Source organism: Onychomys torridus, chromosome 4 (assembly GCF_903995425.1).
Source record: "Onychomys torridus chromosome 4, mOncTor1.1, whole genome shotgun sequence".
Lineage (NCBI taxonomy): Eukaryota > Metazoa > Chordata > Mammalia > Rodentia > Cricetidae > Onychomys > Onychomys torridus.
The window spans coordinates 125,502,928-125,571,972 of NC_050446.1; the positions used below are offsets into that span (position 1 = coordinate 125,502,928).

Here is a 69,045-nt window from a genome sequence, read left to right on the forward strand (position 1 = left end):
CCTGATGGCGATTACTGAGTATGACTGTCTACTTTTAGAAGCTTTGTGATTCACTCACACCTCACAGGTGTAAGTGATAGCATGGAGCTGGCAACCAACTCTGTCCTCGCAAAGGCTGCTCCTGCCTGCAGGCCGAAGTGGAGGCCAATCCTATTGCCAAGTGAAAGTGAGCAGTGGGGATGTAGGACACCTCAAGTGTCCAAAGATGGCTCGTCTGTAAATGAAGGCAAATGGCCACTTCCCTCTGTCTACCCCAAAGCCCTCACTCTACAATACTCTAACAATTAAGACTGATGTGAAAGCTAGGCACATTGGAGCATGCCTGTGACCATGCCTTTGATCATGCCTGTGACTAAGCCTGTGACCATGCCTGTGACCATGCCTATGACCATGCCTGTGACCAAGCCTGTGACCAAGCCTGTGACCAAGCCTGTGACCAAGCCTTTGACCATGCCTGTGACCAAGCCTGTGACCATGCCTGTGACTATGCCTGTGACCATGCCTGTGACCAAGCCTGTGACCATGCCTGTGACCAAGCCTGTGATCATGCATGCCTGTGATCATGCCTGTGACCAAGCCTGTGACCATGCCTGTGACCAAGCCTGTGACCATGCCTGTGACCAAGCCTTTGACCATGCCTGTGACCATGCCTGTGACCATGCCTGTGATCATGCCTGTGACCATGCCTGTGATCATGCATGCCTGTGATCATGCCTGTGACTATGCCTGTGACCATGCCTGTGACCATGCCTGTGATCATGCATGCCTGTGATCATGCCTGTGACCATGCCTGTGACCAAGCCTGTGACCATGCCTGTGACCAAGCCTTTGACCATGCCTGTGACCATGCCTGTGACCATGCCTGTGACCAAGCCTGTGACCATGCCTGTGACCATGCCTGTGACCATGCCTGTGACCAAGCCTGTGACCATGCCTGTGATCATGCCTGTGACCAAGCCTTTGACCATGCCTGTGACCATGCCTGTGACCATGCCTGTGACCATGCCTGTGACCAAGCCTTTGACCATGCCTGTGACCATGCCTGTGACCATGCCTGTGACCATGCCTGTGATCATGCCTGTGACCAAGCCTGTGACCAAGCCTTTGACCATGCCTGTGACCATGCCTGTGACCATGCCTGTGATCATGCCTGTGACCATGCCTGTGACCAAGCCTGTGACCATGCCTGTGATCATGCCTGTGACCAAGCCTGGCATGCAGCACTCAGGAGCTGGAGACCAGAAGACCAGGAGTTTAAAGTCATCTTCAGCTATATAGTGAGTTTTAGGCCAGCCTGGGCTACATGAGACTTTGCCTCCAAAAGCCAGAAAGGGGGCATGTATTCCGTCCTGAAGTATTTTTTATGTGTCCTGAACAGACAAGGTTGACAACAGTCACAGTGGCGTTGCTCACTGGAGGTGTGGTCGCTCCCCACTGACATCACCTGTCCAGTGAGCATCCATCTCTTGACTGTCTCCTGACTCCTCTGTGTGCCATGGCCCACAGTGTCTGTATTTGTCTCACCCCCCTCCTTCTAGAAGGCCAGGGCTATGGGGCCAGCCTCTCTGTTCTTCCTTCTGCAGGGCTCGACACCCAGCACAGTGCTAGGCACACAGCAAGAACTCAATAAATCCTGACTGAATGGGCATGACCAGGCCCCATGGCAGCAGCCTGGGGCTGTTCATGGCTTTGGTTCATCACAGTCAGCCTATCACTGCCCTTACAGCTTCCTCACAGGTCAGGGCTGCAGTTGCCTCCATTGTGCAGTGTGGAAAACTGAGGCACTCCACCCCAGGCTAACACTGAGCAGTGCACAAGACTCCCACAGACAGACTGGATATCTGCTCACTAGGCAGTGGCTCCCTGGAGCTGCCTCAGAGTCTCACAGACACTCTGGATCCAGGATCCAGCCACCACTCACTCAGTGTTTGGCCTCCACCCTCTTACAACTCACCATCACTTCCTGTGAGCAGGATTTACCCTTGTCTTGATGATGCCCTCTCTCCACAGGGCACTCAGAACCCTGCGATGCACCCTGGGCACTCAGTCAGCTACACATCTCAAGACCGTTCCCAAACAGAAGCAAGGCTGAGGGAGAGGAGCTGGGGTGTGTGGGTGAGGCTGGGGGCGAGGAGCTGGGGTGTGTGAAGCTCCAGACAGGCTCTTCAGTGAAAGGCAGCAGATGTGGCTGACGGTCACACGTCTAGCCACATGTCAGTAATGACAGTGATGGTCCTCCATACATCAACATTTCCCTTTTTTCCAATTAGTAGGAATTCTCAGCCAGCTCTGTGACAGCCCCTTCCTTCCTTTCTTCCTCCCTCCCTCCTTCCTCCTCCTTCCTTCCTTCCTTCCTCCCCTCCTTTTTCCTCCTTTCTTCCTTCCTCCCTCCCTCCCTCCTTCCTCCCTCCCTTCACTCATTCATCAAACAGGTCTTGATGTTTTATTCTGCTGCAGCCACAGCTTCAAGCATTGAACAGGCAGCCTTAACCCAACCAGACAAAGTTCTGTCCTTTAAAACCACATCCAAGGGGTGGGAAGAGGGAGGGACTCACAGTCAGGGGTAGAGTGTGTGTGTGTGTGTGTGTGTGTGTGTGTGTCTGTGTGTGAATGAAGCCAGCAGGAGAAAGGAACAGACAGAACTGGGGACAGCCTCTAATGCAGAGTGGCCCCAAGCAGACTGCCCGAACCACTGGTATCTGAGCAGACATCCGAACGCAGTGTGTGTGGGGGTGGGGTGGGAGGTGAATCATGTGGCTGTCTCCAGGAGGACTGTCCCCAGCAAAATCAAGAGCTAGTGCAAAGGCCTGGGGTGAGAAAGTGCCTGGTTTGTGTGAAAGAGACTTAGGAGGACTGAGAAGCGGGGGCAGGGCTGGTCGGAAAGCAGGGTGCAGGGCACAGAGAGGGGAGCGGACCCTGTCAGGTTTATTGTTGTTTGAGACAGAGTCTCATGTAGCCCAGGGTGGCCTTGGACTCACTGAGTAGTGGAGGATGGCCTCAAACTTCTGATCCTTCTGCCCCAGCTTCGGGGTGCTGGGTTATCAGTGAGCACCACCAGGCTCAGTCTGCAGCAGGGCTGACAGACCTCAGGGCTTCCTGCGTGCTAGGCCAGCTCTCTCCTGACAGCTACTGCCTCAGTCTGCATGGGGGATTCTGAGTGAGGGAACCAGTTGGTGGGTGTGGAAGGCAAGGTAAGGTGTGGCCTGGCATGGGGGAAGCAGCAGATGGGAGAGGCTCTGGGTAAGAGAGGAGGGGGCAGGACCAGCAGTGGGTGGTGAGCAGTGACCACATTCTGGACAAATGTCCAGAGGCTGCATGTTCCTGTTGCCACGCCTTCTCCATCATCAAGGCCACATCCCTTCAACTGCCACCAAAATAAACCCCTCTTCTGGCAGGCCTCCATAGGTGTAAGAGGGACCTCCTGAGATGTGTCGGAAAATGTCCCTTATCCCACAGCAATGACTGGCTGCCCCGACCCAGATGGCCACTAGTTACTTCTAGAGCTTCTAGAATGTGGGCCCCATGAGCATCCACACTCTCCTCCCAAGCCACCCACTGCACCTGCCTGGCACTTCCTGCCACTCAGAGTCACCCAGGGAAACAGACAGGGTGGGAAACAGCACACCCACAGGAGAGAATGCCACTCACTCCTCCACTTACACCACAGCAAAGGGCCAAATGTGAGACCCGAGCCACAAGGCGAGAAGAGAGCCTGGGGCTGGACCACACCCAAGCACAGGGAACAGAAGTAAATGTAAGGGTGGGCTGAGGAGGTGGCTCAGTCGGCAGAATGCTTGCCTAGCATGCTCTAAGTCCTGGGTTTGGTCCCAAGCACAGTATTTGGAGTTGGAGGCGGAGGATCAGAAGTTCAGGGTCATCCTGAGCTGCATGGAGAGTTCAAGGCCAACCTGGGATACAGAAGACCTTGCCCAAAAAGGAGACAAACTGGACCTCATCAAAGTTAAAAGGAGCTAGGCTGCGAACGTCAGCATCAGCCGAGAGAACACACCCACGGGACGGGGGAGGGAGGTTGCAAATGACACAGCTGATAAAAGATAGATGTCCTGAATATATAAAGGGCTTTAAAGGCTGGGCGATGGCTCGCTCCCTGGGCTCCCTGTGCAAGCGTTAGGACCCGAGTCCAGTCACCAGAACTCACAGAAGAAAGCAGGTGTGGTGGTGCTGGGGTGGTGCTAGGAGTCAGAGACAAGGGGACCCCTTGGGGTGTGGTGATGCTGGGGGTCGGAAGACAGGGGGGGGGGTTCTCCTGGCTCTCTGACTAGCCAGCCTAGCCTAAGCCTAGCAAGGCTCCTAGTGAGAGAACCTGTCTCACAAAACTAGGCAGATGACTCCTGAGGAGCAACACTGAAGGTCGGCCTCTGACCTCCAGACACACAGGAGCACCCCCACCCCCTACACTAAAGGACTTTTACAGTCCAACCGTGAGATCTGAACAAAGGGTGCTGGTGAGCCGGCTCAGAGGGTAAAGGCATTCGCTGCCAAGCCTGACGACCTGAATCAGATCCCTGGGACCTACCTGGAGGAAGAGGAACCCCTACTCAGGAAAGCTGTCCTCTGTCACCACACGAGGGCCATGACACACATACACACCCCACCCCACATACACACATAAATAAAGCTTAGTAGATAAGTAATAAAATAATTTTATCTGAGCAAAGTGTCCACGTGTGTGATACTGAGCCTCCCCAGTGTTAGGGAGGTACAAGGCCACAGTGGGAGGTGGGCTCATCTGGACGGCCACTGCACACAAACAAAGAGAGCTGGTACACAGACGGTGCAGTGGTGCACACCTGGAATCCCAGCACTGGGGGAGGCTGAGGCAGGAGGATGTCTAGTTTGACACTAGTTTTTTTTTTTTTTTTTTTTTTGTTGTTGTTGTTTTAAAGTGGGATCGTCATGGTAGAACATGTCTTTAATCCCAGCACTCAGGAGGCAGGGGCAAGCAGATCTCTGAGTTTGAGACCAGCCTGGGCTACATACAGAATGAGTTCCAGTTCCAGAACAGCCAGGACTACACAGAGATACCCTGTCTCAGAAAAAAAAAACAGGACTCTGGCACGGGTGTAATAAAGTTAGAACCCTTTCGCTTTGATGGTGGGAATGTGGAGTGAATGGTACAGAAACAGCTTCTTAAAAACTTCACCATGAAGCTAGGGAGATGGTGCCATGGAGAAAACACAAGCAATGTCTGGAACCCACGTGCAAACTGGGCATCAGGGCACATCCGTGATCCCAGTGATTGGGAAGCAGAGATGGGAGGCTCCCCGAAGCTCCCAGGCTGGCTAGCCTGGGACAAGGACTAAGAGAGGACCATCACATGTACACACCCAGACTCACATACACAAGTATGTCTGCACACACACACACACACACACACACACACACACACACACACACGAGAAAGGGGGACAGAGATGAACAATAATATGGATTCACTTCTGGGTACAGATTGAAAGAATTGGAAGTCGGATTCACAGCTGTTTGTACCCCACATTCCCAGCAGCCACGGGGTGAGACACCCAAGTGTCCCTCAACAGATGAATCTAGAAATGGAACATAGGATGTCCACATGAAGGGACAGCACTCAGTCTTAAAATGGAAGACATTATGACAGGCCACAGTGCAAACAGACCCTGAGGACATTATGCCACATAAAAGAATCCAGGCACCAGGGACAAGCGATGTGTGATTCCTGTATGGAGCTTCCTGTAAGACTCAAATTCAGAGACAGGAAGTCCAAGTGTTGTTGCCAGGGGTGGGTGTGGGTGTGGGAGCTGTCTAGTGGGGATGGTGCTCGGTTTTGGTGATGGAGAGACCAGGGGTGGGTGTGGGTTTGGGAGCTGTCTAGTGGGGATGGTGGCTTGATGGAATGACCATTCCACTTAAAAATGGAAAAGATGGAAAATCTTACATTATGTGGATTTTACAAAATTATATTTTAAAAATAAAATTTCAGCAAATTTAAAAAATCACCTGGGCATGTTCCCATCAAGGGCCCTGGTCACCAGAGCTCCAGTGACCCTAAGATTCAGTCACTTCCCAATCCCAGTAAGGTGAGGTGCTTCTGGGGTACACAAAACCTGGGAGTCCAGAGGGTGGGACTGAACCCAGGACATACCCTAGACCAGAGGACAGAGCCAGGACCACTCCCAAGTCAGGCAGGAGACACTGGGCATATCTCTTATCTCCTAGCACTTGCCAGTAAGAAAAGTGGCGTCTGGGGGCGGGGCATCCCTGGGACTCATCGGTACTTCTGAAGGTTATTCCCACTGCCCAAGACAGACTCATCAGTCAGAGTGGCCTGCGTGGACTCTGTCCCAGCCTCCCATTCCTGTGTGGCCCTGGGCCAGCCACTCCCACTCCATGGGCCTCAGTCTCCACAACTGTAAAAGGAGAACAGATCAATGTGGCTGTTGGGTCCCCTTTGTGTGTGTTTGTGAGGGGCACATGTGTGCCACAGTGCGTGTGCAGGTTCAGGGTGACCTCGGGTGTCATGCCACCTTGTCTAACATAAGATCTCTTTGTTATTTACCACTACATACGCCAGGCTGGCTGCCCACCAGCCTCCTGTCCCCACTCCCATCTTGTCTTTGAAACAGTGGGGTTACGGTGTGCGGTCTGGGCCTGGCATTCTGTCGGTTCTAGTGATTTGAACTTGGGTCTTTATGCACCTCACCGCCGAGACGTCTTCCCAGCCCCATTTAACGCCCTTTGCACCAGGTCGGCACTGACTGTGACTGTCTTGATCGCTGCTGCTGTTGTTTCTATTTTAATCCAAGAAATGACGGCAAAACTGAGTGGGCGCAGCCAGCCTGGGGTCCGTGCTGTTGAGACCACCCCAGCTAGGCAGTCTGTTGTAAGATGCCCTTCTAGCCCATAGTACAACCCAGGACACCCCAAGTGAGACTCCTATGGACCAATCTTTGGTTAGCTCTTCTAGAATGGAATCTTAAGTACATGTGGTGAGATATGGGAAGTGACCTCCTTCTGAAAAGTGGTTAGCAAGCAAACTCAGGGCCTTGGCTCCATCCTGAAGAGGAGCTGAGAGCCAGCCTGGAACAAGACAGATGCAATGCCCATCATTCTGCTCCTCCAACAGTTAATGGCCAGGGGCAGCCGTTGCTGGGGTGCTGGGTCCCCAACTTTCCTGGGCTCCAGTGGCCAGAGAAAAAGCTTGCATACTTGCAGCAAGCATGTGGTATTTGCTCAGAAATATGTTTTGAAAGGGGTTTATTTACCCCACAGATGGATCAAGAGAGACCATAAGACCCTAAACCCTCCAGTCACTGGGGCTCCCTGTGTGCCCCTTATGTGGGTGACCACTGACTTCTTGGGGCAATTCAATGAGAAAGCCAATGCTGTGACTGTCACCCGAAGGAACCTTGCCCCAAATCACATAGTTAAGAGGGTGAGGAACAAGGCTACCCAGCTCTGCAAAGAGGTTCCCATCCAGGCCACAGTGCTACCGAGTATGGAGGCAGGGTGTCACTGAGCTGGGTTTGGAGTAAGTGCCCAAGCATGGGACTTCTTCCGGACTTCCATGATCCCTTGGACAGCACTCTGCCTTCCTAAGGCCCTTCTGCCAATTTCCAGCTCTGCCACCCCTCCCCTGGGATGGGGACCAGAGATCCTGGATCACAGATGAGGCAGCAAAGATCTGGAAATGGCCCCAATCTTGGTGTAACTAGGTTAGCCAAAGGAACATTCCAGCCCCTGGGTTCCCCTTTCCCCAGCGAGGAGCCTGGATTCATCAAGCATGACTTCAGTGCTTTTCATACATGATCATATTTCACTCTCACATGGCCCCAAGGGCAGGTTTATAGCACTCTCATTTACAGAGTGGAACACAAGGCTAGGAAGGGCCTAAAGGCCACAGCCAGGAGAAGGTAGGAATCACAATCAGTTCTGGAACAGAACCTCTAGCTGGGATTCCGGGTCTTGATGGGCAAGCAATCCCTGTAAGTCAAACAGGCCTCTGAGATGCCTGCCTGGCTCAGCTGGGCAGCACAGAGCACAGGGGGCCCTGAATGCCTAGTGGCTCCTCACACAAATCCCCCTAGCTCAGGTGGGGAAAGCTGTGACCTCATCAAACTACATCCAGCACCACAATAGGACATGTATCTAGAAAGGGGGACTCTGGGGGAACGCCAGTAACTGGTGTGGGCCCCTCACCAAGTGCTGCCTCATGCCAGGAACTGGCTAGATTCTTTACTTGATCATGTCCTGGTCCTGCATGGTGGCCTCCTCCTAATTCCCATTTCCTACACAGGACTTGCAGGAGCAAAGGGATTCACCCACACACTTAGTCCTCAGAAATGATGAGAAAGAAACTCACATGCACTGCACCCCACAGTCAGTGGGGGCAAAATTCTAGCCTCTGTCCCAGCTAATGGCCACTCCCCCTTTTGATATAATATAATAATAAAACTTACCCTTCTTATGTTATGTGTGTATATAAATGTAGGTGAATGTGGGGGGCATCTGGAGGACAGAAGATAGAATGTCATTCCTCAGTCACTCACCACTTTATTTCTCTGTGTAGCCCTGGCCATCCTGCTTCTCGCTTTGTAGACCAGGCTGGCCTCAAACTTACAGAGATCTGCTTGGCTCTGCCTCCCGAGTGCTGGGATGAAGGCATGTGCCATCCATCGCTCCCAGCTTTACCCTTATAATTTCTAGTCTCAAGCTTCATCCTCCCATCTGAAATCCCTTAACTCATTAGAATATCCCCGAGGGTGAATGTGGCCCTTGTCCCCACTGAGAGGACAACCTGACTCAGATGGTGTAACTGGTCCACCCAAGCTTGAGAAGAATTGGGTCTAAACCTTGATGTGGTTTGAATGAGTGTGGTCCTGATAGGCTCAAACGTGGTGCCCGGTTGGAGGAAATGTTTGGGAAGGATTAGGAGGTGTGGCCTTCTTGGAGGAGGTGTGTCATTGGGGGAGGGCTCAGAGGTTTCAAAAGCCCATGCCAAGCCCAGTCTGCCCTGCAGATCTCAGCTATTGCTCCAGGGCCATGTCGGCCTGCTGCCACGTTCCCTGCTCTGATGGTCACGGACTAACCCTCTGAAACTGTAAGTAAGCCCCGAATTAAATACTTTCTTTTAAAATTAGCCTTGGTTGTGGTGTTTTGTCACAGCAATAGATCAGTAATTAAGACACTTGACTCCACCATTCCCTCTTCTTTAACACATGGTCCTTTTAGCCTAGGCTTAGGTGAAGGCATGTCACTCCATGGAGCCTGTTCCCTCTGCTGATAAGGGTCTTGTTTTCACTTACCCTCAACCACCTGAAAAGACCAGCCACTTGCTTTCCCAGATTCCCTCACCAGTGACTGAAGCATGAGTCTGTGATCAGTGGCCAACACCATCAAAAACATCTGCTAGGGTAGTCCTGGAAGAGGTTGTCCTTACAGGAAAACAAAATGGAGCACATTTTGGAGCACAGGAAGAACTACCCCTCTTGGGGGGGGGGGTGTGCTAGACATCATGTCTACATTTGAGGGCTGGAACCCGACAGTCACCTGCTGACATGAGGCGTCAAACTTAAGTACCAAGCCATTTTCAGGGTCTAGAGAAGCAGAGGGAATCTTGGATCCTGGGCTGGCAAGATGGCACAGTGGACGACGGCACTTGTCACCAAGCCTGGTGACCTGAGTTCAATTCCCAGGACCCACATGGCAGGAGGGAACCAACTCTCACAGGTGGTCCTCTGACCTCCACAACAGTGCTACTGCATGCACACACAGACACACATGAAACAAATAAATAATAAATAAATGTAACGAAATACATACAGCTCAGAATACCACCACTTAGGGCCAGCTAGATGGCTCAGCAGGTAAGGACCTTCTCACCAAGCCTAATTCACATGGTGGAAGGGAAGATCTGACTCCTCCAAACTGACCTCCATACAGGCTCTCACACACATACAAATGTAATCACACACACACACACACACACACACACTCTAGAATCCTGGTAGGATCCCTGAACCACCAACCCAACCCAACCTCTGCTGTCCTGGAATGTGAGGAGATGACATGCTGTGACACATCTTCTTCCTCCTTGTTGAAGCAGCTCTGAGTTTCCTGCTTTGTCACTTAACAACCCAAAGAAGCCCAAATGGGCTCCCCACTGCCCAGGAAGGCTGCAGAAGGAATTTCTGGATCACACCAGCTCCAGAGCCCACTGATCTCAGCCCAGCACAATAAACACTGGCAATTTGGAAGCTGTCTTGGAGCTTTAATCTAGCCTCACACATTAGCTCTCCTCTTACCCCACTGAGAGAAGCCTGAAAGTGTTCCCAGAGAGCAGAGCCACAGAGGAGGCCATGCCAGCGCTGCCTGCCTGACAGGGCTGACCCTACCTCCCAAGAGCCTAATGGATTTTGCTCTTCTCTCCCCGATGGAGTATCCAGGGCCCAGGCGCTGGTTTGTCCCTCACGTGGCAGAACCGCTCATCAATTATTCACCACATCAGCTCAAGCTCCCCAGGATGCTATCGGAAGTAAAGCGATTGCTGCCCACCCTGCCCAGAGAAGGGACACAGCAACTCAGTACTGATAAGAGCAGCACCTTCCCACTAGTGATGAGCACTAAGCTAAGCTGCCACAAACACAACGTCCCTGCAAAGGGTCCTTCAATCTTCATTTGACTGATGGGAGTCAGGGAAGAGAGGTGAGAAAAGGCTTCAGGCCAGAGAGTAGAGAGATGTCGGCTAATCCTACAATCCTGGTCAGTCCTTTCTCCAGAATATGTGAGTGGTGGTCATTTCTGTACCTCACAAGCACCTTGAAATGATTCCACATTTGGCCCTCAGCCTGTGTGTTCTCTGAGAACCCTTCCCCCAAGCCTCATCATGCTAACAGGCTTGGCTTTGGAGCTTGTCAGATAGGGTGGGCCAGGTGCAGATGATAGACAGAGCAAAGATCCAGGAAATGGAGCCACAGGAGGGCTGTGAGAAAGGAGTAGCTGACAGGACCCAGGACCCTGAGATAGTCAATGCCTGACTGCTTGATTGATATATCCACCCCATCCATCCACCAATCCATCCACCAACCCATCTACCCACATATCCATTCACCAATCTATTCATCCATCAATCTATAAATCCATCCACTTATCCATCATCTACCCACCCACCCATCCACCAACTACACATCTACCAATCCACCCATCCATCTACCTGTTCATCCATTATCCACTCATCCACCCATCCTTCCGTCCACCAATCTATTTATCCATCTACCCACCAATCTACCAGTCTATCTACCCATCCATCCATCCATCCATCCATCCATCCATCCACCCAAACATCCATCTACACCCCCTCACACCCGTCCATCCTACATATAGTTATTTGGAGCCCTCTAAACCAGGCACCATGATGTATGCTGGGAACACAGCAGTGTGTATGATACATCCTGTGGGTGTAGAACAGAAGAATGTGGACCAAATATGATTTCAAACAGTTTAAAGTTCATGCAGGAGAGATACTACATGAGGTAACAGAGTATGGGGAGGTGACAGGAGTCAAGGAGGTCTCCAGGGGAAAACAGTCGAGCAGAGACCGTATCAAATGGGGACAAAGAGAGAAGGGGCCCATGGAACAATCTGGGGAAGGCAATTGTCAGCAGCCAGAAAAGTAAGTGCAAAGGTTCTGGGGTAGACAGATCACAGTCTGTTTGGGAACAGTAAGGAAGCCAGTGGAACCGGGACGACATGAGGCAGAGAAGAATAGAAGAGATGAGCCCCAAGAGCTCGGAGGCCAGAGTCGAGACCTCAGATGCACGGTGGCATGTGGAGTTCAGGCTGAATGTGATAGAAACCTCCGTGGGTTTCTAACATGAATAATGCAATCTGACTTGCACCTTGGGCTGCTAGGGAAGGGACTGTGGGAAGCAAAGTGAGAGAAGGCACTATGGAGGCATCTGTGGCCCCCAGTTACCACAGAAAGAACAGGGTGTCCCAAACTTCACTGGGGGGTACATTTCTGGCTACTTCTAGATGTGTGCTTTGTGACCTTAGGCAAATTGCTCCACTTCTCTGAGCCTTGCCTTTGTTAGTATTTGCTCAGTGGCGGTCAACATTTCTATACTGACAGCCAGTGAGCCTTCCCATTTCAGCTCTGGCTGCAGAAACTGCCAGAATGTCAGCTGACAGCCCAGCCCAGGATCACAGTGAGGTCAAGATGCTGTCCGGGTGAGCCGATTAAGTGGAGGAAGAGGAGAGACTGTTCATTCCCACACACTACCCCCTGCAAGACGTCCGCCTATGCCCTGCAGCCAGATGCCAACTCAAACATGGTCCTTTGCCTGTTTCTTCTTGGGGAGGGCAAATCCCCACTTCCTGTCCCTGGATCTATCGTCTTAAGGATGGTGCAGGTGAGGAAGGAGGGGCCTGCCTGGGTCTCAATGGGCTCAACAGTGGGGGAACTTGTGTCAGGTCTAGAAATAGCAAAATAAGTCTGTTGATCCTAAGCCGGCTAAGGGTGAGTACCTTCCATCTTAGAGGGAGGCTTTCTGGACACGGAAACTGGGGAAGATTATGGTCAGAGTCTTCCAGGAGGAGGACCAGGCCCAGGGTCCTCTATGTCCTCCAAGCCCAGAGGCGACAGAAAGTGATTATAGGCTCTTCCTATCATCCCACTAGACAACCTTTCCTGTGTGTACTGCAGCCTCTTGAGCAAGTCAGTTCTCTGGAATTAACCCTAGAGTCCCTCCAGAGAAGGGACCAGTGAGGGGCCAGCTAAGCCACCAAGACTCCACACTGAGAGGCCAGGCTGGCCATGAGCCAAGCCTTGCTACTGAACTATGGCTGGCTGAGCAGGCAATCTCAGTGCTTTGCCTCTGCTCCTGCTTCCTAGGCTCTGCTCTTAGAGACATTCTTGTCTCTTTCTGAACTTGATCTCTGGATTCCCACACATCTCTTTTCTGGGCCCCTTCCCAACCTCCCATGCAGCCCTGAACACACTGCACTGTCCGTTACTCCTGGTACCCAACACGCAGGCCATGTGAGACAGCCTTCACCCTCCAGACACTCCCCGGTGCCAGCCTGACTCAGAGAAATTGCACCTGCCCAGGCTCTCACCCCAAGCCCCTCCTGGTCCCCGAGGCTTCCACCTTTGCCCAGCAGCCCACCCTGTGTGGTCTCCAGCAGCCCACCCTGTGTGGTCACATTCACCCCTGCCTCTTTGTCTAGGCTTATCTTCTGCTTTGATTTGGAAATCCACATCCTCCTCCACCAGCCTCCTGAAACTGCACCACACTGCAAGTACATAAACAAGGAGCCAACCAGCCCCTCACCCACAGTCCCCGAGCCTTTGGGCAGGCTGTCCTTGACACTAGACTTTCCTATCTTTTGTTATCTCTCAAAATACCCGTGTGTACCTCAGCCTTCACCAAGCATGCCTTACAGGCTGCGTTAATACCCTTCTTTAGTGGCAGAGTGGGGCTATAACACGGGGGGCTTGATACTACAAATGCAGGGCTAACTACTCCGGCCTGGACTCGGGGCCTGAAGGGCAGGACACTAGACTCTACCCAGCAAAGCGCGCCTCTGCTCTCATGGCGGCTGTAGCATTTTAGAGCCTTATAAACCATTTCCCCCCAACAAAGTGGGGGTACACAGCACTGAATCATTGTGGGGGAGTATCTCGTGACACATGGGAAGGGTACGAGACTGGTGGTCCTTGGAGAACTCGCTCGGAGTCCCTGAATTTCACTAATATTCATCGTGAGGAGTTGGGAGCAGCAGCGTAGGCCTCCATGAGGGGAGCAGACCCCAGACTCACCTTGGCGGCCACCGACGAGTTGGGTTTCTCCAGCAGGTCCCAGAGTTTCTTCCTCTTCTCTGCGCAGCACGTGTTGTCGAACTCCTCGCCCTCCCGCTCCCGCAGAGTCTCGGCCTCGCGCTTCAGCTCTTCGTTCATCTGCTCCTTCTTCTGGTGGTAGCGGGCCTGACAGCAGGACTCCAGGTAGATCTCATCGATGCCCCAGTAGTCCAGCTCCTGGCTGAAGCTCAGCGCGCACATCTCCTCCATCATGTGCAGCCGGCCCGTGCGGTAGAAATTGAGAATGGAGGTAAAGGCGCCCGGGTGGCGGTCGAAGAAGTACTCGTTGTCCTCAAGGCTGTAGTCGTCGCACACCTGGAGCAGAGAGTCGTGCGTGTTGCAGTCCCGGAGCTTGCCCAGCCGCGTGCGGGGCAGGCGGTCCAGAGTGCGCCACAGCACCTCGTGCGCCAGGCCCCCGACGTTGAGGCGCACCCGGCGTGAGCACGCCTTGCTGCGCACGATCTCCATGGGCTCGGGCGGCAGCGAGCTGGTGGAGCGCGAGCCATGCTTCGTCATGCCCGCCGGCATCGCTGGTCCGGCCGCCCCCGCCCCCCCTGCCCCCCCAGGCCGCTGTCACTCGACGGCAAGGCCCGCTGCTGCGGGGGCGGGGGGCGGGGAGCGCTGCGGGCCGCTGCGGTGCAGGGGTGCTCGAGGGCGGGCGTCACGGCTGCCGTCTCACCTCCATCCCGACGGCTGCAAGGCAGAAAGCGAAAGCGGACGCGGGTCAGCGAACCGCGCTGCGAGGTTCCTCCCCCAGGGTCCCCACCGGCCTTGACCTTCCCGAGGCTTAAGCGGCTCAGTCGGGGGGGGGGGGGAGTGGCGGGACGGGGGGGCTGATAGCCGCTGTCCCTCCCGCCGGTGCTGAAGTCAGCCCCACCCCAGGATGGAGGGAGGGGTGGCCCTCCCGGCAGGAGAGGCCCCCAAGAGGCTCCCGGGAAGCCCCACCCCCGCCCCGGCGCAATCCGGCCGCCCGGGGCGCTGTCCGCCCCGTCGAGTGCTGAAACTCCCTGCTCTGCGGGTCTCGGGATGGAATGCCCAGCCTGGCCCCGCAATGGGGAGGCAGGGAGAACTTTCTTTTTTTCTCTTTTTAGTGAGTTCTCATCTCCTCCCACCCCAAGATGCTCAGGATTTGGGGTGAGAGCATAACGATGGCATTGGGCTTGCTTTTTCTAAATCTTAAAAGATTTTGGATCGAGTGGGGATTGTGGAGGCTACCAGATGCCCACCTGTCGGAGGTCACCAGGCAACCCTGTCCTGGGACGACCTCACTCCTCACAACATCAGGACCTGAGGTCGCTCCCGAGACCAGGTGAGGGTCGAAGGAACCAAGCCAGCGGGTTCTGCACCTCCCTGTGCGCCCCCCCACCCTATCGCAGGAGGGGCGCGGAGTCCTCCGGATCCGCCTGCTCGATGCTCCCCTCCCGCCCCCTCCCCCCTCCTTCCTCCTCCTCCCCCTCCTCCCGCTCCTCCTCCTCCTCCTCCTCCTCCTCCTCCTCCTCCTCCTCCTCCTCCTCGCTCCTCCCGGCGATGGCTTTTTATAACTCCGGGTTCTGCGCCTTTGCCCGGGCTCGGGAGGGAAGGGGTGGGGGAGGTGGGAGGCGGGGAAACCAGCGGAATCTTCTGGCCTTTCGGAGCGTGCCCTCCTCCCGCCACGCACCGGTGATTTCGGGGGGTTCCCGGGGCCCACAGCACGCCGGGCGCACGCCCCGCCCCCCCTCCCCGGGGTGGGCCCTCGCCGCCCCCACCACACTCACCCCCAGGGCGGCCGCCTCCCGGGGCCGCGCCGCGCGCATCTCGCCGGCCGCCCGCGCCCCCGCCCGCGGCAGCGGCGGTCCCGGGGCCGGGCTGGGCCTACCCCGGCCGGGCGGGCGGGCGGGCGGGCGGCACCGGGGCTGCGGGGCGCGGGCGGGGCGCTCTGCGGGGCGCGGAGACTGCGCGGCCCTGGCGATCGGCGGCGCCTCCGCCTCCACCTCGGGCTCCGGCTCGGCTCGGCGGCGGCCGCGGCTGCCTGCGCGAGATCAACAAGTCGGGCTGAGCTTCGGCTCCGCGCTCGCTGCGATTCTGTCCCGCACTTCGGAGCGCGGCGAGTGGCACCGAGGCGGGACGGCGCCACCTGCGGGTCGGAAGCGCGCGCGGCTTAACCCCTCCGTGCCCGGCCCGGCCCTGGCCCAGGCCGCGGGGCCCATCCGGGCGGGCTGTCTGCGTCCCGGCTCCCACGAGGCTGAGCGCCTACTGCATGCAGGCTCTGCGCGTAGATACAGCTGCGAGGACAACCAGCCTCCTGGGCGCGGGGCTGCCGGGAGAGCGACTGTAAACACAAGTAGGGACTATGTCAGACAGGCTAGATGCTGGGAGGATGGGAGAGCTGGAGAAGGCAGGTGGGAATTTTAAATGGCCCTTGCTTCGATTCCATTGCAGGTTCTTAAATCGAATTCTAGGTTCTAGAGGAAGGTGGGCAGTTTGTCTATCAACAAACAAGCATGCGGAACGAGTAGGCAGGTGGGTGGTTGGGGCTGAGGAGAAGCATAAGGCCAGGTGAGGGGCCGCGAAGACTCAGAGCTTATACAGCCTGATCACTCACTCACCCATTCATGCCAGCTTGGAGGGCTGCTTCTGTAGAGCTAAGCGTCAGGCTCAACCAAGGGATCCACCGCCCCTGCCTCACTCTGTGTAGTGGGGCGGGCACCCTCTATCAGAGGCCATCTCGGAGTGACTGTAGGGTGGGAAGGTTTGCAAGCAGAAGGGCCCGGCTTCCCTCCAATCGTTCACACTTGGGCCCTGCCTGGTCTTTGCTGGTTTGTTCTCTCACATACATAGCTGTTGTGTGGTATTAAGGTGTCAGAGATGCAGAAGAGAGCCGTGCCCTGGAGAGGGAAAACTTAATGAGACTTAGTGCCCCAAGATACGGCCCTTCTCCTTTCCACTCTTGGCCTCGTTCCCAACTGCATCACACAGAACTGTTGGTAGAAACCTATCCACTCTCCTCAGTTCCATCATCATGACGCAGCCCAAGCTGCCACTGCCTTCTCTCCCTGTGACCTCTGCTCTGAGCTCCCCCATCCCTCTCTGCCTCCCACAGGTCATGATGATAGCCACGGCTGTCAGAATGAATGTTCCCTTTGCTGAACTGAATGTGGTTGTCACTGGAGCCTTCCCAGGGTTTTTCCTTGCTTTGGCCTGATAGATCTGGTTCAGTCCCTCCCTCTTCTTCTCAGCTTGCCCACCATGGAAGCAAGACAAGCAGCTAAACGTATTTTTATTTATTTATTTTTAATGAGAAGGTTTCAGCCAATCATGAGTGCTAACAGGAAATCGCGAGTTCAGTGATGGGGAGGGGCGGGCTATACTGAGAGCTTTACCCGGTGGTCAGGGAGGGCTTCTCAGAGGTGGAAGACAGACTCCACAGGTAAGAAGGGAGTCAGCTATGGGGAGATAAGAGGAGTTCCAGGCAAAGTGTGTCCAGGTTAGAGGTCAAGGGCAAATGAGGAACAGCCACTCCCTGGCCACAACAAAATTAGCACAGAAAATACAAGACTTGCTTTCCTTCCCTATTGTGCTGTGCATGCGTGTGTGCCGTGCGTGTGTGCGTGCATGTGTGTGTGTGTGTGTGTGTGTGTGTGTGTGTGTACTTGCCACAAATTAAAATGCAGGTAGCCTCACTTGAGGAATTGTCTTAATTTTCTTAATTGGTGTGGGAGGACCTACCCAACATCGACTGGTAGGAGACCAGATTAAAGGGTGTGGAGGAAGGAAGATACCAGCCTTTTGTTGGCTTGGCCTTGCCTCTTGCTGTAGAGTTGATTGACGCTGCTGCTGCTGCTGCTCATGATGACGAGGATGATGATTTCTTCACTGGTATCAGAACCAGTGATTTCAGGCGTCCATCATGAACTAAGGACCTTCAAGTCTCCAGGAACCTCCAGATTTTTGGTGCCGGCTTGGGACTGCTGAGACACCTCAAGGACCAAGAAACTACCAGATTCTCAGCCTCATGCTATTGGGGCTATATTCAGAGTAAGCTGGTTAATAGTTATTTATTTATTGGTTTTTGAGACAGGGTTTCTTTGTGTACTTTTGGTGCCTGTCCTGGATCTTGCTCTGTAGACCAGGCTGGCCTGGAACTCACAGAGATCCACCTGGCTCTGCCTCCTGAGTGCTGGGATTAAAGGCGTGCGCCGCCGTCGCTTAAATATGTTTTTAAACATACTTGATATATAAAATGTCTTCTATTTTAATATATAAGATGTATGTCCTTTTGGTTCTGCTTCTCTAGAATAATACAGGATGCATGTGCACATGTGTTTGTGTGTCATATGGAGGCCAGAGGTCAGCCTTGGTACGTCCCTTAGACGGCGTCCACCTTTATTTTGTTTGTTTAGAGATAGCTTCTCTCATTGGCTGGGAACTCACCCAATAGGCTAGGCTGGCTGGCCAGTGAGCCCTGGGGCTCTGCCTGTCTCTGCTGCTTCAGCCTTGGGGTTTTAAACATATACTTCAATGCTGGTTTTTTGTTTTTGTTTGTTTCCATGGGTTCTGGAGATTGGACTCAGGTCCTGTACTTGTGAGGGAAGCACTTTACCGATGACAGCCATTCCCCAGTCCCCTTCATTTCTTCATTCCTTACCCTCCCACTCCCCCGAGACTGCTCCCTACCCCATGGGCAGCACTTGTTTCCTGTTTAGTGGATTTTAGGTTTTGTTTTTTCTGTGTAAGATCTTGAAAAAAAATGGTGTTTTGTCTCTATATCTCAACTCATACTTTTTGTTTGTTTTTTTAATTTGTTTTGCCTCCCCCCGCCCTAAGAAAATATTTGAATATGTAGCCCAGGCTGGATTTGAACTCGCCATGCTCTCTGTCTTGTCCTCCTGAGGGGTATGGGATTCAGGTTTACCTGCCGGCTCCCACTTCACCTTACCCATGTGTCCTATGCTGTGATCTGTGGTTGTTTCTTATCTTCAGGAGAGCTACTCACACTGATGTGGTTCACCAGTCCTCACAATGTGTGTCCTTCTTCACTGTCCAGTCACTCATAGTGCTAGTGCTCAGTGGACTCACCTGAGAGCACCCTCTCATATCTGCTCACAGATGAGTGTCATGATTTCTTTTCAAGGTCTCATGTAGCCCAGGTGGGCCTTGAACTCCGTTACATAACCAAGGATGAGTTTGGATTTCTGATCCTCCAGCCTTTGCCTCCTAAGTGCTGAGATCCCAGGTGTGCACCACCACACCTGATTTACACAGCACCAGAGATGAGTCCAGTGCTCTATCAACTGAGCCTTGTCCCTAGCCCCGACGCGTGACTTTGTAAACATGCTTCCTGAGGCTTTGGAACAATGTGTCCCAGGGTGTGTACACTCTTGACTAAGTGCACCCAGACTCCACTGCCTCTGGTGGCATCTCCTCTAAAATGCTGGGAGTCCTTCGGCCTCCATTAGCTTTTATCCAGAGAGTGGAGCGCTGAATGTCTAGTGTGTACCAGGAGACAGCTCAGTGCATTGAAGTATCCCTTTCATTGACTATTGATGAATCTCAGGTTTGCTTCATACGCATTGGAGTTGTGTGTGTGTGTGTGTGTGTGTGTGTGTGTGTGTGTTTGAGCTATTGTGGTGTTTGTGGCTGTTGTGGTAGTTGTTATTGTTATGGCTGTTATGGTGGTGACTGTTGTTATGGGTACAGTTATGGTTGTGGTGGTAGTGGATGTTGTTACAGTGTGGAGGTGGTGGTAGCTATTGTTATAGTTGTAGTTGTTATGGTGGGGGATGTTGCTATGGTTGTTATGACTGTGGCTGTTATTATGGTTGTTTGGTGGCTGTTGCTGTGGTTGTTATGATTGTGGTTGTTGTAGTGACTGTTGTGGTTGTGCTGGTGATGGCTGTTTTAGTTTTGGTTATAGTTGTTATGGTTGAGAGGTTGTTATGATTGTGGTTTTGTTTTAATTGTGGTTGGTGGTTGTTGCTGTGGTTGCTATTATGGTTGTGGTTGTTATGCCTGATGATTGTTATTACTGTGAGTGTTATAATTACGGTTGCTATTGTGGTTGGTAGTTGTTACCACGGTTGCTATTACAGTTGTGTCTGTTGTTATGACTGGTGATTGTTGCTGTGGTTGTTGTTATGGTTGTGGTTGTTATTATGGCTGGTGGTTGTTGCTGTGATTGTGGTTGTTTTTGGCTGTGGGACTGCTTGTCCCTGCGGTTGTTGGTTTTCAGGACTCCTTTATATGATCTAGATGCTAAATCCCTCCTGGACTTTGGATGTCTGTTCTGTCACCTGCACATTAATTTTTGCTTGTGTATCTTTTGTTTCCAGAACATTATTTGAGAGGCCTTGAGATGGCTCAGCAATGCTTGTCCCCAAACCTGGCAACCATCCTCCTGCCCCAGACTCCCGATTAGCTGGGATGACAGGCCTGAGCCACCAGTCCTGGTTGTGGGTGGTTTTCTGACAACCGTCCTTGGGGCAAGCCACTTTCCCACACTGGTTTGAGGAGTTGCCTTTGTCCTCTGCAGTCCTCAGGTCCACTGCCTGCCCATCTGGTCTTTGTGTCCTCCTGCACACCTGACCCTCATCTGGGTAGCATGGGGTTGCACATGCTGAGGTCATGAGGCCTCTCTCTCTGCTCTTCTCTTTAGGATGCGTATCCACCCTCCTCTTTCAGTGAGTTCCAAAGGGACAATAATGCAACCCTGGATGTCATTTTGTATTCCCAAACAGCAGCCTGTCACCAGCTCCTACCCAGAGCTCCCATCTGCCTAGGGAACCCTTGGAAACTGCAGTCTCTAGGAAGAAACCTGGCTTGAAAGCCCAGGAAAGCTCTTCTCCCCAAAAAGGAGGCAGATGTTTCATTGTTTATCCCAGAGGACATGTGACAACATCCGCACAGGGGTTTGGTTATGACAACTCTGGGGGAAGGGACATCTCCCTGGTGTCTAGTTGGTGAAGGCAAGGGGATGTCACTAAACCTCATGCCGTGCACGGAATGGTTCTTCACCTTGATAATAAATGTAGTTGCTGCCCTGCAAGTCAATAGTACCAAGCCTGAGAAGCCCCACTTAAGACTCTTGAAGGCAAAGGTAATTCCCAACCTAGAACTGCTCTTCTCTCAGTCCACAGTGAGCATCTCCTTTGTGACACACTGAAGACACAGGGCAGGAAAAACAGACATCACTCAGTGCCTGTATAGTCAGTAAACATACAAGTCAACCAGTCAGAGCATCCGGTAAGTACCGTGATGAAAGGCACCAGGAGGGAGCAAGACACATGACTGATGGAGGCACCAGCAGTGCTGGAGGAGGTGGTCCAGGGAGGCTTCCTGAAGAGGCAGTTACAGGGAAACTGAGTATCACAGGGGAACATCAACCTTGTGAATGCTGCAGAAGGAGGTACATCGAGGGAATCCTCAGAGCCTAGGCCCTGAGCATGAAATGTTCGAGAATATCTAGACCCAGGGCCTTTTATTTTCGAGAAGGAAGGAATCTGAGTTTCCTTGTGTTGAGAAGCCCTGGCAGTTTTCCACAGAGGGTCCCAGGCACTCAGGCCTGTTCTCAAGTGAGCCCTCCATCAAAGGGGGCACCAGGGAGAGGTGAGCAACGCAAGGTAGTTTCAGGAGACTCAGCAGAAGGCTTCTGCAATTGTCCAGACCAAATGTAATGAGCACTGGACCAAGTGGTAGGCAATTCACCAACACAGGCCCCTGCAGAGATTCGTCTGCAAGTCCATGGCCATCGCCAAAGACCCTGTGTAACTGGGTCACCCTGCCACACCTACAAAGTCTAGCTGCCAGCTTAGTGGGGGGGAGCATGCAGATCCCCTTGCACCTAAAAATGCAGGCAGAGGGGCTGGCTCTGTCAGGCTCCATGCAGCCCTGTGGCTGTGTGCCTGCATGTTCATTCAACAAGGAGTAGTGGAAAGTTCCTTCAGGTGGCAGTGTGGCCTCGTGACAAAGAGAGAGGACTCCTGGGCAGAATGGCTGGTACAGAAGGGTGATCTAGCCTCTCTGAACTGCAACTTTCCTGCCTCTAAAATGAGTAGCCATAGAGATAGTATCTGCTTTATTAGGTTATAAGGGATTTATTAATTTATTATTTATTTATTTTGTTTTTTTGAGACAGGGTTTCTCTGTGTAGCTTTGGAGCCTTTCCTGGAACTCACTCTGTATGTAGCACCAGGCTGGCCTTGAACTCACAGAGATCCACCTGCCTCTGCCTCCCGAGTTCTGGGATTAAAGGCATGTGCCACCACCTCCTGGCTATTGGGGGATTTTAAAAAATTCTCTTTTTGTGTATATTTGTGCATATGTGGGTATGTATGTTAAGGACAGAGGTCAATGTTGGGTGTCTATGAGAAATATTTTTTAAAAGATTTATTTATTTTATGTATGCGACTGCTATATCTACATGTACACCTGCATGCCAGAAGAGGGCATCAGATCGCACTATAGATAGTTGTGAGCCACCATGTGGTTGCGGGGAATTTGAACTCAGGCCCTCTTGAAGAGCAGCCAGTGCTTTTAACCACTGAGCCATCTCTCCAGGCCCGAGAAAAAAAATTAATTTAATTTAATTTTATGTGTATGGGTGCTTTGCCTGCACATATATCTGTGCACGATGTCTGTTCCAGCAGAGAGTATTGAATCCCCTGAGCTGGAGTTACAGATGGTTGTGAACCACCTTGTAGGTGCTGAGAATAGAACCCAGATCCTCTGGAAGAGCTGCCAGTGCTCTTAACCGCTGAGCCATCCTTCCAGATGCTGTGAGGAACTTTTTAAACTTTTGACTGTCTAGTCAAGTGCAGGTCGCTGAGGCAACTTGTGGTTGCTAAGGGAGGGGCTTATGTGTCCAGCTCAACCTAAGTAACCAGAACGCTTAGCTGGTGGATGAGAAGATGGCTCTGTCAGGAAAGTGCTCATGTGCAAGCATGAGGACCCGAGTTCAGATCCCCAGGATGCACATAAAAGAGCCAGAGGTGTCAGCGACACTTATAGTCCCAGCACTGGGGAAGCAGAGACAGGGGTATTTCAAGAGCTCACTGGCCATCCGGCCTAGCAGGACCAGTAAGCTCCATGTTCAGTGAGAGACGCAGTGTGGAGTGTGATTGGAGAAGACACATGGCGTCAATCATCTGACATGCACATACATGTGAACACGCACAAAACATACCACACACACAAACAGAAAACAGAAGAAGCAAGTAACTGTTTTTAAAATGCCTAACTAATCCATGTAGAAGTTTGGGGAGCCTAGGAGGAAGTTGCCCCACCATTTTGTTTAGCCTTCCTCACATAGAGGCTCTTTATCCCCAGGCATGGTGCTTGATCATTGCAAAAAGGCCACTGCCGTGCCGGGCATCAGCCTTCATGAAAACATTCAAAGTAAGGTGACCAGCGTGGGGGAAAGCCTCTTGTCCTCCACAAACCAAGTCCACTTGGAAGTAGAGTTGTCACAGGGTAAGGTGGAGCTGAATGGGTCTATCACTAGGGCTCCTGGATCCAGCCACTCCTGAAGCCTGCATCCCTGGATTCCCAGTTATGAGTGCTCTGAAATAACTCCTTCAGTCCTGACAGCTGTCAGTCGGTCACCCATATCCAAAGGATCTTAACCAGTGACAGGTCTCTCTCCATAGACCAGACATTTTTTTTTATCTTGAGGGCTGGAGAGGTGGCTCAGTGGTTGCTCTGACAGGGGCCCGAGTTCCATGCTCAGCACCCAAATCAGACAGCTTTACAAACTCCTGTTAATTCCAGCTCTAGTGATCTGACACCTCTGTCTTCCTTGAGGCACCTGCACTCATGTACACACACACACACACACACACACACACACACACACACACGCAGGCACACACATATATTTAAAAATAAAATAAATCTTAAAAAAAAATAAGAGAACCCAGGAGAAACCAGGTATGATGGTGGCTCACACCTGTATTCCTACCACTCAGGAGGTAGAGACAGGAAGATCAAAATCACAATCCACTGTAACTCCAGTCCCAGGGGATCTGATGCCCTCTTCCAACCCTGTGGGCACTAGGCATGCATGTGGTACACAGACATACATGCAGGCAAATCACCAATACACATTTAATTAGTTAATTAAATGAAAAGTTCAAAGTCATCTTTGCTTAAGTAGTTAGTTCAAGGCCATCCTGGGCTATGTGAGATCATGTCTCAAACAAACTCAATAAGCAAAGAGGAAGGAAGCAATGGAGGGATGGAGGGAAGGAGAGAGGGAGAGAAAATGAACTACAACTGGAATATTCTATAATGAAGGGACCCTGCATATCCCTCTGATTTAAAGACAAGCCACAACATTCGTGGAGGGGACAGCATCCCAGTGCAGCCAAGTTCTAACACCAGACCATCTGATTCCAGGCCACTGCTCTCTCAAAACATGTCTGCTGGGGCGTCAGCCCAGCATCTTGACAGGAGGAGCTGAGATCCACCCATGCTACTTCCTCTGACGGTGCTGGCAAGAGGATCCTCTGTTCGAAATCTGGCCTCTGGATTCCATGATACCATCCATCATTTATGTCCCACTGGGCAGCCTGCTCGGGTTTCTTGGAGTTTCTGGGTAGAGTAAGGCTACTTAATACCATACTCCCCTGCCCCCTACCCTGTACTGGCTGGTTTTGTGTGTCAACTTGACACAAGCTAGAGTCATCAGAGAGGAAGGAGCCTCAGTTGAGGGAATGTTTCCATGAGATCCAACTCTCAGACATTTTCTCAATTTGTGATCAGTGCGGGAGGGCCCAGACTGTTGTGGGTGGTGCCATCCCTTGTCCTGGGTTGTATAAGAAAGTAGGCTGCCGGGCGGTGGTGGCTTACTCCTGTAATCCCAGTACTCGGGAGGCAGAGGCAGGTGGATCTCTGTGAGTTTGAGGCCAACCTGGTCTACAGAGCGAGTTCCAGGAAAGGTGCAAAGCTACAGAGAAACCCTGTCTTGAAAAACCAAAAAGAAAGAAAGAAAGAAAGAAAGAAAGAGAGAAAGAAAGAAAGAAAGAAAGAAAGAAAGAAAGAAAGAAAAAGAAAGTAGGCAGAGCAAGCCATGTGGAGCAAGCCAGTAAGTAGCACTCCTCCGTGGCCTCTGCATCAGCTCCTGCCTCCAGGTTTCTGCCCTGCTTGAGTTCCTGTCCTGACTTCCTTCAGTGATGAACAGCAATGTGGAAATATAAGCCAAATAAACCCTTTCCTCCTCAACTTGCTTTTTGTTTCATCATAGCAATAGAAACCCTAACTAAGACACCCCCCCAAACACACACACAGGTGCACACACTTTTGTTCACGAATTTCATGGTAAAGAAAAGTAGCTTGATGAGAGTGGACAGAGGAGCCCTCAGAGACTCAGGGGCCATGGATGTATCAGTCCATGACAGAGTGCATGTTACATGGAGCCCCTGCTACCCCAGGGATCAACTATCAGCTGTACTTGTTCTCTCTTGGTCACCACTTTGTCATGCTCCATAATCAACCTCATGGTGACTATAACAGGCTCCACCTGGCTGGATCCTGGGAGCGTGAATGAGGTAATACACGCTCTGCTATACATCATGCTTGACACTGAGAAGTACTCACTGAAACAACCACAGTAATAATGACAGGACCAGTTGACCGTGTACTATACATTGGACACTTGGGAGGGGTGGGGTGTGTGTGTCTGTGTGTATTGCCCATTGAAGATTTTTATCTCCCCCTTGCACCAGGCACTGAGGACAGTATAAACGAGACCATTAAACTGTTGGATGATCCTGAGTGACCCAGTGTCCAAGTCTAGTCCCTCTCCATAGCCCAGGCTGGCCTCACACTTGCCATCCTCCTGCCTTAGCTGTGTGAGTAGCTGGGATCCTGGCCCTGCACCATGAGACTCGCCTCCAATGCCTGCTTTTTTCTTTGAGTCCACTTGTCTTTATCAAGCCCCAGGTTTCCTGGCCCAAGTTCCTGCAAATGAACAGAGTGTTTTCTGACCAACCCAACGCTCGCTCGCTCATTCCTCCATGTCATCTTTAGTCTATCGGCCGTCTACTAGCTGCTCCATCTCCTCATCCATGTCGTCAGTTACTAAGCCCCATCCAGCCATCTCTCCACCGCACACTTGCCCATCCACTCCTGTCTCTCCATCATCCACAAATCCCACATCTGCCCATCTTCCCACATTCACCCAGCCTCTTGTCCATTTGTCTTCCTACCAATACACCACTTACCTTTAAACATGTCCCTCTATCTGTCATTCACCCACCCATCTATCCTTCCATCTACCACCATCCATCCATCCATCCATCCATCCATCCATCCATCCATCCTCCCCCCAACACACACACAATGTATTTATTCACCTATGAATCCACTCATCCAACCACTCACCCACTCCAGATATTCATGTATCACTCCATCCATCCATCTCTCCACATAGCCATCTATCCACCCATTCACCACCCCCCAATCCATGCTTGAACCTTCTCATCCACCACCTAACAGCAGCCTAGGGCTTTGTGCATTATAATGCTTTGTGCACACTGTGCTCTGTGAGACACCCCCCCCCCCCCCAGCAAGGACTCCTGGGTTCTCTTCCGGGGAAGAAATATGGGTGCCACCAGAAAATCCCCACAGAGGGAGCCTCTCTGACCAGGACTTTGAAAGCCATTGACTTCCAGGTGTGGGGCCAAAAGATGAAATACTGAAACAACCAAGGCGCAAGGTTCCAGCAGAGCAATTAAATGTAAGCTAATCTCTCTTCCTTTCGAAGGAGCCAGGGAACTCCAAGACGCACAAGAGGAGTCAGCAGAAGGGGAAACCAAAGCCACAGGGATCAAGGGCTAGCAACTTCTGTGAGAGCTCAACTTCCATGTCCTTCAGGCCTGGGGCTTCTACCTCCTCTCCTCTCTACTGCCCTTGGCCAGTGCTCCCTGCTGTCCACCTCCCTCCTGTCTCTCTTCTTAACCCACCCTCCCAGCCCCTATTTACAGCCCTTCACTCCAGCTCTTCACAATAAGGAACAGGCTCCCAGGATGAGACCTTCCTGGGTGGATCAGGACTTCCTCTTCACCACCTCCCAGCAGCCGACCTCACCTCCAGACCCAGAAGCTCCCTCTTGAGAATCACACAGAGGCAGTTCCTGACAAGGCCACTTTAACAAGCGTGTGTCCACCTGACAGCATGCCACAAAGCTTGAATGCTGTGTCGAGACGGCAAGGCACAGCCACTGTGCCGCTCATGAAACACACTGTGACGCTGTGTTTATTAACAAGACAAAACACAAAACAAAAGCATCCAACCCGACACCTGGGATAGATGCTCAGCATAGGCTTCTTTCTCTATCTGGAGCCTGGGCTACCACCCCCTGCCATGAGCACTTCACCCCTCTTTTGGACCCCTTGCCCACAGTGGGCCCACCGATGAGAAACTTGAGGAGAGACATGGGTGAGGCCTCAGCCAGCCAGCACACTGGCTCATCTAACCCAAGAACACAGGCTCTGGGGCCCAGAGTCTTGACTTCCACTGTCCAGGGCCGGTTTATTCTTCACGGTTCTATGGGGCGTGGATGATATAGGCCCACTCCTGCCAGCATTGGAAAAACGAGCGGATCTGCTTAAAGGAGAACATTTGACAGACAGCAAATAACAGTGGAAACACAGTGAGATGGCCAGGGAACACCTCATCAGATCAAACTGGAACACTAGCACATCTTGCCACCCTGAGCACAGCCGGGAGTGGAGAGGTTCGATCTCCCATGCAGGTGGCTAACTCATCTCTCCTCTCTAAGCTGCCAACTCCTCCGGCCCTTCCTCTTTCTCCAGACAGTCTTGTGTATCCCAAGCGGGCTTCAAACTCACTATGTAGCCAAGGGTGACTTTTGAACCCCGATCCTCCTGCCTCCACCTTGCTGGGATTCCAGGCATGCACAACCATAACCCAATTTATGCAGCACTGGAGACGAACTTGGGACTTTGTGCGTGCTAGCTCACCACTCTATGGCTAAATTCCCAGCCTATTATAAAGAAGAAATGGAGAGGGGGAGGGATTTAAATGGGGGCGTGCATGACACTGTCCTCCAAACACTGCTTCAGCTCCTCAGGTCCCCGCTGGGCTGCCTGACCTTCACTGTCTTCCCCATACTCGATCCCCGCCTGATTGCAGCTGAGGAGGTGCCACCTTTAAAGGGAACTAGCCCTTGTCTGAGCAGAGGTGAGCATCTTGGGGACAGTCTAGTCTGATTCAGTTAGGATGGGGCTCTGAAGGGCTTCCCTCTAGCGCACCAGTACTGAAGCCTGTGAGACCTTCTGCAGCTATTTCTGCCACTTTCTTCCTCCCCTTCCAGCCGTGAGGAGGCAACTGGGGGTTGCCATGGAAACTGGCTCATCCTCCCACAGGAGGTTTGCCAGCTCTGATTTCCTGCAAAGATAAGAAGCAGGCAGCAGTGGGGGGTCACCCAAGCATGGAGATGGGTTTCCCTGGGGATGCCCAGACTCCTGCCAATCACACTGTCTATCCGGGAATCCCAAAGGTGCCTGGAGACCCAGGGCCAGGGAAGCCTCCCAGACCTAGCTCTGCTCTGAGAGGTGAGCCCCTGGAACACATAGGTGCAGGGCCTCTTCTGTCTTTCCAGTTAAAGTTAAAAGGACCTCATCACAGATGTGCCTGTGTCTCATAAGCTGCACCATGTTTCGGTGTTCCTGGCTGCCAGTTCTCTAATGCCAAACAAAAGTGTCCCACCACCACCCCTGGAGCCTTAGGAATGAAGAACAGACTACCCACCCAACATCTGCTTCTAGGAGAGGTGTGTAAGGCTGAACTCTACTGGCAAGAGCTATGTGACCCCAGGCAAGTCACTTAACCTCTCTGAGCTGGGTTTCTCATCTGGAAAGCTGGCATAACACCATATCTTCTCCAGGATGCTGTGAGGAACAGAAATATAGGTCTGCTGTGCCTGTCTCAGCACTTAAAGGCACTTGGGATGCTGGGTATGGTGGTACACACTTTTATCCCAGCACTGTGAGATCAAGGCCAGCCTGGTCTACATAGTGAGTTCCAGAGACACCCTGTCCCAAAAAGAAAAGAAAAGAAAAGGAATAAAGACCCTTGGGAAACAAGGCCTAATAGTAGTGAGCGTGTTTACGGTTACAGGGAGATTTGCAAGCCACAGTCCCCTTGAAGTCAGCCTGAGATTGACACAAAGGTGAGTTTTCACCACTGACTTGGTGCAGACCAGAGTCAGGTGAGCAGTGTGGCCTGAGGACAAGCTAGCTGGTCCCTACACTTCATCCACCAGTGCCCCCAAGAGTCAGAACAGGGGCACAGACTCCAATGCTTTCAGGACCAGAAGGAACTAGGGGTGTCATGTCAATGCTGACTCGGCCAAAACCTCATACAAGGAAGGTGGGTGCTGGGGACCCCGGCAGAACTCCTCTTTGGACTGTCGGCCCCGTGTAGCCAGGGCATCCACAGGAATCCTCCACAGATAATATGATATCTACTGTGTTGTTTGACCGGATCTTTCTCTGTAGACCAGGCTGACCTAGAACTCACAGAGATCCTCCTGCCTCTGCCTCCCTGGTGCTAAGATTAGAGGTGTGCACCACCACGCCTGGCTATTATGCTGATTTTGTTGTTCTTGGTTTTTGAGACAGGGTTTTTCTGTGTAGCCCTAGCTGTCCTGGAACTCATGTAGGTCTGCTTGCCTCCACCTTGCAAGGACTAAAGGCATGTGCCACCATGCCTGGCTATGTTGATTTTTAAAGTACAGGCTGAACAAAGCTGTTCTGCTGGCCTGTGTACACTGTAGCAGGAGTTTGTGTGCTGGGATGCAGGGAAAGACTCCCTAGACTGAATCTCCAAACATCTCACAAGGCCAGGTCTTTCCAGGTCACACTGCATCCCAGTCTTAACACAAGGGAAGCCCTGCCACCTACTGTCTGTGAATCAAGGACAGAGGACAGGCATTCATGTGAAGAAAGGGAAGGCCATGTTTCTTTAATAATCTGGGGACAGAACTTAAAACACATTGACGAATCCTTCCAGGGCCTCCATGACCCACATCTGCCATGCTGGCCAGGGCCTGGACTACACCGGCTGTTAAAGGTAGGGACAGTGACTGCTCTAGAAGTCGGGGGCATGGTGGTGGGGACTGCTGGCACCACAGGACAGGAGGCATAGGGTAACCTGGAGCACGGGCAGCCTGATTTGGAAGCAAGTCTTCACAGCGGGATACAGAGCTTTTCCTGCTCTCCATGTCCTCTATGGCCCCTCCTCTAGACACAGCATTCTAGAACAACAGGGAGCCAGTGAGGAAGGCACGGGAAGTCAGGAGACCCCAGGTGAATGTCGTGTCTGCTCCACGGGTCACAGCCTGACACGGTACCGGATGGGCACGTCCTCCTCGGGCTGCATCAGACCGAAGCCATATCTGCTGAGGTCAAACTCAGGGACCTCTGTGTCCTCGCTGCCCAGCTGCAGGTCGAAGTGAGTCAGTAGGAGGACCACAAATCTGCAAGGAGAGAGAGTGTTTCAGCCGGTGTGCTTCTCGGGGCTTGGCAGAGCCTGGTAAGGTGAGGACAGCCCCAAGCGGAGTGAGGCTGAGTGGCTGTGCCCATGGCAGTCATTTCTACATCACAGCCCTAAGAGCCAGGGTGTGGTTCCCCAGATCTCCTGCCTGCAGCATCATGTGCAGATAATGGAGTGGCCAGAGGGAGGGCCCAGCCCCAGCCCCCAGCCCCCAGCCCCCAGCCCCAGCCCCCAGCCCCAGCCATGTGTCTCTAACCCCACACCCACAGCACCTGGGTAGTCCTGAGTCCCAGGTGCGTCACAATGCTCATGGTGACTGGCTCTTCCAGCCTCCTTCCCCTAAGCTTAGCAATCTTATAGTCAGCCCTGGCCAGGGCCACAGTCACCAGGAGTGCCTGTAAAATTAAAGCTGACACCACTCCCTCAAGACTTCTTACATGTGACGCAACTGTCACCAAGGGCCACCTTTGCAAGGCAGCACTCTCTACCACCACCTTCTGGAGACACATAAAGCTGTCATGCCTAGGGTGCCATCAGCCTCAATGACAATGACAGGCTTTGCCTTGTGACTCACTACTGTCCACATGATCCTGATTGTCCCGTGCCTCATCCCTGTCCCCCACCTCAATCCAGGGGCCCAAAGCCATGCAGAACACACAGCAAAGATTTTCTCCTCTCACTGCAAGAGGAGCTGGCAAGTGGGTGAGCTGAGGGGAAGTGACCCTCGCCGGGGTCTGTTCCCACTTGGGGGCTTGGTTTTCCTGTGGGGTCAAAGGGAGGTAAAGGTAAGCTGGTTCCCAGCTCTGGAGGGAGAGTTTATCTGAGACAGGCCTTTTGACCTTAGTCCCCAATGGTCGGAGCTATCACAGCTGCCATTGGCTGAGAGCTTCCTATCAGGGAGCTCACAATAACTGAGGTCACAGCAAATTCTCTGATTTGTTGAGGTGCCATGAGTCAGGTACCATGTTAAACACATAAAACCCAGCACCTCTTTTGTCTGTCCCTAAACCGGATGAAGCAGGAACTGCAAAGCTATGTCATAGTTATTAATCTGAATGAGAGACTCTGTCCTGGTGTGACAGATACATTAGGATGCAAACATGAGCAGAGGCAACCTCACATTTGCTCACATGCTGTTTCACGTCCCAGACGCAGGGGTGCATGCAGAGCCTGCACTAGCCAAGCATACATACATGAACATCAACCGACCGCCCTATTCATCAGACTTTGTGCCTTTTTAAAAAGTTTTATTGCCAGGCGGTGGTGGCGCACATGCCTTTAATCCCAGCACTTGGAAGGCAGAGGCAGACGGATCTCTGTGAGTTCGAGGCCAGCCTGGGCTACAGAGCGAGATCCAGGAAAGGTGCAAAGCTCCACAGAGAAACCCTGTCTTGGAAAAAAAAAAGTTTTATTTTTTTATTATGTGTGTGTGTGAGGTATGGGGGAGAGATAGGTGAGTGTGGGAGGTATGGGGGAGGGATATGTGCACATGCATGCAGTACCTGAAGAGGCCAGAAGAGGGCATCAGATCCCCTGGGGCAAGAGTTACTGGCAGTTGTGAGCTGCCTGACCAGGGTGTTGGGAACTAAACTCAGGTCCTCTGCAGTAGTTTAGTCACTCTTAATTGCTGAGCCTGCTCTCCACCCTTGTGCATTCTTTAAGCATGTGTGAAACTGCATGACCACCTTCCATTTGGCTCTAATTTTCCTCAGGTGTCACTGATGACAGTTTCAGATGCTAGGCTTCAGACTCCCTGTGGTTTTATTTTGGGGGGTTTATTTTGTGATGCTGAGCATGGAGCCTCATGCCTCGTGTATGCTAGGCAGCACCCCACATCAAGATCCAACCTCAATCACCTTGTTATTCTTACGTTTGAGATAAGAGCTCATAAAGTGGCCAAAGCAGGCTTTGAACGTGCCATCCTCCTGCCTCAGCCTGCCCCATAGCTGGCATTCTAAGTGCTGCTGAGCCTGACACCCACTGTCTTCACTGCCTGATTATGCATGACAAGGTGGTTTGGGGAAGGCATATTAAGCATTAGGGCAGAAGTGACTCCATCCTTATTTCCATTTTACTGCTGAGAAAAGTGATCAAAAGGTTAACATGACTTACTGTCCCCTGGCATGGCGCCTGCACGCTAATGATGTGAATAATACAGACACTAGCTAACGTTTCTCAAAGCCTGTGATGAGTCATGTGGGGGATGGGCACTTAGAAAACTCCATTCTGATCCATTTAGAGCTGTGATCAGCACCCACATTCTATAGCTGAGGAGACAGGCTCAGAAGGTTACAGAATGGAACAGTGGGCAGATAGCATAGTCCCTGGTCCAGGCAGTCTGTGACCCTGGAAATTGAGGGTCAGGGAAATCCCAGGAGGAGCACATCAGAGCTTCTCAGCTCTGCCGGGAGTTACAACAGCCAGGCAGGGGTGGGAGGAGGGCAGGGAACCCTGAAGTTCAGCCAGTTTCTGCCACAAAGGTCTGAACCTGCTGTGGCAGCCACAGATGGACAGCCATGGCCAGCTGGACTCAGCAGCCAGCGTTTGGTTTTCCCACACCACCCGCACAGGGAGAACACTCCTGCCAGAGCTGACCATTGTGTAAGAAATCAGAAATGTGGCTCCCCCCTCCTCGAGAACTCTTCTGATTTTTAAAAGAGCCCGCATTTTAAAAACACAAATAAGCCGGGCGGTGGTGGCACACACCTTTAATCCCAGCACTCGGGAGGCAGAGTCAGGCGGATCTCTGTGAGTTCGAGGCCAGCCTGGTCTACCAAGTGAGTTCCAGGAAAGGCACAAAGCTACACAGAGAAACCCTGTCTCAAAAAAACAAAAACAAAACAAAACAAAACAAAAATCACAAATAAACAGTTTTTCAGACAAGAGTTGAGTCTCTGCCAGTTTGGAATCAGCCTGAGGCCATCAATCAAAGCAGTAAGGGCATCAAGTGTCACCGCACCTTGGCTACATCCTGGGCCACGTCCAAGTCCTGCCCTGGCCACACCCCACCAACGGGCCCCTTCCCTGCTGGGCCAGGCGTGCTGTGGCCATGCGTGCTGCCCCCACGCCTTGCCTCTCGAGGACTCACTGTTTGATACTGTTGATGGCATAGCTCTTCCCCAGGCACTGATTGTACCCTGCTCCCCATGGCATGTTGTAATTCTTCAGCCGTTTCCCATCTTTGTAAAAGTCTTTCTTCTCTGACCCATCTGGGTTCAAGAATCGGTTGTATTTAAACACCTGAAACAAGAGGATGATGATGTGTGACGTCACTCCACACAAGCCTGCACCAGGACAAAGGACTGGGGATCTCATGCAGACTTGTCATAACTGAGCATAATGGGAAGTGACTGGACGGGGCTGGTTTTAAGGACTGTGGAGATGACGACTCCCAGGCTGCAGAGAGAGCAAGGATCACAGCAGCCTGTCACTCAGGACCAGCTCATCCCTCAGCCGCTCATTCCCCCCCACACACACAGTCCCTGAGATGTCCAGTCCTGCCTCTGCTACTGACCTCAGGCTCTGTGTAGATTTCTGGGTCCTTTTGGGGACTCAGGAAAGGAAAGAGGAGGAGGCGGTCACCACGTCGAAGAGAGAATTCCCTCCCGTCAGCCATAGGCAAAGCCAGGTCTGCCATGACCTCGCGAGTGATGAAGGGGGCAGCGGTGAGCCGGAGAGTCTCATTTAGGGCGCTGTCTGCAAGAACAAGCAGGAAGGGCTACCTGCTGCCCTCTTACCCTCTGGACAAACAGAGCAATGGCCAGAGGCTGCACACCTGACACACAGTCACAGCAAGGTGGGAAAAGCCATATGACAAAATGTGTGCTCTGTGGTCCCTGATGTGAGGGGACCTGGGAAGTGGGAGCCACAGGGACATCAGACAGCTGAGGAGGAGAGTTTCTGCTTCTACCTACAGTGTTCATTCCGTTCTGGAAATAGTCCCTGACCTTCCTCTAGGGGTCACACCCCTGTTTCCAGAAACTGGACAGTTGACCTACTCTTAGCTGGCGGTCTGAGCTTTCATGGGCTCAGCTCAACCCCCTGAGCCCTGTGTTTGGTTCTGGATGGCAGGCATATAACCCCAAAAGCCAATGAACACATCTCTGGGACTTTAGCTAGGAATGCTGGATGAGAGGCCCTGCCTCCAGCTGCTTGCCTCCAGAGACCAGGGGCACCCCAGTAGAAAATGAGGCTGAAGGACAGGGAGAGACCTAGCCCTGGCAACACTGTTCAAGCACCTGGGTCCACCTGAGCCTGAAGCTAGAGACTTCCTGTTGCACGACTCGGATTGAGTCTCTTTCCATTGCAGGTGCTTCAGAAACACTTGACACTAAGAATCCCTTGAGACCAGGAGACTTGGGTAGTGAGGACACAGAGGGACCCTTGGAGGTAGCCAGATTAGCAGGTTTGACCATCCTACCTAGCACAGGCATGCTGTCGAGAACCTTCTGTGGGAGGGTGGGCATCTGTGAAACAGGCTGCTCTGCTTGCCAGACAACACGCTTCAGTTCTTCGTGGACAGCCTCCAGGGCCTCAGGATTCTTGAGGAGGAAGAGGAGGAGCCAGAAGGCCGTGGGACCCATATTCCCCTGCAACAAGGAGAAGCCTGTCACTCACCAAATGACCAAGAGGTCTCCTCAGGCTGAGCGACAGCGCAGTGCTCAGCATGCCTGGTTCCCATGCTGGCCCATCACCCAGGCGTCGCCAGTTATCTTTAGCCCCAGACTGTGGCCAAAATGTGCTTGGGGCTTTGTTTGGTTCAGCCTCGTACCTGCTTGAAGGGCACTCCTGCCGTCCGGACATCGAGTGAGGCCTCTGGGCTGGAGTCACCCAGGGAAGCCTCCATAACTCATCCAAACAAGTATGCAAGAGGAGCAAGTCTGCGAGGCAGAACACTGAGAATGTTTGAGGGTGGCTAAGCCTGGGGCTTCCCGTGTTCCTCTACAGTTTCCACAGAAGAAGCAGATGACATCTCCCTGCGCTTGAACTTGGGCTCAGCCATGGACTTGCTTTGACCAACAAATAACATAAAGTGGAATAATGAATAGTAGAAATCTGGCCTTCAGAGACCTTGTTTACGTTCCCCCTTTGACTGGGCCTTTGGATCCAGGATGAAAGACACACAGGGCACAGCTAAATTGCCCCAGCTGGGTCAGTTTAGACCAGCCAGATCCACAGACCTGTGAGTGCATGTCTATCAACACAGGCTGCCGGGTTTAACTAGCTGATAACAATAGCTATTTATAGTTTAGAAGACCAAATTTCCTTAATGCTTCTTGTGTTACGGTTAATCTCTCGAAGGATGAGCAGTTAAATAAAGATTGTTAGTTTTTTAACAAAAATTCATTGAAACGTCCCAAAAGATCACCTAGGAAAATCAATGACATGGTGTGCTCCAAGACCCGTTCAGACCTGCCTAAACATCTTCACCCGGCTCCTCCTCACCTTTCACTGATGCAGACACGGATCCAGAGCAACCTCAACCTGCAGGGAGGTTTGGTCTATCCTAAAAGTGACTGTAGCCACAGACTCAAACAGCATCATTAGACATCATCTTTCCCAATAAGGTCTTACAAACATAATTGCATTGGGCAGAGGACATGAACTGCAGTCCTAATACAGAACCCGAAAATCAGAAACAAGCTCATACCAGTGAGGAGAATGATGGCCTATCATGTTGTAAATTGTTAAAAAAAAAAAAAAAAAAAAAAAAAAAAAATTAAGAATCCCGGTTCCAGCTGGGCAGTGGTGGCACAGGCCTTTAATCCCAGCACTCGGGAGGCAGAGCCAGGTGGATCTCTGTGAGTTTGAGGCCAGCCTGGGCTACAGAGTGAGTTCCAGGACAGGAACCAAAGCTACAGAGAAACTCTGTCTCGAAAAACAAAAACGAAAACAAATCCCGGTTCCTTTGGGTCTGAAAGAAACACAGGCGCGAACAGAAGGCTGCAAGGTGTGGGGCAGGGCTCATGGGAGCTGCTGTGTGTGTGAAGAGGGGTCTTGTGAGGGATCAAGACTAGGAGACACAGGACCCCCCCTGAGGTCCCCTGTGGGACAGAGGCTGGGGGCTGGGAGGTTGAGGGGGCAGATTGACTTTCTGTTTGGGTGGGGGTGCATATGCAGGTGTGTTCACATGTGGAGGTCAGAGGGCAGCCTCTGCTGTCATTCCTCAGGTGACACCCATCTTGTTTTAAGACAGGGTCTCTCGTGGCCTGGAACTTGACAGGTAGGCTAGCTAGTGAGCTTCGGGGGTCTGGCTGTCTCACCACCCCAGTGTTGAGATCACAGACGCGTGCCTTCACGCTTGGCTTATTTTTCTTTGTAACATGGGTTCTGGGAATGTTCTCCGGTCTTTGTGTTTACATGGCAAGCCCGTGACAAACAGTGTCATCTCCCCGCCATGTCCCCAGCCCCAGGCAGACGTTCTTTGCATGCACATACCCGTTCAACCTGTTTGAATTTCTTTTGTTGTTTTTTTAATTTTCTTTTACTTTTTAGCTTATACTATAATGACTTCATTTCTTCCCTTCTCTTTCCTCCCTCAAAAACTTTCTTTTCATATACTTCTTGCTCTCTTTTGAATCCATGGCCTTTTTGTTTTCTTTTGTTTTTCAAGGCAGAGTCTCTCTATGTAGCCCTGGCTAACTTAGAACTTGATAGTCTGGTTCTAATATCAAGGCTGGTCTCAAACCTACAGATGCACCTGTCTTTACCCTCAGAGTGTTGGCATTAAAGGCGTGTGCTACCACACCTGGGCCTGATTGGACTTCCTACTGGATGTTCTGCTTTTAACGGGTGTCCTGCAGGGGTGTCCTGCATGGTTTTCATGGTGGTCTGCCATGTCGTGAGGAATGTCCATGTTATGATATAAAATCAAATAGAAAGCTGGATTTAGACAAGTGAATGGCCTTAGCATCCTTCTGCCAACTGCACGGTGTGTGTGTGTGTGTGTGTGTGTGTGTGTGTGTGTGTGTGTGTGTACACACATATGTGCACCCTGGATTTCCCCCACGGTGGTTAGTCTCAGCTAGCTTATGGTCTAATTTTCTGGTCTAACCTTGTCTTGTGGTCAGGCTGAAGGCAGAGGCGGTAGTGGGACAGGAAGAGAATGTGGAAAGGTGGTTGGCCTGAGGTGGAGAAGCCAGTCAGCTCTCTATCACCAGAGTCCCCAGGGCAGCGGTTGCCCAAGACAGGAGCCAGCCTGTCCCAGCTCCAGACACCTTCTTCCACCCCCAACACACCCCAGCCTGGACCTTAGATCTCGGCCTCCTCCCAGGTCTTGGGATGCTGGGGTGTGTGCTACCTCCCCCATCAGTCTCCTGCTGGTCCTCAGGCCCCAGTTTCAGGCAGCTTGGAGAGGATCCAGATGATGTTTGTAGAGTGCTCAACGGGATGGTTGGCCCACAGGACAGCTCACTATCACTTGGAGTTATTACTTGTGACTCAGTCTCCAATCTACAATAGCTGCCACAGCCACAGATCCTCGACTTCAGCAGCTTCTTCCAGCTCCTCACCCTGCCTCCCAAACACTGTTTGTATGGGTGGTCCCCACCTCCCCGGCACTGCCCCGCATGCCTCCTTAGCTGGCTCCCTGCTTCTCCCCCACCATGCCCAGTGCAATGGCATTCGCTGCCGTCTGTCCACCGTTGGGTCCCACAGGTTTTGTCTGGCCTACATCCTTATCCTGAGCTCTAGACCATCTGCATCTCACGTGACCAAGCTTCTGCCTTGATTGCCCCCTCCACGTCTTCCCCAGCTGTTAACAGCCCTTTCCCCGTCCTGGGCTCACACCAAAGCTGACTGGATACTTGCTGATACTGGCTCCCAGCCTTGCACTACCATTGGGGACTCCAGGACCTGCCCCTCTCCCAGGCCCTCTCCACCCCACAGTAGAGACTGTGGTTTCCTGGCCTCCATGTCTCCTCTAAAGCACAATAGGCCACATCTGCTGCTTGGAACAAAGCTCCCTCACTGGAGGGGTCTGAGGGGTCTGGAGGGGGTCTGGAGGGGGTCTGGAGGGGTCTGAGAGGTCTGGAGGAGTCTGGAGGGGTCTGAGGGGTCTGGAGGAGTCTGGAGGGGTCTGAGGGGTCTGGGGGGTCTGAGGGGTCTGGAGGGGTCTTGGAGGAGTCTGGAGGGGTCTGAGGGGTCTGGGGGGTCTGGGGGGTCTGAGGGGTCTGGAGGGGTCTGAAGGGTCTGAAGGGTCTGAAGGGGCCTTGGAGGGGTCTGAAGGGTCTGGAGGGGTCTGAAGGGTCTGGAGGGGTCTGAAGGGTCTGAAGGGGTCTGAGGGGTCTTGGAGGGGTCTGAGGGGTCTGGAAGGGTCTGAGGGGTCTGGAGGGGTCTGAGGGGCTCTCAAATTGCCACCTCTCCATACATCACCCTCACGCCAACTTCACGGCCTTTGTACCTATTCTCTCTCTCTCCGCCTGGAACTCTCATTCCAGAGACTTGCATGGTGGCTCACCCTTCACGCCAAGTCTCTGCTCAGATGTCTGTCACCTGCCCACTGGTACCTCTCTACTGTTCTCTCTCATGACCTCACAGACTCACCCATCTGTTAACTGCTCTTCCCTGCTGGAATCTTGCTCTGTAGATGAGAATTTTCTTCTGCCCTGCCCACTCCTCTATGCCCGGTTTCTAGAATGAAGCCACATACGCATACACACAGAGGCTGAATACATTTCTGTTGCTGACGTTTCATTTGGTTGGTTTTTTGAAACAAGGTCTCATGTATCCCAGGCTAGCCTCATACTCACCACAGAAGAGTGTGACCTTGAACTTATGGGCCTCCCGCCTCCACCTCCCAAGTGCCGGGACGGCAGGCGTATGCCGTCAGGCTGGTTCTACAGCTCTCTGATGAAACACCTGGGCAGCCTTTGTCACCTGCTGGGTGCAGGCCACAAGCTCCTTTCACTGTCCCGCCATACCCTGAGGAAGGAGCTGCATAGCTGTTGTATGGGTGGGTAAACTGAGGCACTGCAGGGCGTGGGGACCGACGTGCTAGAAAATGAAAACTGCCTTATATCCGGGCAGGCCCCACAGCTGGTGTCCAGAGCTGTTGGACCATACAGCCTCCTGCCCGGATGTCATGACTCCGAGTCCTCCAGGCCCCTCTGCTGGGAGGGCTTGTCCCCACTCCAAGCCGTGCTGGAGGCCATTCCCTGCGATCTGGCTCTCAGGTGCCTGGCCAACTTCCTACTCCGTGGACAGCAGTCACTTCCACAGGGGGCTCTGAGGACACTTCAGAGCGCCCTGTCCTTTTGGCCCACAAATATGTTATCAGGCATGCATAGGGCCAACTGCTGATTAAGCCCTGGCCTGCCGCTGCCAGCCTTTGCCTGCTGGACAGTTAATAGCTCTGAGGACAACTAAAAATAAGTTGCCACTCGATGGAGAGGAATCACCCAGGGAGACCAGCCTGTCCGACAGTCACTGCCAAGTGGGGCCCAGAGAAGGCAGGGGGCTGGGTGGGGTGAGAGCAGTGACCAGGCCTCAGACTCACAGCATCCAAGCGATTGCCCCTTCCTCCCATGTCAACATTTGCTCCATGCCTAACATCACTGATTGCTATCTTAGTTCCCTTTATCGATCTGATTCTCCAATATCTCAGTGGCCAGCATAGCCTCCTCACTGGTGACCTGTTCCTGTCTATAAGGAGAACTTTAAGATCTCAGAAATCGAGGCTGGAGGGATTGCTCAAAGGTTAAGAGCATTCACTGTTCCTTCAGAGGACCTGGGTTCAATTCCCAGCACCCATGTGGTAGCTCATAACCATCTATAATAACTCCAGTTTCATGGGATCTGCTGCCCTCTACTAGCCTCCTAGGTACCAGGTACACACACACACACACACACACACACACACACACACACACACACACTTAAATAAATCTTCAAAATGAATAGTTTCTTTAAAAAAGGAAAATCTTGGAACTCTCACTTGGCCGCCCTCTCCCAGGGAGATTCACACCATTGCTCTTTCTTTGGTGTGCTTACTCATCTGGCTCCCACCATGCTCAAGTCTGTGCTGTTGCCCTGGCAGGCTTCAACACTGCTCTTGCTATCTCCCCTGCCTGAAATATTTCTGAATTCCCAGATCTCTGAGGCTAGCTTTCTTGACATCCAGACACAGCTCAAAGATCTCTACTGGAGAGGCCTCCCTGAGCCTCCAGCTGTGACAGGTCCAACCACAGCCCTGCTTCCTACCACACATTCTCCTCCCTGGCCATTGAGCATGTTTCCTGGATCGCAGCTCCCTGCCCCGGCCCTGCTGAAATGCAAGCATTCCCAGAAGGACCTGCTCAAAGTACTCACAGGAGCTTCTCAGTGATTCCCAGAATCACTGGTCTGCACACTTAAAAACAAAAACAAATACAAATACAAATGCCAAGGTCGTGGAAAACAGGGAAAAGAAAAGACCACCAGAAGAATGGAAACTGAAGAGGCAGAAGGGCTTGGTGCCACGTAGGATGCTGATGCAGAGGCCCAGGCCAGGATGAGCGTTAAGTGACTACAATAGCTCTTCTCTGTTATCAGCTTGAGGTGTAGAATCACTGGGGAGGCCTCTGGCATGCCTGTGAGGACAATCCTGCCTTCACAGGGCAGGAACCACTTCCTGGTGGCCGCACTGCTGGGCTGGGTCCTGCCCTGTGTCAGGGGCCAGAGGAGCTGAGCACAGACGATGTTCTCTGTTCTATGCTTTTTGACCACAAGTGACTAGATGGCAAGCTCCTGCCGCTGTGACTTTCCCACAGTGATGGACTGTGACCTGGACTGTGACTAAAACACATCCTCCCTTCCCAAACTGGCTCTTGTTGGAGTGTCTCATCACAGCAACAGGAAAGTAACGAAGACAGGGGCATCGCTGGGATGACCGTGAGACACGGTTAGACCACGATCATGGGGCGGGGCTAAGCCTCCTAGTTAGGCATCAGGCTGTGGTTACGTGGGAGGAGGTTCTTGCTCTTAGGAGATGTTCTGACGTAAGCAGAGGGAAAGAGCTGGGCGATCTGCAACTCTGTCACACATGGGACAAAAATCACAGCAGGAGAGGGGGAAAGATCTGAGGTGTGAGGGGCTGGAGCCCAAGTCCAGGAGTTCATTAAACTGCATGTGAACTTTCCAGCATGCACAAGGCCTCATCCACTCCAGCACATTATAAACCAGGCATGGTTGCACAGACCTATAATACCAGCATTCAGGAGGTGAAGGAAGGAGGATCACATGTTCAAGGTCATCCTTGGCTACATAGCAAGACTGAGGCCAGCCTGGGCTCCATGAGACCCTCTTTTCAATCAGTCTGCCATTTTCCCATACATTAAATAAGTAATGCCTATTATAGGGAGCGCCAGCTTACAAAGCTGCTGGACAGGACAGAGCGAGGAATGGGAATGGCCAGCAGGCTGTGTGCTCACACCCTCATCTGCTCATACCAGCGCACACATGTGAATTCCACACCTACACACCCATGCCCACCTGTGTGGCCCAGAGCTGCAGCACCACTGCCCGGGCCTGCATTTCCTCCGACACCCCCATCTCCTCCAGGTGCCTCATGTAACTCTGCAGCCAGCTGCTCCGGTCAGCCCTGGTGGCCAGCTGGGCTGGGGACAGCAGCTTCCACAGGCGGCCTTTGACACTGCAGGCGTGGTCTTTGTCCCCTGCAGGGACAGAGCACAGAGGAGAAAGGTTTTAGAGCACAAAGCCACAAGTGTTCTGGGTGTCACTGGTGGGAAAGCTTGGGGTGAAGCTCTGTAAGAGTCACCTTGCCTGGGACCCATGTCGCTTAGCACAAAGGCATAAGGCCCTGTCCTGCAAGAGAGAACTCCCCATAGCAAAACCGAATCGAGATTTGGTAAATGTGTGGGCTCTGTGGGGCCGGGTAGGAGGACCACACTCCAGGTGTCAGCCTTCCTCCTCGGGACCTAGCCCAGAGCAAGGCCACCATGCACACAAGACCAAGGACTCAGCATATCAGAAAGAGCCGCACTGGCCATCGGTGGAAACACAGATGTGGGGGCTCCACTCCATTTCCTCTAGAGCAGACAGGTAAGGTCAGCGAAGGAAGAGACCCTGAGGAGGCCATATAGACCTGAAGAAGGAGACCTCCAGTCTGCTGCAACACACTCCCCAGCCTGGTAGAGCAAATGGCTCCACCCAGGCAGAGTCGGTGCTGTCTAAAGAAGCCAGTGATCCAGGTGCTCATTGTAGAAACTCACATGTGTCTGTCTATAGTTCCTGGTGCTAGGGGTGGAACTCGGGCCTTTGCACATACTGAGCTTGCCCTAGCCTCCTTCTCCATTTGTAACGTTGACATTGAAGCCGGCGAAGGCCATAAAAGTACCTCAGAATATCTGAAGCTCAACTTTGCCTCAAGGACACCAGCCTGGACATGAAGCAGGTATAGGAGAGGACCTCTGTCTACAGAGGTGACCCACAGGGCAGTGTGCTTGAAACAAAGTCAGGCACTGAGGGTCTACACAGAACAACACTGCTGGCATGTGGTCTGTGAGCTACAAGGCAAGGCTGGGTTGTTGACATAAATGCTATACAGTGAGCTGTCCCACCTGTTACATCCCCCGGTGACACCACACTGGCTGCCCATCTGTACCAGGGTGGCATCGTCTAGTAATGCTTTTCTAGGAACTAGTCTCATCTTTATACCCCACCTCATAGCATACACACAAACATGAGGTTCGCTGGTCTCCAAAGCTACCCCTGGGGAAACTGGCACCACCTGGGGTTGCTAGAAAGCTCTCTCACTGTATGTCAGGTGGCCTGCCCAACAGACTGAGACCTGACAGCCTCAAGTCCCAGGAGCTTGTGTGGATGGAACGTGTGGCTAAGCACAGGCTTATGAGTGTGCACATGTTGAGGGGGCATGCATGCATAGGCTTATGAGTGTGCAGATGTTGAGGGGGCATGCATGCATGCATAGGCTTATGAGTGTGCACATGTTGAGGGGCACATGCATGCACAGGCTTACTAGTGTGCACACGTTGAGGGGAGCATGCATGCATGCATAGGCTTATGAGTGTGCACATGTTGAGGGGCACATGCATGCACAGGCTTACTAGTGTGCACATGTTGAGGGGAGCATGCATGCACAGGCTTATGAGTGTGCACATGTTGAGGGGCACATGCATGCACAGGCTTACTAGTGTGCACATGTTGAGGGGAGCATGCGTGCATGCATAGGCTTATGAGTGTGCACATGTTGAGGGGGCATGCATGCATAGGCTTATGAGTGTGCACGTGCTGAGGGGGCATGCATGCATGCATAGGCCTATGAGTGTGCACGTGTTGAGGGGGCATGCATGCATGCATAGGCCTATGAGTGTGCACATGTTGAGGGGCACATGCATGCATGCATAAGCTTATGATTATGCATGTGTTGAGGGGAACATGCATGCATAGGCTTATGAGTATGCACATGTTGGGGGGCATGCATGCACAGGCTTACAAGAGTACATGTATTGAGGAGACATGCATGCACAGGCTTACAAGTATGTATGTGTTGAGGGGGGCATGCATGCACAGGCTTACAAGTGTGCATGTGTTGAGGGGGGCATGCATGCACAGGCTTACAAGTGTGCATGTGTTGAGGGGGACACACACATGCATGTATATGAGGAAGTTAAAGCTGAGTATCAGTCACTCTCCGGCTTCTTTCAGAGACACTGTATCTGTCACTGAACCTGGAGCTTGCAGATTTGACACATTAGCTGGCCAGCGATTCCCAGGGGATCCCACTGAAAAAGCCTCCAACTGACTTCAAAAGCAGTAACCCCAGTGCTGGAACTGTAAACATGCAGTCACACCCCACTTTTATGTGGGCCCTAGGACCGGAACTTGAGTCCTCATGCCTGTGTGGTCAACACTCTGCCGATTGAGCCATCTCAGGCTGTTTACTGTTTTTAAGTTGGTTGGCAACATTTTCAGACAATGGGCTCAACTTCTCCTTACCATTTTGGGTGGTGCAACAGTTCAGATTTAAAGCAGCAAGCCGATGGGCTCATTTGAATCACAAAACTTTCACTGTACGGGGTTCTGGAGAGCTCCTCCTGTCCTGGGAGCCCAGACTCCAGCCAGGCTGACTGTGAATCCTCGGGAGATGTCAACATGGGGGATTTTTAAAAATCACCAAGAGACACAGGAGGTGACAACATCACCCCGCAACACTTGCTCCGGATGTCCTCAAAGCCACCTGACCAGATAGTCAGAAAAAAAGGCAAAAGGCTCACCACAGCCACAGAAATGTCTGGCTGTCCCTGAGGCCCAACCTCACAATGTCAATCTCTTGTTGTGCAGTCACTGTGGCCGTGTGTGTGTGTGTGTGTGTGTGTGTGTGTGTGTGTGTGTGTATGTGTGTACACATGTGTACATGTGCATGCTGTGTGGATGTATGCATGTAAAGACAAGAGATCAATATTGGGAGCCTTTCTCTAGAGCAGTGTTCTCAACCTTCCTAATGCTTCAATCCTTTAATACAGTTCCTCATGCTGTAGTGACCCCCAACCATCAAATTATTTTCATTGCTACTTTATGACTGTAATTTTGCTACTGTTATGAATCATAATGTAAATATCTGTGTTTTCTGATGACCCCTGGGAAAGGGTCATTTGACCCACAGGTTGAGAACCACTTCTCTACTGCTTTCCACCATTTTTTTTTTGAGATAGGATCTCTTACTAAACCTACAACTTGTCCTTCTAGCCATACTGGCTAGCCAGCGAACCCCAAAGGATCATGGTGGATCCACCCCGCTCCCAGTACTGAGGTTACAGGCAGATGCCACCACACTTAATCTTTGCTTAGGTGACAGGGTTCCAAATCAGGACCTCATGCTCTGACATCAAGCACTTTACCCATGAGCCACTTTTCCAGCTCTGGACTTTTTGGGTTTTTTGTTTTTTTTGTTTTTTGTTTTTTTAAGACAGGGTTCCTTCGTGTAGTTTTGGAGGCTGTCCTGGATCTCACTCTGAAGACCAGGCTGGCCTCAAACTCAGAGATCCTCCTGGCTCTGCCTCCCGAGTGCTGGGATTAAAGGCATGCGCCACCACCGCCTGGCTTCTCCAGCTCTGGACTTTTATAACAACTAAAAAACACCTCAGGATGGTTGGCCCCACCCATCCTTGTGCCCAGAACAGTTCTAAGGACAGACGAGGTGACCCAGAGATGGGAGACACAGAAGCCTGTGTTGTGTGGTCTGACTGAGGCCTGAACCACTTCTGGGACTCAGTCACTTCTGTATCCACAGAGAGAAGGCTTCAGCCTTGCAGCTCAAGTGTCTTCCCTGGACACCACAACTCAAAGATGGTCTGGCAAAGACAAGCTGGGTGCCTGGTGTGTTACCTCAGGACCTTTAGAATCTTGATCACACCATGATTCTGTGAATGACTCTTCTCGACTGTGGTGGTGCACATCTGCACTTGGGAGGCAGAGGCAAGAGGATCACCAGTTTGAGGCCAGCTTAGGCAACACAGTGAGTTCCCAGCTATCCTGGCCTACACAGCAAGATTACCTCTCAAGCCCCTCCCCCTGCTATTAAAAGCCCTTTTTCATAAATGAAAAAAAAAAAAAAAACAAACTATTCAAATAAGACACATACCCCCTTCTTTGTTACTGCATAAGACTCTTAAGACTAGAGGCCTTGGAGGGTCAACTTTAACATGTATGATTTTGTCAACATGGATACATTCATATTTGAAAGACACTTGAAAAGATGGGGAACTCCACATACATACAGGGAACACTGAGAGAAAGTAAACCCAGCGTGCGTGCACACCTGTGATCCTAGCACCCAGGTGTGGAGGCAGGAGGATTGGAAGTTCAAAGTCATCCTTGGATACCTGGTGAGTTTGAGACCAACATACAAGAAATTCTGACCAAATGTGTGTGTGTGTGTGTGTGTGTGTGTGTGTGTGTGTGTGTGTGTGTGTGTGTGTGCATATTTTTTAAAGGAGGAGGAAGAGGAGGAGACAGCAACCTAAGAGTTCACACTGGTTGTGCCGTAGAAATTCATTCTCTCTTCCTTATATAAATCCTCGAAGACAGAAATCCAAACACATCACTGCCACATCTGGATCGAGGTAGAAGGTTCTGGCCAACATCCTGCATCTTGGTCAGCAACATCATGGGTTTCCTCCCCTTCTATTTCACAGATTTGGGGTCTGCTCTCATGTGATGCCTTATGTATTTAAGAAGCCCTACTCTGGCCCAGATGAGTTCTAGCTCCTGCTGTCCCAGGCAATGTGGCCATGAGTCTCTCTTTCTCTGCCACCATATGTGTGTATTTCTGGAGGATCATTTCCTGGGAGAGAGCACAGGAGAAAAAGATCTACATTTGGTATTTTGGTGGGCTTGGCCCAGGTGGTCTTCTGGGCACACTCCACTCACATGGTCCGTCAACTCCCTGGGTCCACCTGAGGGTAACTGTCCAACACTGCCACCTGCTGCTCACACTGGGAAACATAACATTCGGCCATGAAAGGCTATGGACTAGGCTCCCATGGAGGGAGGGACAATGAAAAAAATGCCAAGATTTTCTGGAGAAGCAACTGGTGCTGGGATGGGACATGTATTTAACACAGTGGATTTTGCAATCAAAGGGTGCATGTTGCCTACTCTGCCACCCACCTGCTGCATCTAATGACAAATGCTTGCATCTGTGTGCACCTCAGTTTTTCTATCTGCAAAGAGGCTTCTGTGACGTCACCCCCAGGGACTGCGCGAGATGATGAACAATCTCTATAAAGACGATTGTGCGGCGCGCTCACAGAAAAGGCATGCAGAGGCCAGAGAGGCCAGACGATGCCCCAGCACAGTAGGTGGGGAGATGAGCAGGGTGTTGATGCCCTTTCCTGCCCTCCAGGCTGGCAAGAATTTGAAGACTGATGACAGCGTGCTGACAACGCTGTGATGATATGCAAGTGACAACAGAAAGCTGCCAGCATCTGCCCAGCAGACTAGCAAACCAACAGAAAGGCGGGTGGTGGCCCTAGGGAATGGCAGACGCCTCATCTTCAGCTGAGGGGTGTGAGCTGCTCCATGGCTGTGCACACCTGTGATCCTGGCTCTTGGGAGGCTGAGATAGGAGAGCCTAAATTTAAGACCAGCCTTGTTTGCAGAGAGACCCTGTTTCAAAAAAGCAACAGGAAGCAGAAAGAAAATACTAAAAATACAAAGATGTGCCAGGTGGTGGTGCACGCCTTTAATCCCAGCACTCAGGAGGCAGAGGCACTCAGATCTCTGTGAGTTTGAGGCTAGTCTGCTCTATAGAATGAGTTATAGGATAGTCAGGGCTATACAGAGAAACCCTGACTCGAAAAAACAACAAAAACATAAAAACAAACAAACAAAAAAACTAAGCTGTACCCCAGATGTGACCACACTCAGCCTGTTGACGCGCAAAATAAAAGTCCTCGGCAAGCAGTGCTGCTAGGACCTCGGCCAACCCTAACTGCCACCTTCAAAGATGGTGCCATCCTTCCCATCTGACACAATGCGACCACAGAAACATGGGGAGGCGGAGCCCAGAGTCTGTCTTCTCCTCTCCTTTCTGCTGCGCTGTGCCACCAGAGAGAAGCAGCTAGCTCAAAGTCGCCAGCGGAGCAGAGATGCCGGAACACATGGCTGTTCCTGGCCTCCTCATGGCTCCCATCACATGTGCACTTGGCTTGGTCTCCTCCAGAGCTCCGAATCCAAATGGTCCACCACAGTCTGAGTCTTAAATGTGTCCCCAACAGGATCATGTTCTGAAGGTTTGGTCCCCAGCTGGTGGCATGATGGAGAGAGAGCTGGACTGTGAAGACACTAGCCTCATGGAGTTCACAGCTAGAAAGGGCTAGTGGAAGTGGGGACCTGGAGGCTGTAGGTCATGGGAATGGGTGTGCCTTTTCCCCCAGACTCTTCCTCCAGCTTTCTCCACTTCCTGGCTGCCACGAGGCATGCAGCCTCCTCTGCCGAGTGCTCCTGCCCACCACGTTCAGCCACACCACAGGCCAATAGCAATGCAGCCAGGTGGCTGTGGATTGAAGCCTTTGAAACCCAGAGCCAAATGCATCTTTCCATCTTTAAAGTGTTTTCCCTGGATACTTTATCACAGCAAGGTTCTCACTGTTTCTTTTATGTTAGTTAGTTAGTTAGTTAGTTAGTTAGTTAGTTAGTTCATTTAAATTTTGGTTGTTTGAGACAGGGTCTGACCATATGGCCTCGCCTGTCCTAGAGCTTGCTATGTAGACCAGGCTGGCCTTGAACTCACAGAGAACTGTTTGCCTCTGCCTCCTAAGTGCTGGGACAAAATGCATGTGCCACTATGCCTGGCTCTTGTCGCTTCTTAAGGGAAATACCATCCAGTCTGTGCATGGGGCCTGTGGTGGTTGGAAAGAAAACTATTAGGAGGTGTGGCCTTGTTGGAGTAGATGTGGTCTTGTTGGAGGAAGTGTGCCACTAGAGGTGGATTAGAGGTCTCATGTATGCTCAAGCCACACCCAGTGAGACAGACCACTCCTGTTACCTACAAGTCAAAATGTAAGACTCTCAGCTCCTTCTCTAGCACCAAGTCTGCCTGCATGCCACCATGTCACACCATGATGATAATGGACTGAACCTCTGAAAATGTAAACCACCCCAATGGTTTTCCACCATAAGAGTTGCTGTGGTCATGCTGTCTCTTCACAGCAATAGACACTCTAAGACAGGGCCCACCACCCATTTCTGATGTGACCTCGTGGTGCTTACCCACTGACAAGGAGCCTCGAGCCAGTTTGGGGAGCAACAGATCCAGCTGGCGGAATGTGTGGAAGACATCAGCTGAGTGGACACGGTCCTGGGCTTGGCTTTCATTGGTGCGTGGCAAGGCCTCCACTCCATACAGGGTCAGGTAGCCGGCTCTTGGGGTGACAGCAATAAGTCAGAGTCCTGTCTTTAGTTCCTGCCCTGCCTCAAGTTCCTGTCTTTAGTTCCTGCCCTGCCTCAGGTTCCTGTCTGTCTTTAGTTCCTGCCCTGCCTCAGGTTCCTGTCTGTCTTTAGTTCCTGCCCTGCCTCAGGTTCCTGTCTGTTTTTAGTTCCTGCCCTGCCTCAGGCTCCTGTCTTTAGTTCCTGCCCTGCCTCAGGTTCCTGTCTGTTTTTAGTTCCTGCCCTGCCCCAAGCTCCTGTCTTTAGTTCCTGCCCTGCCTCAGGCTCCTGTCTTTAGTTCCTGCCTTGACTTATCTCAGTGTTGGGCTGTGACCTGGAAATGTAAGATGAAATAAACTCTTTCTTCCCCAAGTTGCTTCCAGTCAGAATGTTTTACCACAGCAGCAGAAAGAAACAGAGTACCACCCCACCTTCCTGAGCTCCCCCAGTCGTGGGTCTCCCAGAAGAGGATTTTCCAAGCAGGAAAATGGTGGAAACCAGAATGAGAGGGTGAGACAGAGAACCATGCCTAGTCCCCACCCTGCACCTCACCCACACAGTACAGTAGGCCACAGTGAATGCTGGGTAAGTGGGGCAGGGGTAGATAGGTTGATGGAGGAATAAGTGAGTGAGTGAATGAGTGAGTGGGAGGGTGGATACACAGAGGGATGAGTGGGTGGATGGAGGTGGATGGGTGAGTGGATACATGGGTAGATGGATGAGTAGGAAGGTGAATAGACAATGGATAGGTGAATGGGTGAGTGGATGGATGGACGGATGTGGGTGGCTGGTGGGTGGCTGGTGGGAGGATGACTAGAAAGATGGGTAGATAAATAGAACACACTCCTGAGGACTCTGGTGACAGGAGCCATCTAGGTCTCCACCACATCCCCTGTATGCACCCTACTTCCAGCCCAGCCTAGTATCTGTGTCCCTGGAGACAAACCCTTAGGGACAACAAGAAGCCCACTTCTGGTCAGAGGTCAAGCTCAACCTTCCCCTACCTCAGCCTCAGTCCAGAAGTTTCTCTCCCTCCCCTTTCCTGACTATAATTATCTTTGTAACATGCCACCTACGCATGTTCTAGACTTCCCTGGATTTTAGTATGTGTTTTTTGCTTGATATTGTTTGCATTTATTATAATTCCAAGTTATCTAGGTCATTATCCCTCATTACTCCTGGACAATATTTGATAACCATTTCTTTGTATATAGTTTTGTATTAGGTTAGAACGTTCTTATTTAGACAAAAGGGGGAGATGTAGTGGGTAGCCATTCCAGCCTTGGCCTGGAAGTTCCAACCCCCATTGAGGCTTCGGTAATGGTCATGCCCACAAGGCGGGGCTGAGGGAGGAAGCGGAAGACCCAGGATTGAGAGGAGAGGTCTCTCTTGGTTCTGGGACCCTGGACGCTGGAGGCAGACCAAGCAGAGTTCTCCAGAGAACACCGCTGGACTGCGCCATACCTTTGCTAGACCGCGCCATACCTTTGCTAGACCCTACATCCTATCCCTTCATTTGTAAGTTACCCTACAAAATAAACCTCCCTTTTAACTACGTGGAGTGGCCTTAATAATTTCACCAATATCCTCTGGGTAGATGTGGGGAAGGCATAGTCCAGAATGGAAGTCAGCTCCCCGACAAGCAAAAGTGGATCCAGAACGCCACTAGGTGGCGCTCGGTGCCATAAACAGTCAGAGCCGAGATTCAGCTGTCTCTACACAGGGAGCCCCAGCAACAAAGGCCAGTATAGCCCTGCTGTGTGTGCAAACTCTCAAACCGAGGAAGGAAGGAGTGCCCCACTGAAGGTGTGGCTGAGAGCAGCTGCCTATGACCCCAATGGGGACTCTAAGTGAGTCCTTAGGCCTGTTTCCCCATCTAACAAGTGGAGTCTGCAAATTACCACCTTAAGGAGCATGAAGTGAGTTTACGCATCCTGTCCACCCAGACTTGATGACACCTGTGTGCACATGTGTCAACAAACAGCTGCCTTTTATCAAAAACGCACACACATTGCTCTGAACTTCTGGGGATAATTAAAATGTCTTCTTTTTTTTTTTTTTTAATGGTGCTACCAACCATTGAGATACATAGTCCCTCAACCCTCCCCACCTGTTAAAAGCCTTCAGTAGACCCTATTAATCCTGTGTTCTTGCCCTTTCCCAGTTCCAGGATTCCACTGCGACCCACCTAGGAGATACACACATCTTAGTGGGTCCCTCTGCCTGGTTCTCACTTACAGATGTCCCCTATGTGAGAGCATAAAGCTTATAAATGAGATCGCATCTGGGCTCCTTTGTAAGTCCCCTAAGGATCGTCGCCACCACCTGACAGAGCCACCATTCCCAAACCTTCCTCCAGGCTGTGAGACTGGCTTCTGCAGACATCTCCACCTGTTCTCCCCTCTGCCGCTGGCCCCTCCCCTTTGCGCTAGTCCCTCCCCTCTGCCACTGGCCCCTCCCCTTTGCGCTGGCCCCTCCCCACTGCCACTGGCCCCTCCCCTTTGCGCTGGCCCCTCCCCTTTGTGCTAGTCCCTCCCCTCTGCCACTGGCCCCTCCCCTTTGCGCTAGTCCCTCCCCTCTGCCACTGGTCGCTCCCCTCTGCCGCTGGCCCCTCCCCTTTGCGCTGGCCCCTCCCCTCTGCCACTGGCCCCTCCCCTTTGCGCTGGCCCCTTCACCCAGCTTCTTCCCACCTCAGGACCTTGGTACTCTCTGTCTCCTCACCAGGGTCTTGGCACAGCAGGCGCCCCTCAGCCCCACAGTTAGACCACATCATTGAGGCTGCAAGCACCACCCCCCATGTCCTATCCTTGATCTATGCCTTCTCAGGCATAAGGAACTTATCTGCTGTGTCCCCTGCTATGTCCCATGGGACCATTGAGGACCCGGCACAGCTGAAGGAGTTGAACTTGGCTGCACTGTTTTGACAACAGTCATGAGGTCTGGCCTCAGGACAAGCTCCCTGGGTTCCCCAAGCATCCTCTCTGCTAGCCTCTGACAGTCAGAGTCTAAACCCAAACACAGATGCTCTGTGAAGGCCGACTAGGCGAATCCTGCTCCAGGAGATGCTGGGGACCCTTTTGCAGCTTTACAGCTCAAGTCTGTGAGGTGAATTTGGGGTCCCACCTGAACCACCTCCCTCTTCCATTCTGCTTTGAGCATCTCCCATGGTGTCCTCACCTACAGGATACCCCCAGTTCCCCTGGCCGTGACAAGGTCGTGGGCTCACCTGAGCAGGGAGCTGTAGGCGAAATCGAGGAGGCCTGTCTCGTGCCAGCCACTGGCTGCCTCTGTGGAGTCACCCAGCAGGACTGTGCGGAGGTTGGTGTACATGGCTTCCGTGAGCGCCTGCAGGTCTCTGTGCATCAGCATGCTGAGACCAGTGATAGAAGTTAGTTACTCGCCACTTAATGTACTCAGAAAAGAGACTGTGTGTGTGCCAAAGGAATGGCAGTTACCACCAAGACACTGTTTTACAGTGGAGAAACTGAGGCAGGAAGGAGAGCATCAGGACTAGGCCACACAGCCAGTGATGGTACAACTGGGGCTAAGCTCTAGTCGGCCCCACTCCACAGTACGAGCTCTTGGCCAGGGCAGTCTGTCCTTGCCTGGTGCACACATTTGGACAAGGGACCTACGGGCTTTCCACAGGCTTCTGGACAAGGAGGGCCTAGGAAGCCAGCTCCTCTTCTGTGAAATCTAGCAGAGGGCTGCCACTATAACAATTTCAGATGGATGGGCAGGAGACAAAGAGAGCCTGGGCTACCGACCTGGTCTCGTGTGGACCTGAATGACACAGTCTAGGCAGGAGTGAGGGAGTTCCTGGGCCTCCTTCATGCTGCGCAGAGCCCAGGGAGCTGCTGCCCATAGCCAAGGGTGAGAGGTCTCTACATGTGAGGTTCCATCTAAGCCACACTGGCAGCAAGTGACTGGAGTGTCTGGGGGTGGTGCCACGTGTGGAACCTAGTGGTAGTGACAAGCACCGGCAGGTATGGGCCAGATGGTGATTCCAGCTGCCTTTGTTCTCAACTGTCTCTCCTGGACGGTGGCTTCGGGGCTGTGCGGCTAGTTGTATGTGAACTTGACACCGGCTAGAGTTACTTGAGAGGAGGGGACCTCAACTGAGAAAATGCCTCCATAAGATCTGACTGTAGGCAAGCCTGTAGGACATTTTCTTAATCAATGATTGATGGGGGAGAGCCCAGTCCATGGTGGGTGGTACCATCCCTGGGCTGGTGGTCCTGGGTTCTATAAGAAAGCAGGCTGAGCAAGCCATGAGGAGCAAGCCAGTAAGCAGCACCCCTCCATGGCCTCTGCATCGGCTCCTGTCTCCAGGCTCGTGCCTTGTTTGAGTTCATGTCCCGACTTCCCTCAGTGATGAACTATGATGTGGAGACTATGATGTATAAGCATAAGTCAAGCAAACCCTTTCCTCCCCCAGCTGCTCTGGTCACGATGCTGCATCACAGCAACCATGATCCTGGCTAAGACAGGCACCAAGTACAGACCACCTGAGAGGTGGGGTTGGAGCCCGGCCCACCCACAGGCCCATCTCCACTCACGGCTTCATCCTGGCCTTCTCCTCGCTGGGGTTGAAATTTGGAAGCTGCAGATCAAAAATTCTCTCCATGAGGAAGATGGCATAGGGGTGGAAGTCCAGCCGTGTGCGCTGCTCCCAGACCACCGTGTCATAGGAGTGTGGGTCCAGGAGGACAGTGACATACCTGCCTCCCACCAGCACCTGTTGGAGGAGTGGGTGGATGGGAATGATGACAACACTCTGCACTAAGGCGTCTGTGGCAGGCACTGGCCGACAGGCACCAGGCAGCAGCACTCTTGCTTGTTCCACCAATCCTGTGAGCTGGGGACTGCCACTCACCCATCTAGGCTGGGAGAAGGGACATCATGCCCAAGATCTCTATGCTGAAAAGTAGCAGAGCTAAGATCAGCCAAAGCCTTCTAAAAGCAGAGGTTGTAGTCAGGCCCGTAATCACAGCTACTCAAGAGGCTAAGGCAGGAGGATCCCAAGTTCAAGGCCTGACTGGATTGGGTGAGTTTAAGTCCAACCCAGGTAAATGCAGGAACCTATTTCCAAATGAGGAGGGAGAAGGAGGCTGCGAGATGGAAATGAAAAATGGTATGGTATTTGCCTAGCATGCATGAAGTCCTGAGTTCAACCCACAGTACCACAGAAAGGAAAGGGTGGGTGGATGGATGGACATTGCTGGGTAAATGCCAGCAGACTAAGTGTAGATGAGTGGGTGGGTGGGTGGGTGGGTGGCTAGAGAGCAGATGAATGCAAGGGTGGGTAGGTGGATGGGTAAGCACTAGTGATGGCTGTAGATGAGCTGGGCCGATAGAGAGAGGAAGGAGAAATGAACTGAAGAAAAAACGGATGGGTAGATGAAAAACAGGAAAACAAGAAGATGGAAAGAAGGGGGGTGTTGTCAGGACAGTGGGGAACAGGACAGATCCGACAAATCTGTTAGGTGGATGGCTGCATGTTAGAATGTTGGGGACATGGGTGACAAGATGCTAAGTAGATCAAACAAAAGCCTGAAGGATGAATGCTGGAGGACCAAGAGGTAGACGCATTCGAGAATGAGGGGAGCTTGAAGGTGCGGAAAAGACAGACAGATAATGAATGAGTGGGTGGATGTATGGATGCATAGGTGGGTGGGTGGGAGGATGCATGGATGGGTGGATGCATGGATGGGTGGATGGTGGGTAGGTAGACAGATGGATGAGTGGGTGAGTAGGTGGGTAGGTAGGTGGGTGGATGGATGGATGAAATACAAAAGTACATGTGTAGAGAGTAGACCAGAGTCAGGTGCTGAATGGATAGATGGTGAGCACTGGATGGGCTGTGGTTGATGGAGAGAAAGGTGGGGAGATGAATGGAGAGAAGTCAATGGAAATGGAATCTAGAGATGGACGCTGGGTGGGTGTTGATGAATGAGTGGAAGGATGGTGGGTGGGTTCTGATAGGTAAACAGAGGCTGGAGAGCAGTTAAGAGCATTGGCTGCTCTTACAGAGGACCTGAGTTCAAATCCCAGAACCCACATGGTGACTCACAACCATCTGTAACTCCAGCTCCAGAAGATCTGACACGTTCCTCTGGTCTTTGCAGTCACCCAAACAGATGTCATAAACACACACACACACACACACACACACACACACACACACACACACACACACAGATGTATACATAAATAAAAATTAATCTTAAAAAGATAGACTAGATAGATAGATGAGAGATGATAGACAGACATATTGGGTGGGTATACAGAAAGATGGATTAATGGATGGGTGGAAGTGTAATATTTAATCTTAATTCCCAATCCAGTTGCAATGAGAAACACCTTAAACAGAAGCCCATCCCTGGGTGTGCCTGTAAGGGTGGTTCTAGACAGTCTTAGAGCATAGCACTCTGCTGATGACTGATACATGGTATGTACAGTTGGGCAGACACACAGACAGTCAGCCTCCCCGATGGATGACAGATGGATGGGTCAGTGTAGGAGTCAGTGGTCCCAGTGATGAACCAGCCACTCACCCCTTCCCTCCTAGAGATACTCACAGTAAATATGTCGCCATGCTTCTCCTTCATCCTGGTAAGGAAGCTGGCAGCATCTCTCCCAAACTCCAAGGCATGGCCCAGCCAAGGGATGCTGCCCAGGTCCAAGGGAGGCTCTCCAGGTCGCCTGCAGAAACCACAGCACTTAGCACCGTGTGATAAAGCAAGGGAGGGGCAGAGAGTCAAGGCCATGGGGAAGTCAGATGAGGTCCTCAACAGACAGCTGGAGGCTTTCTTCTAAGAGAAAAGCTTCTCAGCAAGAGCAAAGGCCCTGGGGTTGGTGCTATGGACTCAAAGAACAGTATGGGGGCAGGTGTGGGTGGGCCAACAGAGTAAGGACAAGTATATGCGGCTGTAGCCAGAGCCAGAGAGGTTCTGGGTGGGACCCTATGGTCATGTGTGTAGTAGGACTGTAGCTTTGTCTCTGACTGAGGTGGGGTTCCTGAGCGGGTGTGTGCCGAGGATGATGGTGTAGTAAAGTTCTGTAGACCCATTAGCCTCTGTGCAGAGAATGGAAACAAGGGTGAGGGTGGAGGCTGGGGGCCAGGCAGGTCTACTGTGTGGGTGATTCCCTGTGGCAGGAAGCTTCCAGCACCCAGCAGAAGGGCAGAGTTCTCTGAGCCAGTCTGGGCTTGGGTCATGTCACATTTCCTCCCCTGCCCGCAGGAAGAGAGCAGTGTAGGTAATGGGTTGGCAGGGCGCAGGCTTCATCACTCCCCTCGATGGATCCAAACCCAAGAGTCCTCCGTGGCAAGAGCCAGGTCCATGGCTGGGGGAAGGCCAAGAATGTAAGCAGCTTCACCTACCTGCCTGCAAAGGTTATGTCTGTGCTATCCAAAGTCAGGGTTCCCTGGGAAAGAACAATGTAAGGCACTTGCAGACCCCTGAGAAAGGCAGGATCCTACCACAGCCCACGGCAGCCACACTGTATTTGACCCTGCCTTGGCCTGTGTGTGTGTGTGTGTGTGTGTGTGTGTGTGTGTACATGTGTGAGGCCTGGAGAGGCCAAAAGAATATATCAGATCCCCAGGAACTGGAGTTACAGGCAGTTGTGAGCAGTCCAATATGGGTGCTGGGAACCTAACCAGGTCCTCCTCTGTAAGAGCAGGTGAGCCATCTCTCTAGCCCCAGGGAACAGTCTTTAAAACAAGCTTTTCCCCCAATGAGTGAGTCCTAATGGGGAGATGGGGCTTCTCCAGGCAAAGAGATTAAAGTCAGGAAAGGAATATAAGGGTCAGTCTCTTAAAAAACAGACACAGTACAGACAGAGGTCTCTGTCCTCCACATGGGCTCTGCCTATCCCCAACCCAACCACTGTGAACTCAGGATCAGATACTGGCTTCAAATACTACAATAACTACCACACAGACTCCCAGTGCCTTGTGTTTGGCTTCCATGGGAAGTCACATCTCATCTACCACCTCCTATGGGAGGCACTGTGAGCTAAGGAGGCCCCTAGGAGGTCCCTAAGCCCCTGGAAGGTCCAGAACCACAGGGATGCAGAAAGCCCCAGATAATGAATGAGTGACTGAATGCATGCATTAGTGAGTGAGTGAGTGAGCTGCAGGCCACAAGAAAATGAAATAGAGATTCAGCTGTATGTGGTAGAGCTATACCTAGAAGAAGCAAGGAATCCTTCGGGAGGAGAAGTCAAATATCAAGGAATATTCGGTGTTATTCGGCTTTCAATATGTCAGCTGTTTCCTGCTATCAATTTCTTGTGTGTCATATACTCCTAGGCCACAACAGCAAACAGAATAAGGTTCTCAGACCTACTGCTGATCTTAACTAGGTAATATCCCTACAGAGACAATGCCTGTCTCTTAGGCCAAAGAGACAGGTGGATAAGTAGATGCATAGCTTTGTTTCTTGTGCAAATGAAGCCCAGAGTCTCCTTCCCAGCAAAGGCCAAATGGCATTCCAAAGCAATTGACTTGGGACAAAAAGGGGGTGTGTGCATACCGGGTGAAGAAGGGTTGAGGCAGAATTCCTAGCTCAGATCAGAGTCTTGTGGTCAGAGAAGAAAGCATAAGGCAGAGTTTTTGCAGATGGTAGGGACTGGGTCGGGTCAGGAGAGCAGGGAAGGAAGAAACAATCATGGATGGAGGAACTGAGGACGAAGATGAGATCAATAGCAGAAGAGCTTAGTTAGGGCTACGAGAGGACAGGGGGAGAAGGGACAGAGAGAAGCTGAGTCTGAGAACAGAACTGAAGCCATGTAGAGAGAGAACTCAGGAAGAGAAGGAACAGAGAAGAGCAACGTATAAGAATAAAAATAAAGCCGTATAGATAGAATTTAATCTCAGAGGAATAAAGCAAACAGACAAAAGAACCCAGTGTACTTAGATTCTTTTCCCTCAGATTCCAGTGAACGAGAGAGTGAAGAAATGAGTGAGTGAATGAGTAAATGAGCATGAATGAATGACACTGCTTCAGTCAATGAATGAAAGTCGAGGAGCGTATTGTCATAACTAACCTCTCACTATAGTTCATTTTCTCACTCACCAAACACTGACCACAAGGCAGACACTGCCCTGGATACTGGAGACAGAGCAGAGAACTGGGCAGACGGCCCCCAAACCCATCAGGGTGGTGGTGCACACCTGGAATCGGGGGGGGGGGGGGGGGAGGGCAGAGATGGGCAGATCTCTGTGAGCTCGAAGCCAGCCTGGCCTACAGAATGAAACAGTCTCAAATAAACAAAGGCTGAGCACATGGTGCAGTATATGCCTATCATTCACAAAGCTGTGGGTTCAATCCCCAACACTGCAGATAAATATATATATTTAAAAATGAGCCAGATATGGTGCCCAGGCCTGGAATTCCAGCATTCTAGAGGCTGAGGCAGGAGAATCATGAGTTTGAGACAAGCTTTGATGAAGAGTCTATTAAAAAAAAAAACACCTAACAACTATTAAAATGTACAAAGGATTTGAATGGGCTGTTCCCCCAAAGAAGATGCCAAAATGACCAGTGGGCATTTCCCTGGTTACAAGGTAACACAATCACAACAAGAAACTGTTTTGTACCCACTCTAATGGCACAGGGTTTTTGTTTTTGTTTTTGTTTTGTTTTTTGTTTGTGGTTTTTTTTTTAAGTTAAACGGAAAAAAAGAGTTTGCAAGGAAGTGTAGAAACTGAAACATGCCGGGCAGTGGTGGCGCACACCTTTAATCCCAACACTCTGGAGGCAGAGGCAGGCGGATCTCTTTGAGTTCAAGGCCAGCCTAGGCTACAGAGTGAGTTCCAGGACAGCCAGGGCTACACAGAGAAACCCTGTCTCGAAAAACCAAAAAATAAAATAAAAATAATAGATGAATGGATGGATGGATGGACAGATGGACAGACAGACAGATAAACAAACAAACAAATAAATAAGAAACTGGACCACATGGATGTACGAGGACGCAGCTGCTTTAGAAGCGAGCCTGGCAGTTCCATAACAGTTAAGCATACTACACTATGAAGCAACTTAGCCCCAAGAAATAGAAACTTGTTCACACATAAGCAGGCACACTGTTGCTCACAGAAGCACTGCTCATAACAGGCATAGGGCAGAAACGACTCCGCATGAGACAACTGAATGTGGTATGTCCATGCTGCAGAGTATTATTCAGCCTTGAAGAGGATGGAGCAATGATGAACCGTAAAGACATGGTGCTAAGAAGAAACCAGACCCAAGGTGGGGAGACCCGCTGGGCTAGGTGTAGATTAGCAGTTGCCTGGGGAACAAGAAGAATGGCTGCCAACAGGTTCAGGGTTCAGGAAGAAAATTTTCTGGAATTAGCAGTAACGGCTGTTCAGCTTCACAACTATCCTAATACCCTTGTGTTATAGTTTTAAGTGGTGAATTTTATGATATGTGAATTACATCTCATTAAATAAAAAGGATACAACGATGACCAGGACAGTAGAAGACTGGGTGGAAGAAGATGATGGAGGATGTCCCCAGGGAAGGGCTTGAAGGGTAGAAGACTCTGGAAGGAGGGAGAAGAACCTACTGGCAGAGGGAACAGCAGGTGCAAAGACCCTGGGTGTTGTGGAATATTATTTTAAGATATGTTACATTTGTTTATGTTGTGAAACACTTGTTAAATGATGCAAAGACGTGTTGCATTCTTTTATGTTGCATTTGTTTAACTCTGTGAAGCTGTGTTACTGTGACTGTCTAAAACACCTGATTGGTTGGTCTAATGAAGAGCTGAACAGCCAATAGCGAGGCAGGAGAGGGCTAGGCAGGGCTGGCAGGTAGAGAGAATAAATAGAAGGAGAAATCTAAGGAAGAGAGGAAGGAGTGAGGAGCAAGAAAAGGAGGAGAGGACACCAGGGGCCGGTCACCCAGCCACACTGCCGTGCAGGGAGAGAGAAGGAAAAAAGATAGAATAAAGGAAGATAAAAGCCCAGAGGCAAAATGTAGTTAAAGAGAGATGGGGTAATTTAAGTTAGAAAAACTGGCTAGAAACAAGTCATGCTAAGGACAGGAATTCATAAATAAGAATAAGTCTCTGTGTAATTATTTGGGAGCTGGGTGGTAGACCCCAAAGAGTAAAAAAATAATAATAATCAGCATTTGGGGTGGTAGCATGCTGGATGGGGTTTTCAAGAGTGGTGTGGCCCAAGTAGAGAATGTATAGATGTTATGTAAGTGAGGATGTTAGAGATGACCTTGAAGGCCTGGAGGACCTGAAGGTCAAGGAGACAGTCTGGCTTCTATGCCAAATACATTGAGGATCCCAGGGAGGGGTTGAAGCAGGAGTCTCTTGGTGACCTGACTGTTTTTTATACAGGGCAGGAGAGGCTGATGACTATCCAAGAGGGAAGGCCTGGCATCAGCTCCCCCACTTCCAGAGTGAGGGGCTTTGGTTCACATCCAGCAATTCAGGGGAGCACAGGCTTCCCCCTACCCTTCTTCCTCTGTCTTCTGCACCTCCATCGGGCTGTCCCTAGAGAGTGGGGGCCAGATGTGTGGGACAAGATGGCCAAGGGTGGAGCAGACTGAAGCAGATCCAGAGATGATGTTGGGGGGCACAGGAAGTGCCTCGCCCTCCAGCCCCACAGCCCTCCTGCACCAGACTGCTTCTGAGTCATTGGCAAGCCCAGCCTCTCTGGGCTTAGAGAAGACCAACAAAGCCAGCATGTCTCCACTGCCAGGGGCTCTGGGAACTGCCAGGAGCCTTCTTTCCCAATCCCTTTGAAGCCCCAGGCTAGGAGGCTCTTCTATCACGAAGGGGAACAGGCCAGTAACCAGTGTGCACCTGACCTGACCCTACCAACCCAGGCACAAGTCTGGGATCAATACCCAGAAGTGGGTTGTGCAACGGAGCCAGAAGGCCAGTGGTTACCGCCCAGACTTGGACACCATACTTCCTGGCTTCAAATCCCAGCTGTACTTCCTGCCAGTTTATGACTTAGCTGTTCTCTACCTCAGTTTCCTGATCTTTAAAATGGGGTGTGGTGATATTGTGTTCCCCAAAATATTGTGCACCCTAATAAATTTATCTGGGGTCAGAGAACAGAACAGCCACTAGACAGACATAGAGGCCAGAAAATGGTGGCGCTCACACCTTTAATCCTATCACCTGGGAGGCAGAAATCCATCTATATCTCTGTGAGTTCAAGGCCACACTGGAAACAGCCAGGCATGGTAACTGGAAGTGAGTCTTTAATCCCAGGAAGTGAGCCTTTAATCCCAGGAAATGAGGGCAGAAAGCAGAAAGGTATATAAGGCATGAGGACCAGGAACTAGGCAGGTTAAGCTCCAGGCTTTTGAGAAGCAGTTCAGCTGAGAACCATTTGGATGAGGACTCAGAAGCTTCCAGTCTGAGAAAACAGGATCAGCTGAGGAATTGGCAAGGTGAGGAAGCTGCGGCTTGTTCTGTTTCTCTGATCTTCCAGCATTCACCCCAATACCTGGCACTGGGTTTGTTTTTATTAATAAGACTCTTTACAATACATGCTACAGTGGGGAGAGCTGCATTGTGAACATTGTCCATCCGACAAGTGTGAAGGGGTGTCTAGGAGAGCACCCGACACCTGGCAGCCAGGAGCACCTGGAAAAGGCCGCAGAAGCCTCCTGAGTGTCCTCTCCTAAGGAGGCTCCACTTGAGCTACCACCCAGAACATCAGCCAGTGTTGCCTTGCTGGGTAGTAGCAGCGGGTGTTCAGAGTCCAGGACTCAGTGGCTCCTCTCCTGACACTCAGCGGCTCCTCTCCCAACACTATGAGGACCACAGGGTCCATTTTACAGTGGAGAAAACTCAAGCGTGGAGAGACTGAGGCCCTAGCCTGGAGGTTCCCCATGAGAGTGCTGGGTTTCCATGTGGTCACCTCTAGTGAGCATTTGTATCCCCACTTTACAGATGAGGAAATAAAGTCACCTGTGATTGTCCCTGGGCCATCTTCAGGGCCAAAGGGGCTTCTTCTTCCATCAGGCTTTACCCTATAGTGGCAACGGTGCAGTGAACCAGGTGTTTTTTCTGGCCATGGCCTTCTTCCCACAGAGAAACCCAAGAAGGCACAGACAAAGGCAGGAAGCTGGAGCCTGGGCACCCAGCCCCTCAGGCAGACCGCAGCTCCCCTGCACTGGACCCCAAGCCAATCCAAGCCCAGGCCACATTCCAGAGTGACTCAGCCTCTGGACAGCTGGGACTAAGGAGGTTCTATTTCAGAGCCTGTGGTCTCCCCAGGCTAACTGACACTCTCACTCTTTTGAGGCGCTGCCAGGCCAGAAGTTGGGGAAGGGAAGTACTTGAGGCTTGACTCTCCCTCCTAAGTTCCACATCCAGATACTAAGACGCCCCCTTTGGCCTCTCCTGGAGTTGATCTCACCAGGTAGGGACCTCTAGACTCCGATGGGTCCTCACTCACAGACCCCAGAGCCAGATCTGCCACAGCCTTTGTGACCCGGGAAGGGGTCTGTGGTGGCTGTCACTCCCTCGAAGGTAACCCTGACTTGAGGGTGGTGTATTCACTGGGTGGTATATTTCAAGAGAGCAGGGGATTCAGAGTTCACTCGAATTCTGGAAACTGTGCCTAGAACGTAGTAGGCACTGAGAATATACATCACACGAAGATACTGTGCACATAGTCAGACTCAGTGAGCAGGCTTGCCTTTCAGAGTTGCGGGAAATTAAGGCAGGTGAAGTGCCTGCCATGCAGTCGGGTTCTGGAATGCCCAAAAAAAGAAAGGAGATGAGGCCAGGTGGAGCTGGACACGCCCCTCCCCGCCACCCACCCCCCAGTCCTGGCACTTGTTCCCTGGATCTCCCCATTTGTCCTTACCATCCCCCAAGCTGTTACCCCAACTGGCTTTGGGGCTTCCATGCTCATTTTCTGATCTCCTCTCCCACAGAATAAGAAGGATCCTCCCAGAGCTGAGCCTGCTACCAGGCCTGCAATCTCAGCACTTGGAAGGTAGAGGCAACAGGATCAGGAGTTCAAAGCTAGCCTTGACTACACAGTGAGTTGGAAACCGATCTGAGCCTCATGAAACCCAGTCACACATGCACATGCATGGAATGTACGCACACACCCTACCAGAACCTTCTGCAGAACCTTCTCTGCATGTGCCTAGAGCCCTCCCTGGCTCCTTGTCTCTCAGAACACAGCCACCTCCCTACCTTGTCCCCCAGGAACAAGCTTATCTGCTGAGCCCACCCTCACTACTAGACCTTGTCCCCTGCTCTGGTCACACTGGTATCCTTGTCCCTGCCCCAAAGAGCCAAGCTTGTTACCTGACACTCGGGCCACCTTGGTTTCTCTGTATTCCAGGAGAAATCAGGAAAAAAAGATTGACCAAGGAGAATGGATCTATGTATGGTTTGGCCAAACCAGGGTAAGACCTAATCTCTCTCACCACAGCTTCGGCAGTCTTAAAATTTATAGACACCCATGAGACAGAGGCCAGAAGGTAAGGAGAGGGTAGATTCAGCTGTAGGAGTTCCCTGGAGTGGTTTTCAGGATGGTAACTAGGGCCACAGAATCTCCATTACCTGGGCTTTCAGCATGGGAGTCTGTTACACATTCACAAGTCAACCTGACAGCCCTCACCAACACTAGGTCTTTCCCTCAGTCTTGAAGGGTATGAGATGCCATGTCATCTATTGGACCAGTGAGAACATTTCTGTCCCTGTGGGAAAGAACTTCCAGGAGCCGAATACTTTGAGGAAACATTGAGTTCAGCTCAGTTCCCAGCTGCAGCATGTTGGGAAGGGCGGGCACAAGGCAGCCTGCTCTTTGTTGAGGACTCTGTGGTCCAAGCTGGTTTGGCCTCTCACCCTGTATTATTTTGGTTTTTAGTTTCCTCCCTTGTCTTGGTGCAGTTTCTGAACACATTGCTGCTTCATTACCCCTCTTTATAAGGTCTTTTCACTTGATCTGATCTAATACTACAAGAAGGAAACAGTGGTGGGCATGGACCAGTGCCCAAAGCCTACTTTCTTCATCAAAATTAATCATCTGAGGAGTCTAGAAGACCCAGTAGATCTTAAGCTGTTTACTTGGAATCTATTCTTACTTAAAAAAAAAAAAAAAATGTGCTGGGCGGTGGTGGCGCATGCTTTTAATCCCAGCACTCGGGAGGCAGAGGCAGGCAGATCTCTGTGAGTTCGAGGCCAGCCTGGTCTATAGAGTGAGTTCTAAAACAGGCTCCAAAGCTACACAGAGAAACCCTGTCCCAAAGAACAAAAACAAAAAACAAAAATGTGTCTATGTAGGTTTCTGTGTATGGGTATGTGCAGTGCCTGTGGAGGCCAGAAGAGGGCATCATATCCCCAGGAGCTGGAGTTAGAGGTGGTTGTTACAGGTGGTTGTGAGCTACCTTGCATGGTTGCTGGGAACTGAGCTTGAGTCTCTCAAGAGCTCTTCTAACCCGCCCCAGCCTAAATTCTTATGTTTTAAGAACACTGAGTCTTGGGTGAAAAGAATCCCTTTCTACTTCTGCATTCTGCCCTGGCCAGAGCTCTGTCTCAAGGCCCACCCAGGCCCCTTCTTTGACAAGTTGTCCAGTAGAAGCCTCTCCCTGTTTGTCTCTCTGAGCTCACCTTTATGCTGGGTTTCCAGTGATGGCAAGATGACAGACTAAACTTCTGATCTAGATTAATTTCTGCTGCTGGGATAAAATACTCAAAAAAAAAAAAAAAAGCCTCTTATAGGAGAAGAGGGCTTACCTCCATTTACAGTTCTAGGCACAGTTCATTATATCATTATAGTGGGGAAGTCAAGACAGGAACTTGGAACAGCTGGTCACAACATATCCACAGTCAAGAGCAAAGAGAAATTTATACATGCTAACCAGCTTTTTTTTTTTTTTAAATTGGTGTTTTGCCATGGGTGTCAGGTCCCCTGGAACTGGTGTTACAGACAGTTGTGGGCTGTCATGTGGGTTGGGATTTGAACCTGGGTCTTCTGGAAGAGCAGTCAGTGTTCTTAACCGCTGAGCCATCTCTCCTGCCCAATGTGTTTGTTTGTGCTCAGCTCTATTTCTCGCTTTGTCTTAGAGTTTTAGTGCTGTGAAGAGAGGCCATGATGACGGCAATTCTCATAGAGGAAAGCATTTAATTGGGGCTGGCTTACAGCTAGGAGGTTTAGGCCATTGTCATCATGGTGGGAAGCATGATGGCACACAGGCACACATGGTGCTGGAGGAGGAATTGGGAGTCCAGATCGGCAGGCATCAGGAAGAGAGAGTGAGACACTGGGTCTGGCTTAGGCTTCTGAAAGCTCAAAGCCCACCCCAATGACACACTTCCTCCAACAAGATCACAACTACTCCAAGAAGGCCACATGTCCTATCCTTTAAATTAATGCCCCCCCATAAGCCAGTGGTGGCCATTCAGACCACCACACCATTCTTACATAGTTCAGGACCCCCGCCTGGGGAGTGGTGTCTGTGTCTTCCCACATCAATTAATTAAGACACTCTCATAGACACAGCCACTGGCTAACTCAATATAGCTGCCCTTCACTGAGTCTCTTCCAGGTTGAGCAAATTGACGGAGTAACCATGACACCCCGTAATTGACCAAGGTTTGTGGTTTAGGATTGTAGCCAAGGTATCAACAGATACAAAGTTTCAAAAAAAGAGCACCAAAATAGCAGAAGAAGGCTGAGGACTTCAGGGTTGCTTTAGGGCTCCTGGGGGTAATGGTGTAATCCTGTAAACTATTAGAATGACGTGCTTGGGATGCAAGTACTCAGGCACATCTAATTTATCCGTGCTCAAAAATGAAGATGATGGCCTTGCATGGTGATGCTCGCCTTTAATCTCAGCACTGGAGAGTCAGAAACAAGTGGATCTCTGAGTTGGGAGCCAGCCTGGTCTACAGAGTTCCAGGCCAGCCAAGGCTACATAGAGAGGCCTTGTCTCAAAAAAAAAAAAAAAAAAAAAAAAATCCAAAAACTGAAGATGATGAGTCAGCAAGATGCACATGATGGAAGGGGAGAAGCAAACTCCTGCAAATTGTCCTCTGACCTTCACACACACAGACACACACATACACATAGACAGACATACACACACACATACACAGACATACACATAGACAGACATACACACACATACACAGACAGACACAGACACACAGACAGACACACACACACATACACAGACAGACACAGACACACACATACACAGACACATACACAGACACACACAGACATACACACACATACACAGACACAGATATACACACACATATACAGACATACACACACACAGACATACACACACAGACACACACACACATACACAGACATACACACACACACAGACATACACACACAGAGACATACACACACACAGACATACACACACATACACAGACACAGATATACACACACACATACAGACATATACACAGATACACAGACATACACACACACATATACAGACAGACATACACACACACAGACACAGACATATACACACATACACAGACACATACACAGACATACACACACATACACATACACAGACACACAGACACACACAGACATACACACACACAGACACAGACACAGACACACAGACACACACAGATATACACACACACAGACACGGACACAGACATACACACACACATACACATACATACACAGACATACACATACACAGACATACACACACACATACACAGACATACACACACATACACATACACAGACACACAGACACACACAGACACAGACACAGACATACACACACACATACACAGACATACACACACACATACACAGACATACACACATACACAGACACAGATACACATATACACAGACACAGACATACACATACACACACAGACACAGACATACACATATATACACAAACACAGATATACACACACACATACACATACACAGACACATACACACACACACACAGACACAGACATACACACACACATACACAGACACAGACACACACACACACACACAGACACAGACATACACACACACATACACAGACACAGACAGACATACACACACACAGACACAGACATACACACACACATACACATACATATATATATACACATACATGCACACACACATACACACATGCACACACGTATACACATATCCACACACACACATACACACACATACACTCATACACACACATACACACATACACTCATACATACACATACACACACATACCCTCATACACATACATACACATACCCTCATACACACACATACCCTCATACACATACATACACATACACACATACACACACATTTAAGTTTCTTGCAACCATGTAAATCAGTGGTTCTCAACTTGTGGGTCGCAACCTCTTTGGTTGAACAACCTTTTCACAGGGGTCTCATATCAGATTTCCTGTATATCAAATACTTACATTACAATTCATAACAGTATCAAAATTACAGTTATGAAGTATCAACAAAGTAATTTTATGGTTGGGGGTCAGCACAGCTTGAGGAGCTGTGTTAAAGGGTCACAGGAATGTTAAGAACCACTGATGTAAACCTTTGAAACCCCTCTAGCGTTCTAAACAATGTATTCTTTACATTGCTAGAAGAGGGTATTATCCCAGAAACCTGAAGCCCTGGATGTTTTAGATTATTTTTCTGTTGTTGTAATAAAAATGTCCCCAAAAAAACCAGCTTAGGGATGTCACTCTGACTGACATTTCAAGAGTGCAGTCCATCATGGTGGTCAAGACAGCAGAAGCTTAGAGCGGCTGGCCACATTATCCCCACCATCAGGACACAGTGGTGAACTCATGCTGTCACTCAGTTCCCCATCCCACTTACATCCACTAGAGAGTCTGGGTTCCCAGCCAGGGAATGGTGCCACCCACAGTGGACGGGTCTTCCCACTGCAATTAATGCCACTGAGACAACTGCCCACACACTCATCCCCCAGGTGATTCTATAGTCTGTCAGGGTGACGGTCAGTGTTAGCCATCTCACCATGTCTGGGCCATTACTCTTCAACTCATTTGTTTTTCTTTTTCAAAAATTTGACTCAGAATAAGACCAAATAGAGTTAGATGGTTTTTTTGGTTTTTTTGTTTGTTTGGTTGGGTTTTTTTGTTTTTTTGTTTTTTTTGAGACAGGATTTCTCTGTGTACCCTTGGCTGTCCCAGAACTCACTCTGTAGACCAGGCTGACCTCAAACTCAGAGATTCACCTGCCTCTGCCTCATGAGCCCTGGGATTAAAAAGGTGTGTACCACCACTGCCTGGCAGAATTAGATCTTTTGAGCCTAAGAATGCTGTTATTTGGGCCAGCAAGTTGGCTCGGCTGCTAAAGGCACTGTGGCTAAGTCTGATGAGCTGAGTTCAATCCCCAGGGTCCACTTGGTGAAGGAAAGGAGAGAAGTAACTGCTGTGAGTTATTCGCTGCACTCCACATGACACCATGGCACATGTGCACCAGCATGCAAACCTCCCACGTGCACTAGTAATTGATAAGATACAAATTTAAAAAATGGTGACTTCTGGTGTTATAGATCAAAAACAATTACAAAAACTCTTTTGAATTTCACCTCACAGCTAAACTTAACAAGTTTCCTTCTTGGCAGCTTCACAGATATTACTTGGATAATTAACGTGTGTGTGTGTGTGTGTGTGTGTGTGTGTGTGTGTGTGTGTGCTCACATTCTTACTCCTGACAGATTGTCTGGCACAGGTAAAGTCTAAGGGTTTATTTGTTGGAGGGTTTTTGTTTGTTTGTTTGTTTGTTTGTTCTGTCTCTGAATCTTTTTTGT

At 51.2% G+C, this 69,045-nt stretch overlaps 2 protein-coding genes and 1 long non-coding RNA gene across 6 annotated transcripts in view; 1 reads left to right on the forward strand and 2 right to left on the reverse strand.

Annotated features, from left to right (window-relative positions):
* The window catches only part of Kcnb1 (potassium voltage-gated channel subfamily B member 1), an 89,002-nt gene extending 73,339 nt beyond the window's left edge, over positions 1–15,663 (reverse strand). For both annotated transcript variants that reach the window (XR_004944790.1, XM_036185796.1), the window contains exons 1-2: positions 15,607–15,663; positions 13,814–14,545 (exon numbers count right to left, since the gene is read on the reverse strand). Coding sequence is in view for 1 of the 2 variants with exons in the window: in XM_036185796.1 (XP_036041689.1) it covers positions 13,814–14,380 (567 nt within the window). In the remaining variant the exon portion in view is untranslated. The remainder of the gene's footprint in view (positions 1–13,813; positions 14,546–15,606) is intronic.
* LOC118582721 lies at positions 14,805–24,610 on the forward strand. Of its 3 annotated transcripts, none has more exons than XR_004944793.1 (3): positions 14,805–15,161; positions 17,648–17,866; positions 24,221–24,610. It is a non-coding gene; the product is annotated as an uncharacterized LOC118582721 (long non-coding RNA). The 3 variants fall into 3 exon arrangements; XR_004944791.1 differs by lacking the exon at positions 14,805–15,161 and adding an exon at positions 15,759–16,172 and having other exon boundaries at positions 16,271–17,866; XR_004944792.1 differs by lacking the exon at positions 14,805–15,161 and adding an exon at positions 15,759–16,172.
* Positions 24,611–29,781: 5,171 nt separating this feature from the next.
* On the reverse strand, positions 29,782–60,741 carry Ptgis (prostaglandin I2 synthase). Its single transcript, XM_036184329.1, has 10 exons — positions 60,713–60,741; positions 55,813–55,936; positions 53,791–53,969; positions 52,458–52,601; positions 49,076–49,227; positions 41,813–41,994; positions 34,764–34,932; positions 33,858–34,039; positions 33,432–33,583; positions 29,782–30,326 (listed from the first exon to the last, which is right to left on the reverse strand). The coding sequence occupies exons 1-10, from the start codon at positions 60,739–60,741 to the stop codon at positions 30,182–30,184; spliced, it is 1,458 nt and encodes a 485-aa protein (XP_036040222.1). The 3' UTR covers positions 29,782–30,181.
* Between the last annotated feature and the right edge of the window lie 8,304 nt (positions 60,742–69,045).

What these genes read in the sequence shown, in the direction of transcription:
- Ptgis (XM_036184329.1), bottom strand. Translation starts at nt 60,741, where the DNA reads ATGGAGGTGCAGAAGACAGAGGAAGAAGG. An exon ending in GAGAAGGCCAGGATGAAGCC is followed by an intron (nt 52,602 to 53,790) that starts GTGAGTGGAGAT and finishes CACTGGTCTCAG; the next exon opens with CATGCTGATGCACAGAGACC. An exon ending in AAATCTACACAGAGCCTGAG is followed by an intron (nt 33,584 to 33,857) that starts GTCAGTAGCAGA and finishes CTCTTGTTTCAG; the next exon opens with GTGTTTAAATACAACCGATT.